The following is a 72,089-nucleotide window of genomic DNA, read 5'->3' as shown; positions in this document are numbered from 1 at the left end:
CAGAATTCTCACCTGCCATGATGGAGACCCAGGTTTGATTCTGGTGCTTGCCCATGCAAAAATATAAATAAATAAAGAGATGCTACACATGAGCTATTAAGAAAGATAATATGAAACCACATTAAATCTTCATGAATGAATATAAATTATTTTGTTTTATGCATATACTTACACACACATATATATACATGTAAGTAGGTATAAATAGATAGATAGATACAGATGATATATAATCTTTTAAAATGCTTCCTTACTCTAACTGATATTTCCAAATAATTGAGCATGAGAAACAACTAGTTCCAGCTATTTTGGTTTAGTGGGCAGAATTCTAAGATATCCTCCCATGACTCTTCCTCTTGTATAATCTCTTTCTCATAAATATGGATGGAACCCATGAATGAGATATCATTAAGCTGGTTATGTTATATTATAAAATAAAAGGGAGATTAACCATGTTGGGACTGACCTAATCAGGTGAGCCCTTTAAAAGTACAGGGTTTACTGTGTGGCAGGCTGCAGAGGAAAGTGTAAGAAAACCACACTCCTGCTAGCCTTGAGGAAGAAAGACATGAACTGTCATGTGTGTGCTGCCTAGAGAGCCACATGTAAAGGAAAGATATGCGGCATCAAGGACCCTGGCTGACACCCAACAAGAGAGCAAGGTCAGTCCTATAGCTTCAAGGATGCAAACTCTGCCAAAACTCTGAGAGCACTGGGAAGCAAGCTTTTCTTCTGAGCTCAGCTTCCAGATGAGCGCATAGCTTGGCTGACTCCTTTATTTCAACCTTTGAGGCCCTGAGCAGAAGACATGGGGAAATGGTGCCCAAACTCCTGATCTAAGGAATTTGGGATAATAAATTGATGTCTTTACTTTTATAGTCTTTTGTTACACTACAATAAAATACTAATTTGAATATGAAATCTTTTCTTTATATTCTTCACCGAGGTTTTAAGAAATTCTACTTCTGCTTCTTTTGTATTTATTATAACATGCAAGCCCTTAAGACTGGAGCAAAAGGAGTTTTATTTGTGCTACACACAAAACAAAACACTAAGTAATCATCAAAATGCTTTTTTAGAGGTTATGCAGGTTTGAAAGGATGTATGTATCCTAGAAAAACCATGTTTTAATCAAAATCCCATTTCATAGTGACAAAATTATCCCTATTCAATACTGTATGTAATTAGATCATCTCCCCAGAGATGTAACTTAATCAAGAGTGGTTGTTGAGCTGAATTAGGGGAGCTATGTCTCCACCCATTTGAGTGGGTCTTGTTTAGTTTTTGAAGTTCTATAAAAGAGGAAATATTTTGGAGAATGAGAGATTCAGAGGGAGCAGAGAGTGTGGCAGGACTATAAAGCGGAGAGTCCACAAGCCAGAGACCTTTGGAGATGAAGAAGGAAAGTGCCTCCTGGGGAGCTTCATGAAACCAGAAGCCAGGAGAGAAAGCTAACAGATGACGCTGTGCTCACCATGTGCACTTCCACTGGAGAAAGAAACCCTGAACTTCATCAGCCTTCTTGAACCAAAGTAACTTTTCCAGGATGCCTTTGATTGGACATTTCTACAGACTTGTAACTGGGACATTTTCTCGGCCTTAGATCCATAAACTAGCAATTTATTAAATTCCCGTTTTTAAAAGCCATTCCATTTCTCGTATATTGCATTCTGGCTGCTGGCAAACTAGAACAGCAGTATATTTCTTTTTTTTTTAATTTATGAAACACAACCACATATAAACACAAACATTCTTACCATGTGACCATTCCATTCTTGTTATATAATCAATAACACAATATCATCACACAGTTGTATATTCATCATCATGATCATTTCTTAGAATATTTGCATCAATTCAGAAAAAGAAATAAAAAGAAAACAGAAAAAAATTCATGCATACCACACCCCTTACCCCTTCCTTTCATTGATCACTCCATTTCAATCTACTAAATTTATTTTACTTGTCTGTCAATAAGGTAGGTAAAGGAGCATCATACACAAGGTTTTCACAACCACACAATCACATTGTGAAAGCTGTATCATCATAGAATCACCTTCCAGAAACATGCCTACTGGAGCACAGCTCTACATTTTCAGGCAGTTCCCTCCAGCCTCTCCTTTACACCTTAACTGAACAGGTGATATCTATTTAACATGTAAAAATAACCTCTCCACTCTGTTTGGAATATCACAGCCAATAAAGAAATGAGACTTTATTTTGTCTCATTTCACTCTTCCCCCTTTTGGTCGAGAAGGTTTTCTCAATCCCTTGATGCTGAGTCCCAGTAGGATTTTTTTTTTTTTAAAAGGTATATTTCTTGACATAAAAACATGATCCCAATTTAAGTGAAAAGTAATTTGCAAACATATTTAGTGATTGATTCTTTTCTAATCTATTGTTATTTTAATTGAACCACTAAAGATGTTTGTTATATCTGCCTTAGATATCAGAATAATACAAGTATGGTTCACTCTCCAACCACACATTGAACAGAAAAGCCACAGGGAACCCATAAATATAGAGAGATCTGTTACATATAAATCAATAACAAGCATGAGTTAATGCCTCAGCAGTGCCTTCATAAGCATTGGAATAAGAGAGAGGCAATGTGTCCTTGTCTAGTTGACATTAGAATACTGTTTATTCACAGTACAAACTTCTTTGTACTGTATTTACATAGCTTAATGGGGGTTTTAAAAGGTCGGAATTAGAGCTGTAGACATTTGGAACTGTGAATTACATACAGAAGCTTTGTTGAATTCTTAATTATATTACTAACGAGTTTGTACAAGGTTAGTTTCTACCAAGGAATAGATGGGTCTTGGTATACATTTAACCAATAACTTTAAATATTACATTTTACTTATCTTTCGGATTTCTCTATCACTGAGGAAATTATCACATGCCACATTCACCTCAATTAAGAAGCTGATTTTCCCACAACTCTCTCTATTTTCTTTTAGTACATTTAACTTCCTTTCTTCTTTCTTTCTTTCTCTTTTTGATCACTACCAGGATGAGGTTTTCAGAAAGCATTGTGAAAGGACTTTGGAAATTGAATACTAACTGAATAAAGATACTGATTAAGTTAAAGTTTTTGTTTTTGTTTTGTTTAACATTTTTAGTCTCTCGTATGCATTTAAAAATACTCCCAGAAAACGACGTGGAAATTATCAAAGTTCCAAGTGACTTAAAGAAAAATGACTCTGCCAATGGTTACTATGCAGGGAGAATGCAAACACCAAAACCAACAAAAGTATCTCAAATACCGTGATTCTTCTTTAGTTTCTTCTTTTACTTTGCTTCTTACTTGAACACATATAGGAACAGAGTTTCCTGCTTTTACAAGAGACTACATGTATTTTGTACTAAGAGTGGTTTGTTTTCTTAGTCTAGGAATCTCATGAATTGGAAGATCATAGGTAAATTAGCCCTCAAGGAAGCACAGCCTTACCAAGTTAGCAATTACTCTGCAACTTTAATGGCAAGTGAATATTTGAGAGCCAAATGAGTTTTCGAAACTGTTTTAAGGTTTAATAAGTTTTCCCTGACTGACTGTGAGAATAAATTAGATGTTTGGGTAACATTAGATTGGCCATTGGACCAAAAGCATAGTTTTAATTCAAGAATGAAATATGAATGAATGGACAATATGTGATGACAACAATAAGACAAACCACACAATGTAAAAAGAGATATAGTGAATGAAAAAAAAGCACTCAAAAAGCTTTTGAAATTGAATGGAGTAAAATTTGCTGTATATAAATGTAAAGCTTTGTAATATGTCCAAGAATTACAACTAGTAAAGTAAAGATTTGGGGAGATCTCCTTGACAATAGTTCATCTGAATGAACCTTGAATTTTTACATTGTTCTTCAGCTCCCTTAGAGTCAACAATATGACCTGGCTGCCGCCAAGTTCGCACAAGCTTAGACTACATTAATACCAGTATGGTCATTAGATTAAGTGGGGAAATCAATCTTTGAGGATTTACCTATTTACATCACACCTGACCTATTTAGTTCAGTAAAGTTGCAGCTTGCATATAGCTTGTACATAAAAAGAAAAGCAAGCATACTCCACTTCTTTATAGATGAAAAATGCTTGAATAAAATACATATATAAGAGAAAGATTTAAAGATAGTATAAAAACTTGTCATTATAGCACCTTATTTAGATGGGCAGCAGAGCCAAGCTGTTTGCGTTTGATCCAGTGTCATGGCACAAGTTACTTAATTTCAGGTAAGTTACTTCAATTTCCTTCTGCCCATCCCCAACCCCAATTGTAAAACAGAGTTAATAATTGGGCCATCTTCTTAGGATTGTTGTTAGTGTTAGAAGATATGTGCATAATACATAGAATAGTTCTTGGAACACAGTAAGTGTTCAATAAGTGTTAGTTTTATTATTGCTGCTGTTGTGTGGTTACTACTCTATTAACTTATTTGGAAACCATTCATAATGAAAGAGTTATCAAGAATTCTGTTGAGGTTCATAGGGTAGAACTAAATTAATGGGGGGTTAGTCTTAAAGGAAGGAACATTTTTACTCATCAGAACTTGAAAATAAGGATAGTGAGACAAGATACCATGGTCTTCCCAATGAAGTAATGGACTTCTGTTCCCTGATGATTTTTAAAGGCAGAAATTGGGATCATACATAAGGGAATCCTATAATGAATGATAGATTCAATAAGGTGCTCTCCATAATTTTTTTCAAACTCAAAGTTCCTCATTTTCTAAAATGTCTTAGAAAAACATTTTCTGGGTGAGAACATTGTTAAAACATTGGTCATTTTAACATATAGAAACTAAAATAATACATAGTTTGTCTTAAATATAACCTTCTTTGTTATTAAAAAGCTGTTAAGCTGCTATTTTATGTTAAATAACATTGCAGTGAAGTCATTCTGAGCCCTGGCCAAAAATATAGCATAGCTGGATTTGATAAAGCAGCCTTTCAAATTGTACTTGCAGTGAGGCCAAGTGAAGAGTTTAGTTGATGCAGAGAGAGGACATTTTGATTCTCTATTTACTCCTGAATGCTTTGAGAATCACAGTTTGAGCGTTAGAATCCTCCTATATAAAATGACTATGTATTAACTTCTACCTTTCAAAGTTCTTTGAAAAAAGAAAAAAATCTCACTTTCCTATGTAGGTATTTTTAAGTATTTGCAGTTAATGGTAAAACTGCAGTTAACGGTAAAAACTTCTTCACTTATCCAATCTCATCAACTTTCCAAATGGGGTTATGAAGCAAAAATGTATCAAATTATATATGTGTATTATACATAAAATATAATATAGCTTAAATAGAAGGAAAGGCCTCAGTTTTGATAAGTGAAGTCCTGTGACTTTAACCACAGTGGGAGACCAAGAAATGAGCATATGCTGTATATATAGACTAAGATCTGTATGTACAGGTAGCCCGTCCATGAACACATAGACATTGCTACTATGTGTAGCCACAAAAGCAAACATTTTGAAGAGAACAGCGAGGTAATTTAGTAGTTGCAATTGTATTTTAATTTATTTGTCGACCTGGATTAGTTTTTATCTTTGAAGCAAAGAAGATGAAAGCAGTGGCTTGGCAGCACACACATTACAACCAATAAAAAGAAAATGAGCTAACTCCCTCAAAGGGGCATTACCCTCCTTCTCATTGAGCTCTGCATAATGCTGTGCTCTGTGGAAATTTTAATAGTGTCACACAGTGAAGCAAGCTAAGGGACCGTAAAACCTTGTACCTTGTCTGTGCATGAACAGTAACCTAGCACTGATCCTTTTAAACTGATATGCTAACTGCAGGTGCAATTATGAGATTAAACTTAATTTAACAAGTGGACTTAAACTGGAATGCCAGCCAAATCAAGTACATAGAGTACAGGTGCATAGCAAAATTTCCGAAGCTCCTATGAGAAATACTTAGACATTGAATTATTGATTTATTGTCTCGTCCCACAGACCCTGTGCCTTTTCTCTGTAACCTGTTTCGTGTTGGGCAGATGTTTAATGTGGGAAATTTTCCAGATTAATTGTTTTTTCTTTGACAATAGAAAGTTCATTTTCAGGGTACTCTTCATTTTCCTTCATTTTATAAAAATACGCTACAAGAACTGAAGATGTAATTTGGGTAAAAAGATCTTTTCAAGTTATTCTTGCTATTTTGCAGTAGAAGGAAGAATAGATGTTGAAAATACAAAGCTTGTCTGATAATAATTTTTATTTAAATATAGGACTTCTTATTTTGGATAGCAATTAGTCTTACCTATATACACAATGGTCTTTAATACCTTTATAAATCTTAGGTTTTTAATTTGATAAAATTAAACTGAAAACTACCTATTTGAAAAAAATAATCCAATAAGGCCAATTACTATAAAGCAAAGGAGTTTGAAAACTATATTCCTGTACAATAATATTCTTTAGTAATAATTGAATTATATTACCAGTTCAGAAAACTGAGACACAGATAATAGTAGATGAAAAAGATAAGGAAATTCACAGCATAATCAAGACTATTTCTCTGTGTGCTTAAAAAAGTGATCACAAAATATTATCAGCATCTATAACCTGGGCTATGTCCCATTAATGAAGATGTTACTTTACTGAGGAGAATTGTAATACTTCTTCTCTTCATTATTCAATCATTCACTTATTCCTTCACTTATTCACTCATCCATTCAATCAACAAGTGTTTCTAGAGAGTCTAATATATGAAACCTACTATGGTACTTTGCAAAAAGTGGATACAAAATATTTCATCCCTGCTTCCATACCCCTTGCAATATGACTTTGCAGCTTCTCCCATCAAACTACAGAATATGTTTCTACATTCCTCGACTCTAAGCTGGCATTGTAACGTGCTTTGGACAAGACAATGGGGTAGAAGGAATGTTGTGCCAGGTCCAAGCCTGTGCCACAAAATGCTGTACAAAACAAGGAACTATCTGGGAAGCTCATTCAACTGCCACATGAACAAGCCGAGCTAACTTTTTGAATAATGAGATTTACATGGCCGTTCTACCTTTCTACCCAGCCAATGGCCAGCTAATTCTTTTCAGCCAAGTGTTTCATTGTTGGCAAATACCTGACTGAGCCAAGACAAGATCAAAAGAACTACCCAGCTGAGTCCAGCTCAAATTGCTGAGCCATGGAATTGTGAGATAACGGTGTTGCTTTAAACCACTGAGTTCTGAGGTGTTTGGTTCGGTAGCACAAATGTACTCATATATTTAATTTTCTTGTTGAAAAAAATGATTTACAATGGATCATTAGATAACTTTACTTTTGTTGCTAGGTTTTCCACATCTTCCTTTAAAATTTTTTTTTTGTGCACTTTTTTAAAAAAAGTTTTTAAAAACTTAAAATTTTTTTTTTTATTTTTTAGAGTTTGGCAAATAGGTATTTTAGCTCAATTTCTTCTGTGGATTAAATCTCTTACAGTCAAAGCATTGCTTTCCTTCAGAATCTGCCACTAAGTTCTCACCTCAGAGAGTGTTTTTTTCGACCTATATAACAGTGACAAAATCAACTATCATAAGCTGTAATTCACAGCATAGCATATGCTATTCAGTGATTCAGGAATAAAATACAGCCATTGTTTTATATTTCTAGTTTGTGATATCAAAGGATATTTATTTTTAGATGTGCTTTCCTACTTTATTCATTAATTAAAAAGTAGAATTGAAATTTCTCTGCCAACAGTTTCTTATTTTTAACAATACAAACATATGTCAAACTATGACTGTCGCTTAATTTATTTTACTCAATGACATATTAAAAATTCTTTCTGCAGTCCTCTTAAAAACTACTTAAAATTATTTTGAACTCTGTATATTGGGAAATATCTTAATTTTTTGAGAAAATAAAATTCAAAATAATTAGGTAAAATATTAAATGAGAGATCTTATGTAATATGTTAAAATAAGTCCACATATTGGGATGTTTGATATTCAAAGTTGTGACTTTCCTACACTTTTTAAAATATACAAAATCTTCAATCTCTGCTTTTGTTTTTTGTTTATATGATGTCTTATTCTCAGATTTATTTGGGATAATTATGTCACACACGTTGCCTATATTTAAATGAAAGTAGTATCATGGGAAAAAGATTGTTCTAGTTATCCCAATTTACTAAGAATTCTTACATACTGCTAGGGGTTCAATATTTATGGTTGTTGTGGGTTTTATAGCCATCTTTATATTTCAAAATCATAAGAAAGACACATGACCATATATCATAACCTCTTTTGATATAGGCAGTAAGTTTTCAAAACTTTGAATGGTGTTGAAAAGTTTATTTTCATGCCAACAGGAAGAATGTTAAGAAGCTGGAAGAGGTGATACTTTTTTCTAATGGAGAATGTAGGAAGAGTAAATAAGTGAACAGATTTTCTTAGCACAATTTTAAATTTTATTATTCTTTCAACGTTTATAAAATGTTATGTATATATGTATGTGTGCATAGCTAGTTGGAAAGACAGGCTTATACTCAGACTAAGTGGCTACTTCATATGGCAGGGTTGAGAAATTTATGTTTAATGAGTCAAGCTCCAAAGAACTGAATGCTATCTCTTACTTATTATTTGATAAGAGTTTTGTGGTGCTGGTTTTGCTTCATGTTTGAAGCAAAATGCAACCCTTCTAAAAAGTGCTTCAATGTAACTTTTCTTGTTTTTTTTTTCTTTTACTGTAAGGTACCTTAGAAAAAAAGATGGCAGATGGCACAGTGGTCTTTGAACAGTGGAGTCTCTTCAGAAACATTTAAGATTGTCTTAATTAGATATTGAATACAATTTAAAACATAGTTTTAAAATTCAGGGCTAATTTGTCTTGTCATTTATTTCTGTTTTATAAACTATTAGATAATTTTTACTACTATGATCTGTTGATTTAGACACTTAAGAACAGTGTTCTAGCACCTATGTAATTGTGAAGCAAAATCTAGTTAAGAAAATCATCCAGAACACTAGTAACTTCAACATAAAATAAACAATCATTTTATAGACTATACTAAGAAAATTTAAAAATATTACAGAGTTGCACGATATACATTCAACTCTAGATAATCTTTATTCAATGTTATAAACCACAAAGATATTTTTCATCTATTCTTCATTCTCCTTTCCTAATGTTTAAAATGAGGAAAATTTTACTGGATTTGACTTTGAAGATTAAAGTTGGATACAGGTGAATAATAGTCATTGGGAACAAAAGAATATTAATTTAAAGAAACTAATATTTGTATTGAAGCAACTGTTTGCCAGGCTCAGTGCTGGACAGCTTGTTATATGTGATATTTGCAATGTGGTTCAATGGATAAAAAATAGGAGACAAAAGGACAAATAGAGGGATTTGGGTTACTCATTGATGTCCATTTTTAAGTCATTTTTCTCACATTAATTCTTTTTTTTATATTCGTATCCTCAAATCATTTCTGTGGAAACAAAGCTCTATTCACAATAACCTCGAAAAAGCACTAATCATTGAAACTTGCCTAAATTTCATACTTACTACATTACAACCTTTGTTTTTGATCTATGTAAATAAAATATAAATGATTGAGAGTGGCTTTGGTGAGTGTTCTTGTAATGAAATGATAAATAATAAATACGGAACAATAACATTTACGATAGCAACAATAGTGATAGTGGTTTCAATCAAAAGGTCTGGTCTTTAAATAATAAAAGATTGTGCTTGCAAGTAAAACAATTTTGAAACAAATCTCTTTGATAGGCTGCTAGTTTTCTGCTTTCTAATATTGATTCCAATGCTTATTTTGTAATGCCACCTGTACTCATTTGTAATTAATCAGGCTGAGACCACATTTTTATTGTCATGAGCAGGATAATAGCTTGCACCTGGGCTGAAAAAATCACTAAGAAGACCTTCCTGGAAAGAATTTCAACCTTTAGGGGATAGTTAGTCTACTTTCCCCTCATCAGGCCTGATGTTTTTTATTCCCCTTTTGTGTGATAAATATTTCATGCCCAAAGTTGTCCAGTCAAGCCTTAAAGGTTAAAGAAGTTTAATTTTTTGCCTTTCAGTCTACTTATTTGAATTTATCACGCTCTATGAACTATGCAAAATCTACCAACACATACACACACTCACACACAAACCACCAGTCACAATGTTTGCGCCATGTAGTATAAGTCACAGTCTAGGGCTTTTAAGAGGACACATGCTGGATATGAAACTGAATAGAAATGTTTCTCTTGATGACTGTGAGTCACTGTGTGTTATTTTGGGTTGTTTTCCCCCTTGCATGTTTCATAGTGGAAATGCAATTACCCAGGTGATTGGTTTGTGGGAGGAATATTTTAAGTGGGAATGTTTGACCAAAAATGAGGGAGGACTCAAAAGGAAGGGATTCAAAAGATGATCTGCATGATATTTTCACTTTTCAAATTATTCTGGAATGTAATTTCATATTATAACTTCTAAAGTCCAATAAGCTGACTAATAATTGTAGCCATCTCTGAATAGCTCAAGTGGGAGCAGTTGTTTCTCACAAATTCCCAAGTTAAATTCTGTAGCTGTGAGCTGTTCCATTTTGGGTACATATGAGTAATCGCAAGGTTTGGTTTTAGCAGGGAATTTATTATTTTTATGGTAAAAATGAACGTATAGATGAAAGCATTCTTTTTCAACTCCCACCCCCCATGCTGTAAATCTTGAAAACTGGGATGCCACCAAAGAAGGGGGGATACATGCTTTCCAGAAAAATTGTCTATTTCCCTTTAGTATAGAGCTGATTTTGTAAGAAGCAACTGAAGAAGAATAAATTGATAAAATGGACAAATGGACAATCCTGATCTCACTGATTGACAGCCAAGTTGGGAGAAAGTTCTCTTCAGGGAAGACAGAGGAGCAGAGAAGAAAGCATAAGAAGAAATATTACTTAGAGAAACCTCAAAATCAACAGTTCAGAAAAAACATTTAAATAACTCAGAGATTAGTTGACATTACCAAGCTGGAAATTACACAAATGATCTTAAAGTATTGCTCTTTATAATGTTGGCCTTGTATTAATTGAAATGAGTAACTTTAATGCCAGTTTTCCCCCATAACATTTATAGCTTCAGTAAATCATGACAGATCATGGAATAGCATTGTTTAATCCACGCTTAAGGGTCTGATTCTATCTGTGCTTTAGGATCACATGGAGTCTGCAGATGGTACAGAAAGAAGGACGCTTCAATTACTGGTTCGAGCTATCACTGGGAAGATTACATCCTCCTACCTTATACTGATTGTTCCGAAATGAATTCTTCACAAGCTCTAACAATAAAATAGCACCTAGTGGATGTCCAGTTTAACATAGTCTCTCCTTCTGTAGCATTCCTAGACGGTCTACTATTCTCTGATGATATTGCCTGTTCAGCAGCAGAAAGGAAGGGCTTTGAATCCTTCATGCAAATTATATTTTAGAGAATATACTAAACCCTCATCATCTTATTTAAAGTAAATTATATAGATTTATGCAAGCTTGGCACCGATCATCAGCATGGTACCATAAGAGACCATCGATTAGTTATATGAATTATCAAACATATTGGAAAAACTTATGATGCTCATGGCATTATACCAAGTACGTGATAACATAATATCTTGAATCTCAAATAGTAATAAATGTGGTTTCTGAAAGCATCCAGATGCTAAAATTTGTTGGAGGTTCACATAAGGACTGATCTTTTTGGATGAGCTATGCAATATATATATTTTTTTATATCAGTATAGATATATACTGATAGAGCTGGTAGTTTAGCTACTTTAATATAGGCAACAGAAATGTTGAAATCTGGTCATACAAAGATGAAGCTCTATTAGCAAATTGTGAAGCAATAAACGGAAACAAATACAAGAAGCTCAAAGTCCTAGGTGTTTTAATTTTTAACTTTCTGGGTTAAAAATAAGAAAACAAAATGCTTTGAATAGAAGAATTTGGGTTGGATGTACTACCACTCCCTACGATAAAACACTAGTCCCTTCACATATTTATATCACCTACCTGGTTGCTGAAGGTGTTTTAATTTGCAGCACTATAAAGCTACTAAGATGTCAAAATATGAAATAGACGTAGACATATTAAAAAGCAGGATATCACAGGGTAAATTTCCTCATAAGCCATTTGTGCATGTGTATATTCTTCCTATAGTTTTTAATTTCTTTTATTTATTTATTTATTTATTTGTTAGTTTTTAATTTCTTGGTCATCACTATTAGTTAATTTTGCCTGAGAGATTACTTTTGATAATCAAAATTGTTTAGACATTTAGTTCATTTGAATCAACCATCTGGCCTAATTAAGTCTTCAAGGACAAAATTTAATTTCAAAATGATAAATAACCTAGAAAATCATTGTTATTGATACCTGATAAAATATTTGGATGTCTTAATGATTTCCAGCAATACGCTGTCACAAATAAAATTAACAAAAGAGCTTCTATACATTATTTTAGAGTTAGGTACTTCGAGAGTTCCTTACTTTATCCTGAGTTTTTCTTCAATCAATAAGAATTATACATAATATAGATTTATGCCTTATGGCTTATTGATTGTATTACTTTGGCTGATTTACATAATCTCAATGAGCAGCTATCTGTTAACTCTTTGAAAGAATGTAGTCGTAAGCATTAACGATAGTTTGTGCAAAATACCTGACACTAAAGAAGCGTTTCATGTCCTGTGTGTATTGCTGAACACTAATTAGATAACACAGTGGAAAATAGTGGCACATAAATAAATCTATACATAAATCTAAAAAGACATATTTTGGGGTTTTTGTGTATTGCCTAATTGTTCAACTGTTCTTCACCTGTATTTTTCCATTCACACTTACTTAGGGCGACATCACTGTTATTTTCCCTTCCCTAAATGCATGCCAAAAAGTGATAGACATTGTTTCTAGTACCAAAATGCTGGTGGGCATTATTAAGTATTTCCATGGACAATTCATACATGGATCATTAAGAAAAAGTTATACAGGGATTTCCTGCCAATCTATGTTACCAAATGACACTCAGATGGTGTTAAGTTGGTCCACTGTAATCTTACACCATCTGCATCTGTGTTAAGACACTGCCCGCTGCCCACTTGTTGTGGACAATAAGAGCAAAGTAAATTTCAATACTCAGGTCTGCATATAATAGGTGCTAAAATGATGAAGAGATGTCAAGGAGTAATATTTTCATTGTCTATTCCAAGATTATAATAAATTGTATATATTTTCTCACATTGTGTTACTTGCTCCATTTAAGATATGATTTTCTGAGAAACATTAAACCCTGAATATTCATTGATCATGGTTAAATAAATGTGACTTCAATGTGTACAATACTGTTCACTTAAAATCTATGGTCCCGTTTAAAAATGAAGATTTTCTTCTCAAAGTTTTGCACTATTTTGAAAAAGGATTTTTCAGAGTCCTCTAGTTTTGACATGAAAACAATATATTTCTTACCACAAATGAGAATTGCCTCCTTTCCTCTCCAAACTTGGCACAATTAAAAAAAAATAATTGTTTCTACATTCTAATGCCATCTGTTCAATGGCATTAAGATCAACTGCCCTTTTTTTCTGATCATGGTGCTTTTTAAGATTTTCATTGGCATTCAGGTCATACCATCTGATTCTGCAGCTCTGTGCCTGTGGGTGGACATCTGGATTAGTTGGCTTAAATAGATTGGTGCTTGTTCCTAGTTCTGACGGAGACATAGTTCTCAATGGTTACTTCTTTAGCTTATCTGTTAGAGTGAATTGGTTTCATTCCAGTAGAATGTCTTCCACTGAACTTGTTTTCAAAGCCATCCAGGCTCTTTTTGGTTTCTTTCCAGTTTTTGCAGCTGTATGTTAGTAATATGATTACATTTGAGTTGAAACTCCTTAGATTTACATGTGTGTGTCTTGGTTTTGTAGGCTCCTTAAAAATAAGTTAGTAAAAAGTTCTTCTTTATGCTGAACATTATTTACTACGAGTCATAATATAAGGCACTTACAGTTCTAGATTGATGTTAATTTGGGGTTTGAGGAGTGTTTACTTTGGCCTAATCCTGAGACTTTACAGGCCTATTGGAATTTGTGAGAGTCTTTCACCAAGCTTAATAACTTTGGATTTTCTCTGTAGGTTCCTTAAAAGGCAGTATCTGATTGACCACTTTTTGTTCATATCTCCCTGAAATCTGTCCTCATTCCTGTCAAAATAAAACAGGAATATCATCCTGTTGAAAACTAAGTAAACTAAGAGAGAGACAGTGTAGAATACAAAGGACACCAGAGTGTGTCTAGACCATGCTACTTCACATAAAAAAATAGGGGTATAAACCTTAAGGAAGCCAAGATGAAAGAGGGTTTCAAGAGAAAACTAAGACAATATTTTTGATGTTATCATTCATTTGTATATTGATTTTGTATTGCAAAGTATAGAGTAAGTGTCTGGCTAGAGTCTTGAAAAAATTTATTTTCTTTTAAAATATATTAGCTACATTTGACCATATTTGAAATGAAAATGTAAATACTTGGTTCAAAGCAGTACCTGAATACATGCTGATTTTTCAATTGCTCTATACTGAATTGCCGGGAGCAAAGCTGATCTTACATAAAAGAAACAAAACTTCTGCTGTTGACATGGAGGTGAACATTCTTACACAGCTATCATGATTTGCCCTCATCATCTTCTGTGGTGCTCACACTGTACCAAGTTCTTGATTCTGACTTTAGCATACCATTTGTTCTGCTTCAGTTTACTCTCCACAGGTGAAAATTTGCTGTTCTGATGATGCAGTATTTCCCGAATTAAATAAATGATTTCTATTTTAAAGTCTTTTTTTCCAGAGTATACTTCAAAATAATATCAATTAAACTCCTACCCTCCATATTCCACCAGGAAAATCCAGTAACATGTCAAAAATGAAAGAAATTGTAGCCTTACCTGTAAGGGGGTTTACAGCTATTTTAAGAATGTTTAGACATTTTTATTCACTGAAAATAAGAATTCAACATGCATGTATTGTACTATCATCTTTCAGACCTGAGGAGAGGAATAGTAACAAAAAATAATTCCACCAAATTTTATTCATTTTTCTACTCATTTTTAACTTACAAATTGAATAGATGTTTCTAACATTCATTATTGGAATCAAACCATTTGTAAATGTAAGCTATAGTTTATTATTGTCAAAGAAGAATATGTAACTAACTGCTTAGATGGGAACACTGTATTCCCCAGATTTTTTTTCTTGTATGTATGTATGAACAATTTTAAATCTCAGCATCTACTAGATAATTCTGACAATAACATGAAAAACCACTTAATATAGGGAGAAAGAGAGACATTATTTAAAATTTCATTGGAACCATAATTTCATGAAAGGCTAATTCATTGTGTTGCAGGGGATCTTGATTATTTCGAGAAGTGGGATAAAATTCTCAACTTCACAAGAAAAATTTAATTTAAATTCAAATTAAAATACTTAAAATACTCTCACCTCAAGGAGAATTGTGGTATAGGTTTTATCTAACGGAGTTAACTAAAATAAGATTCATAAGAAACCATGGGCACTTTAAGAGAATAAGATTGGTAAAAACACTGCCATTTTGGTCAAAGAGACAGAGATAGTAATATCAAATGCAAAGAGGTTTTTGTATCCTCATGATACTGTAGATGGGAAACAGGCTAAAAATACTGTTTTGCTACAATCCTCAACATTTTTGTCTTTAAGGCAAAGGAAGAATGACTACCTTTGTCATAGAAGGTGCTACCAAAAGCCCAGAAGGTAGAGACAGAAGCTGTGGAGAATCATTCTTAGCAACATGTGCCCAGCTAAAATTTAGAATTTCTGTGGACCTATGATACTGGGGTACCTTGATTTTTTTTCTCTTTTAAACTTCAGGATCTATAGCATGTCTAACTATGGTATAATGGGGATGTGTTGATCAGATAACTTGTCTTTTTAGTTTTCAGATCTTCAGATCTACAGTGATAATCTCAAGGAGCTGTACTAGAGAAATAGTTCCTGTGGAACTTCATCTGCACTTGGACCTGATTTAGATGTTGAGATCCTAGTCTTCAATTCTGAAATAGATATAACAATGGGATAAGCCTTTGGGGGGATCTTAGGGACAGGATTGCATTTTGCATATGCATATGAAAATTGTTATGACCAGAGGGTAAACTGTGGCACATCGTGGTTTCCAAAGTCGGAATATTTCCAGTCCCATGTGGTCTTCCAGAAGCGTGCCGGATTCCCATCAAGAGATGGGGTCTATTTCATTTCCCAAGGGGCAGGGGTTTGTGACAGCCTCGAAGAACGGACAGTTGGTGGAAGCGACACAGCATGATTTCTGAGGCTAGATCATATAAGAAGTTATGCATTCCATCTGGCTTTTTCCTTCTCAGAGTTTCCTTGCCTTCAGAATCCAGCCAACAGGTTTTGAGGATGCCCAGGCCATTGTAGGTGTGATATTGAGAGCCCCACTAAGGTTATCGCTGACATCTAACATCAACCCCACATGAATAGTTAAAGCCATCAGATGACCCCTGCCTCAGCTAATGCTGAGAAGAACAATTATGAGCTGTCCTGACTATACCCTGGCCAATAATTGTGATCAAAATAAATGTTTTTCTCTTAGTATTGGACGGTTTGAAAATGTAGCAATAGGTAACTGGGAAGCCCTCATTTGCCAAGTTTCTATTTTAAGCATAACACTTGAAGTCAATCATATCATTAATGACTTAGAGCTGAATGATCCGTTTATAACTTCGAGTTAATTAAGTAAAACTTCTAACTCAAACCTTCCAACAATGTTTATAAATGTGCAACATTTTTGAGTCTCATTTTTTATTGATCAGTGTAAACTACTTGTTTCATATAAAAATTATTTAGGGGTGAATCTAATACTACTACTGAGAAAGATAATAGTAGCTAATGTATAAAGCACAATATTGATGTCAGTTGTTGCTCAAAGAGCTCTACATATTTCAACTTTTCTAATCTTCAGAAGTACTTTCTTAAATATGAAAATTCTGAGTTATTAGGTGTTTTAAGTAAATTTTGCAAACTTAAATGTCTAGTAAGTTCAGAAGCCAGGTTTCAAATCCAGGCAGTCTGGTTCCAGAGACTGTGCTCTTAATCAATAATCTGTGTTGTTTTTCTACCGTTTATTGAACACCTCTTTATATCTAGCACTGTCCTAAAAGCTTTGCAAACAAACAAAAATAATCATATTATTATTATCATCATTATTGTTATTCTCACTTTACAGTTGTGGAAACCAGTGCACAGGGTAGTAACATTATGTGCTCAAGTTTGCACAGCTAAAGAGTGGCAAATTAAGTCTTGAACACAGAGAATCAAGCTTCAGACCCACTGCTTTGAAGCAACATTTTATACGGTCTTAACACTAAGGGTATAGCTCTTTTATTTTCTCTTTCCAGAGGATTTTTAACTATATCACCACTTTTTAGGAAATGGAATACAGAGAAAAGTAAAGGAATAGTAGCACAATTTGGATGACATCAGATTATTTATCCTAATCATTGGCCCCACCCTCAAATAGAATGTGCCTTTTACAAAGGCAGCTATTTCCCAGAAGCCCGATTTTTCTCAAATGACTGCAATATTTTGACAAACGTGGAAATTGTGCTAAATATAGACAAGCAGAAATCTTGGCAATTGTGTGATAATTGTAAGTTCATGAATTTCAGTACTTGTCATTAAAAAATCTTTTCTGAATTGTCATTCAAAGCACTTTTCTTTCAGCTCTTTAAAAAATATGTATAAAGCATATCTTACTCTCCACCTGTCTGTAAAACTTTTCAGGAACTATGACATCCAGTATGTAAAGCTTCGAAATTAATTTGATGAATGAGTGAATTCGTTCATGATCATATTATCAACTATCGCATGTATAAAATGGGTTAATACATATAGGTTAACATATATATTTAAATTTAACAAGCACCTCTTCAGGCACTAAGTTCTCTACAAACGTCGGATCGTTTAATACTTAAAATAATCCTAATAGGTGACATTATTCACGTCTTTAAAATAAGAAAACCGATACACAGAAAATATGTAGAGGAATTTGCTGAAAGTTACACACTAGGTTAGTAGAAGACCTAGAATTTGAACTCAAACAGTCTTGATTCAGAATCCATGTCTTTAACCATTGTAGTCTGATATACAGGAAATGGCTCTGATTATTGAATCAGCCAGCACTGTGTAAACATATTAAATTGAACCTTATTTTTCACACATATATAATAAATTTTATATATTTTAACATATAAAGTTGAAGGTGGAATCAGACCAAGAAAAAGAAAAACTTGATTTTCTGTGAGTTAGAAGTCACAATGAGAATGAGAAGAAAATAGACAGCCTATAGGAGAGTTTATTTTCCTAATGTCCCATTGACAGCTGTGTCTTCAGAAAGTGATGCAAAGAGTAATTCTTTGGTATTTCCAACTTTCTATTCAATTTAACAATCCTAGGATGGACAATGAGAGGTGGCAGCACTGACCGTAATAGGTATGTAAATAACAGCTGCAGTGATTCAGTCTACCAGAGTCAAAGGATTTTGACTCCTCCAAGGATTTACAATTAGAGAGATCCGTGGTCACTCAGTTTAGGGTCTGACTGGTCAACTGGAGTCAATTCCCCAAACAAACAGTTATTTTCTTGATAAGGCACTGAATTCAGTAGGAGATAATACAGAAGCCCAAAAAGGGTTCTACATTGGACATTTTAGGCTGACGACACATTCTTTCACTTTGCTTGGCTCTAGAGAGAATTTCTGCTTCTGTTTCTGAAAAAATTTGAGAAGGTAAGAAATAACATATAGGGAAGTCTTTTTGAAATGCACATTGTAAATGTCACAGTATTATAACATATCTAATAAGTATGTAAAACATATTTATTAAGCATTTATTCTGGGCAAGTCTGCAGATATTATCACAATTTTCACAAAATTCTCTCATTTTACAGCTGCCAAGATTTCCCTGTGTACCCAACATAAAGGACGCATAGGTGGTACTCTTATGGAACAATGGACACAGGTTAGATCTTGGAGTTACTAATATAGCAAAAATAGTAAAAGGCTTACTTTGATGAAAACAAAATAAGAAAATGGACTTTCCATAAGATTTAAAGTAAATTTTTTCAGTGAGTGTGATGAGAAAGGAAAGTTAGGCAAAATATATAGAAATATGTCCTTTTGTGCTGTAGAGAATAAATGCCTAGTTATGTAACCTATTAGTGTACTTATAGATTTAAAATATATTCACATCTTATCCAAGGCATCATGTAATTTATAACCAAGATACTTAAGAATTTCATCACACAAACTCAAATATACCTGATTTAATTTTTTTTCTTAATAAAAAGAGGCTGAAGGAAACCAAAGAAAAAATTAAGAATCTCAAAGACAAGCAAGGAAATTCAGCTCTAAATGGCATGGAAAGAAACAATATGTGCCAAAGGCATATAAAAGAATAAAGAAGATTGACTCAGAAAATGAGTCCAGTGTTTAAAGAGCATGAAATGAAAAACAATATACAGTGCGCTGTTATAATGTTTTAAAACATTATGGATTTTATATTGGTGCTCATGGCAACATCTAATCTGCTTTAGAAACTTATTGTGACATTGTCTTGTACTTAGGATGCATGTTAAAAAAGGTTTTCTGCCGAAAAACAAATTCATAAAGTCAGAAACTAGAATGCAGGTTACAAGGGACAGGGGTGGAGTAGGGACTAGGGAGATAATTCTTAACTGGTCCAGAGCTTCTGTTTGGCATGATGGAAGAGTTTTGGTAATATGTAGTGGTGATGGTGGCACAATATTGTGAATATAATAACACCACTAAATTGTGTATCTGAAGGTGATTAAAAGGGTAAATTTTAGATGATATGTTGCTAGAATAAAAATAAATTAAAAAATTTAGGATTCTACATGAACAGAGAACACTAATAAAAAGTATGGACTGTAGTGTATAGTATCTTCTCATAAATTGTAACAAAGGTACCACATTATTGTAAATTAAAAATGGGAGTGGGGTACTTGAGAACTCTGTAATTTCTGCATAATCTTTCTGTAAGCCTACAACTTCTCTAATTAAAAAAAAGTCAATTAGAATAGTGTTTAGGAATAAATATTATATTGAATAGTATCATCAATTGTCATATTTTATCAAATCTGAAATATGAATTATTTAGTGATGTAGAATAGGAGATAGACAATTATGAATTTCACTTATGAAAAAGCAAAATATAAATATGTGTGAAATACAACCCTGTCGAATACATAATTTGAATATCTCAGTTGATTTTCTGAGAATTTAGACTGTCATAGAACAATAAAAGTGAATTAGTGATGCTATCTGATGGCTTCCTAAGTGAACATAGCTATCTACAAGTCTTTCTTATGAGTAAAATTGATTGATTGATTGATTGATTGATTCAACAAATCTTTTGTTTTGTTTTGTTTTGTATACCTAAGAAAAGAATACCACTGCTTACTATTTGTATTTTAAGGAGAGTTAGATAAGACATTCTTAAAATTCGTTCAGAATATCTTTTGCATACGTCAGAAAATAGGATAACTGCATTATAAAGTCTTATCAGACATTGTTGAAACCTGAAAACTTGCTTTGCATGTGCTGAGAACATAATTTAACTCAGCTTAAGCTTTTATGGATTTATCTATAATGATAATCAACCGATTATTATAATACGTATTATTTAATTTAGAAGTTAATATAAAGCTTTTGTGACATAATTCTCTGGTAAAACAAATTAATGTACTTTATTCCAAATTTATTACTACTTATTCATTTATTCTAAAGATGAATTTGGCAATGGCTTTCTAAGTATAGAAATATCTAAGAAGAAAAATATATTATCTGTTCTAGTTTGCTAGCTGCCAGAATGCAACACACCAGAGATGGATTGGCTTTTAATAAAAGGGGATTTATTTTGCTGGTTCTTCAGAGGAAAGGCAGCCAACTTTCCACTGAGGTTCTTTCTTACGTGGAAGGCACAGGATGGTCTCTGCTGGTCTTCACTCCAGGCCCCTGGGTTCCAACAACTTTCCCCAGAGTGACTTCTTTCTGCATCTCCAAAGGCCTGGGCTGAGCTGCGAGTGCTGAGATGAGGAATGCCAAGCTGCTAGGCTGTGCTACATTGCGTTCTCTCATTTAAGCACCAGCCAATTAAGTCAAACGTCACTCATTGCAGCAGACACGCCTCCTAGCTGACTGCAGATGTAATTGGCAACAGATGAGGTTCACGCACCATTGGCTTATGTCCTCAGCAACAAGACTAGGTATGCTCACCTGGCCAAGTTGACAACTGAATCTAACTAACACATGTCCACCCCTTGTCAACTTGGCAACTTCAAGCATCACCTTAAACAGATGTAAAAAATTCTCTTGCTGTGGACCTGTGAATCTCAAAACAAGTCCGGTGCCAATAAGCAAAGGAGGATATTCACAGGATACAGATTTTCATTTCCATAGGGAGAAACTGAAACACAGGTATAAAACCTGCAGGGCAAGCGCCATGGGATCTCAAAGTCTGAAAGTCATTTATCCGTCGGCTTTAGAAAGTGGCAGTCCCACCCCTTCCAAGGGCCTATGCAGTGGCCGGCCTCTTTCCAAATCAACCTCGGGGAACATCGAGGAGACCACCTCTGGGCTCCACTCTCTCCAGGCATCAGGGCCACCCCTGGGCTCTCTGCCATTTCTGGGGCACACGCTCAACCCCTCCACATGGTGGCAGCCAGGCTCTCCCAGTCCCCCAAGGAGCGTGCTCTGCCTTCTCCAAGGCCTGAGGCTGCACAACTCTTCCACTGCAATGAGAGGGGAGACTCATCCTCGCCCTTCAGGGTAAACTCACCCTCTCCCTGCATACAGGTGGGTCCACTCTCCTGGCCGAGGTTTCTTGGCTTCGGACCCGAACTTCCATGGTTCTCACTCTGCAAACTCCAATCTCTCCCTTTTGTGTCCTCCTTTGTCAAGATTGGTAGTAGTTCCATTTACACCAACAGTCTCTTCAAGCCCTCCAGGACTTCTCCATCAATCTCTTCACAGTTCCTCCAGAGTCTTCCCTTAGCCATCCTAAACACAGTTCCAACAGATCTGGCATTTGCAAACCGCAGCAGCACCCCACTCCTGGTACCAACTCTGTTCTAGTTTGCTAGCTGCCAGAATGCAACACACCAGAGACGGATTGGCTTTTAATAAAAGGGGATTTATTTTGCTGGTTCTTCAGAGGAAAGGCAGCCAACTTTCCACTGAGGTTCTTTCTTACGTGTAAGGCACAGGATGGTCTCTGCTGGTCTTCACTCCAGGCCCCTGGGTTCCAACAACTTTCCCCGGGGTGACTTCTTTCTGCATCTCCAAAGGCCTGGGCTGAGCTGCGAGTGCCGAGATGAGGAATGCTGAGCTGCTAGGCTGTGCTACATTGCGTTCTCTCATTTAAGCACCAGCCAATTAAGTCAAACGTCACTCATTGCAGCAGACACGCCTCCTAGCTGACTGCAGATGTAATTGGCAACAGATGAGGTTCACACACCATTGGCTTATGACCTCAGCAACAAGACTAGGTATGCTCACCTGGCCAAGTTGACAACTGAATCTAACTAACACATTATCTTTAAAAAAATACAGGTAATAGTCTTAAGTGGTCTTAATAGTTACAACTCCTAAATATCTTCATAGATATTAGATGTTGTAAATATAAAATACCTTATATTCCAATATGGTATTAGTCAGAATGGAATGTATTTTAAATAGTGACACATCATAAAATTAAATATAGTGCTCACTACCTATGTGATCTAATGCTGTACTCTCTCTAAAGGATTTCTGTGCCTCAATTTTCTTGGTTAAAAGTATAGGGTACAGATTTTCAAAATGATGTGCAATATATAACAGTATATACTTGGTTTACTAAGTAAATAGCTCACATTTTCAAAAGCACTATCAGTTATTGTACCTCCAGAAACAAAGTCATTATCCTTCAGATGCATCTTAAATATGCTTCAGAATAAGTGGTAAATAAATATCCCAAATACTCCACAGTATCTCACAGTAGGCTTAATGAACCTCAATTCTGTTCATTGAGAGTTTGTTATCTGGTTGTCTTTTTTTTTTTTTTTTTTGTTATGCTGTATGGCAGGGGTCACATTTCATTCTTTTTCCATGTGAGAATTGCAGCACCATTTGTTAAATTTTTCGTTGTTTTGTTTTGTTTTTACCATTGTCTATTTTACTTGTTTGTCTTTGGGAAGTGCTCAGGTCGAGAATTGAACCCGGGTCTCCCGCATGGTGCTTGCTTGTCTTTTTAATGGAGGCAAGACGCGTCTCAAAATACACAGTGCATGACATCTTCATATGCACACATTAGAGTGAGTTGTCAGAGCACTTGTTTTGGTTCTTGGTCTTCCACACACTGCTTGAGAACTCCTAGACCTCTTATGACTCCCTTCTTATTCCTATGGAGCTGACACTTCAAAGATACTGGAATAATAACATAATGTATTTGAAATATCTTTAAATTGGGCAAAGATTAAAGGATCTATAAAAAGATGATGAAACATGACCAAAGCTCTATCAAAACAGTACACCTTTTAACTGATATTTCCTGAATTAGCAAAACATATAGTCAGGCAGAAAAGGGTCTGTTTGTATAACTATAAGAAGAATGCCAGAGGCTAACTTCCCCTTCCTTCCATATTCACAGCATTCTTTGTGTCTTTATTCTACTCTGTGTTCATGCTCTTCTGAAGTGATCTCAGTCAGTTCCAAAGATTCAAACACAGTCTTCATGATGACCACGCCCAAATTCATATCTTTGGACCATATCTCTCCACTCCCACTACTCCCCCACATTATACTCTCTTTATTTCTTTCATAAAACTCAGAAAATTAGTGTTATTCTATTTTTTACTTGTTTTGATTTATCTATCTTCTTCACTGTAATGTAACTTCTTTGAAATGGGAGAACACGTTGGTCTAGTTCACTTGGTTCATAGTAAGCAATAATTATAGACCGTTAAACCTTAAATTTCCAAAACTCGTGTTTCTCTCACATTTCTCTCCTTCCCCCATCTCCTTCCACTGCTGAGCATTCTCTATGTCAGCAAATGTTAGCAGCAATCACATAATTGCATTAGCAAGGAGCCTAAGCCCTTACCATTTTCTATGCTCTAATTTCCCATTTCGTTAGTAAGTCCCATAAGTTTCATGTTCGAGATATTTCCTGGAGAGCACTGCTTGACACCATCATCTCTCATCTACAATATGTAAGGCTTTTTAAACTTATCTTATTTATATCTACATTTATCTGCACAAGTTCATCTGCACATCAAGCGATTTTATTAAACAAAAATCTTAACATATTTTTCATGCTTTAAAATTTTCAGTGGTTTTCCAGTTCTAAGAACAAACAAACAAAAAATCCAAAATAATACTGATGATCTACAAAATCATGCTTGATTTGTGCCTCCTTCATTTTCTTTCCAAAGTCATCCTTGCTTTTTTTCTCTTTCTCTTGCTAACTGTATTCCAGTCAAACCAGAATTCTCTCAGTTCCCTGGAAAAAACCTCTCTCTATTCTGCCTTGCCACATTCACATGCATTCTTCTTTCTACCTCATATATGCATACTTCTCTCTTCAAACAGCAAATTTTTATCTTAACATTTAAGTCCTAGCTTGACTTACAACATTTCAGAGAGATCTTTGCTCTTTCCAATTATATAAATTCTTTGAGACTGGAGATGATGTTTGTCTACTTCAGCTGTCTCATAGTAAGCAATCAATACTTATAACTGTAAACTCCTATTTTATGCTGTGTCTTACCCCCCAAAATATACCAAAGAAGCCCGTGATGGGCTTAGTAAGCAGCACAGAAATAACTAAAAAGGAATTTTGGAAAGTCTGATAAACTATATCCCTAGTGTTCAGACTTTATATATTCTAATCAAAAGTCATACTTTCTTCAGTAACAAGGAAAAAACACCTAATTCCAATTAACAGCAAAAAATAGACATTTATCGTTTCACATAATGAGAAAGCAAGAGATCAATTTGATTCTGGTATGGTCTATTTCCAGCAATTCAAACAACCTCATTCCAGCTTTGCTTTTCTGTTGTACAGGCTTGATTTGCATATGGGTAGTAATTCTCAGATTTCCTAAACTTTACAGCCTACCAGCTAGGGAACCCCAGGATAAATACAGCATTTCATTCATTAACTCAGGCAGATTGGCCTAAAGAGGATTTTGATTGTTTTGCCATGTTTATATACCCATTTTAAGGCAATAACCTTTCCAAGGGAACTAGGAATACTCCTGTTGGCTGGACCATGGTCAAGTGCCTCTTTCAAAAGAGAAAATACACAAATTAGGTTGACCCTGAAAAGAAAGGAGAAGAAAGGAAAGGATGCTAGAAAAAAAAAAGAAAGAGCAAATTCTATGTCCTTTACCCACATTTTGTGAAAAAGTGTTGGATTCCATTTTTAATTAAGGCTCTGCCAAATGAATAATTTAATCTTAAAAGCTTTGATAAATGTACTCAGGTGGCTTTTTGTTATTTCATTTGCATACATCTTGACTAGTGTACAAGTCATAATATGTAAGCAATGATTACTACATTAACAAGTAAGAATAGATCTACTTGCATTTTATTTACAGTAGACAAGTATCCTAGCGTTCGCATAGTAAACTTATTACAGAAAGTATTGCATTTTGTTAGTTTACAAACTTGGAATATCCTCTGACCTAAAGATATAAAAAAAATTAAACTTTTTCAAATACTTTTGAAAATGAAAAAAATAGCACTTTCTGGTCTTCTGGTACTTATAAATGGCCTCCTTTTGAAATTTTGTTTCTAAGTAGATGTTATTTACCATTTGTGGAACACAATGAATTCAATCTCTATATTGATCTCTGAGAATGCAAATCTTTTTGGCTGCTATGTTAGTAAATTAGCTCACTTAAATAATCTTCAGATTCTGACAATAATGTAGGCCTGGGTCTGAAAATTCAGCCATTGCCTCACTGTGAACTTGATCTTCTGACATTTGAAAGATTGAGGTCCTATTTCTGATGGTTCACTTTTTATGCGACATAAACTGTTTCAAGCATTTCAGAGTAGACAGCAAAGAACTGATATTCAGATTTGGAGTCAAACTGTCCTTTGGATTAAGTAAGGGTGGGCAAAGTGGACATATACAGAGTTTTCATTACATACGCAATTTCTGCAATAAATAATATCATGTATACATGTATAGCAAAAGAAAACAAGGTAACACTAAAATAATGGATCCATCAAGCAGTTGATATATATTCAAGAACTTCCCTCATCTCTTCAAGTCAACCAACTTTATTTATTTATTGTGTGTGTGTGTATAAAACAAAATGGATGTTTTCACTTAAAGGCATAAAAGGCAGTTTCCAAGAACAGAATCTGATATTTGAAGCACTGCAATTCTACTTTCTTCATAGTGTCTGGAATTGTTTGGCAATAAGTTGTATTCTATGCTGCTTCAATTACTAGTCTTTTCAGATCTGAGTGCATTTAATTACTAAAGACATGATCAGCTAAAAACTATGTCTGGAAACAATGTCACTCTCAGAGTTTGGCATTTGAAAGTTGACCTTATGTTAAACAATCACTTTTAACCACAAAGTTTTGGGAAAAAAGAGCATAACCAGACACTTTCTATGGGTTTAGCTTAAGACAAATTATATATTCTATTTATTCAATATTTATTTTCTGAAATGCCTAGGGCTATTTCTTTGCCTTTAACTTTCCTTTACCTAACTAGAGTTTCTAGGATCATTTCCCCTTTGGTAATTTTTGTCTGCCCTACTCATCAGTTTTATATTCTGAACATAATAGGCAAAATATTGAAATTTACAAGTGTGAGATATCAAAGGAAAATAAAGGCATTCCCACTGGAGCAAATTTGTCATTTTACAAATAGTACAGGAATCCTGCTGAATTTTTATTACAGAATTAAAATATATGCTTCTATCAAGACCTCAATTATGTGACTTTTTACAGATCACCTAGCAAACATGGCCCATACTACTTGGAAACCATTAGTTAGGCAGGTTCTATAGTAATTTGGATCCTAGATTTGTTTCACACTATAAAAATGCCTCAGCTTTAAAAAGATTAATCTGGTAATGTCTTTGCCTTATTTACTTGGGGATAAACCAGTTCAAATGTAGCAATGATACAAAATTAATAGTTTGTTTAAATAAATATGTATCTATGGAAACTAAGGCTAATCTAGGTACTAATGAAATGTAGGATAAAATTTGATGAAAGTAAGATAATTTCTGTGTTTTTTTTCCTCTGGTTAGTAGTAATATTTCTAGTGTGCTTAATTTTCAATGACATAATGAGAGACATGAGTGTATTTTCCGTTTCAACATGATTTTAAAATATTTTGCTTATAACAAAAATCTCGCTTTAGCAGAAACGCCTGGAGCTTCTATTCTTTTCCATAAGTTTTGAGTAATTTGATAAGGTTACTCTTACATCTTAGTAAATTGATTGAGGCTGGATAGACAGGAGAATAAAATACCCCATAGCTCAGTTCATTTTTGAAGTTTTGATTTACAAGCTAGAATTAAGTTTGTTGTTTAAAAGGCATAATGAAATATCTGAATGACACCATTCACTAAAAGAGAGAGAACTACCTCAACTATTTATACCCTGATAGTAAGCTAATTTACAAATAAAGATTACTAAAGAATCGACTGTATGTAGCATTTTGTCACTTGTTTAAACCATATTGGGCAGAAATCAGATACTCATCTGCTATCATTGAAACAGATCAGTTTATATCTTCAGAATCAACTTAGCTGCATGGCAATGCACTGCAGGCTAAATTTTTCATATTGCTAATTATATCAGCAGAGTATTGCATTCTATCAGTATATCTATTCCAGATTATTTGCTTTGATGATAATGTATGCCTTATATCATTGAGTCAATTTAAAATCAACACTGTGCAGCCGTGTAGATTGTATAAATTGTATTACTTTAATAGAGCATTTACTGATTGAAAATAATTTAAGACTGAATGGTCAACAGAGGTCCTTTCTTCAAATGCAGTGCTTCTGAGCATTAGTGGAATTAGTCATGACAGAAATATGAGAAGACTGGTGTCCTTATATCTTTCTTTCTATCATAGCCATATTAGACTTGAAAACATTTTTTGTACAGCATGATAAATATATTATGAAAGAACAGTGAGTTCTTCAGATATTTTTAAAAAATACTTGGGGTGACTCTCTGAGGAAGGTGTTAGTTATCTCCAAACTTTTCTGCAGATTCTCTGCAATATGCAGTGTATATATATATATATATAAAGAAAAGATTGAAGAAAATATGTTAAAGATACATCATTTTTTGAAGTTTCCTCATGGTATTATAATTATATATATATATAATTATATATAATATATCCACATATATTAATAATAATATGTATATATCCACAGTACGATCATGCTGTCATGAAGAGAATACTATTTGCCCCAAGGCTTAAAAGAGTCAGCCTAGCATATCATAAATCCTTCTTGGATTTATGTAACATAATGATGAGGTAATAAATTACTTTAAATCAGGAAAAAGTGTGAGAATTCGAAAACTTTGTTCTTTTCATTGCTTCTGGTGAATAAATAGTGAGAGAGACAACCTCACATTACTGAATTTCACTGTCTTGGATCAAAAAGGGGCTGTGCACAACACTGAATTCAATGTAGACAACTATAATAAATTATAATGCCATGAGGAAACTTCAAAAAATGATGTATCTATAACATATTTTCTTCAATCTTTTCTTCATCACCATTTCTTTCAAATGAAAATAAAATTTTAGCTTGATTAACAAACCGTCTCATATTGTACTTAAAATCATTCCCATTTAATAACAAGAAAAGAACTATTTGCCTATTTTTAAATGTTTTCCTATGTATTTATTTTCCTATAATAGACTGGATAAAGGCATTCAAATGTCTACTTCTTCTTTTATCACTACTAGTCTCTTCTTATTTCTAGTTTTAGTTGACTTGAGAATTATTTTTTTCTAATTTATTTGTGAGCTATACTCAATTTCCTTTTTTTCCCCCAGTGTCTCATTACCTTTTGAAGAACTGAATCTGCTTTCAGCATGTTTTCCTTTTCCTCTCTGATGGAGCAAAGGAGATAATGTGTTCCATCCTATCTTCCATTTCCATTATCAAGTTGCCTTTTGGCTTCTCAAGAGGCAACAGTGGCTCTCATAAGCTTATTGCTGCTTTGTTTATCTGTAAAAGCTTTCATTCTCTATCTCTATGTTCTTTGTATTTCCCATTTCATTTTTGCTTTTACTTTCTGGATTGTTTTCGTGTGTTCTTTAAATCAAACAGGCTGTTTCCACAAGGTTAATATCCTATGTGTTTTTCTTTCTTTTTTTTTTTTTGTCTTTGATCATTTTCTCCATTTCCCTGGTCCTTCATATGGGCCATTTACAACTTCACATAAAAGTTTATATCTTTGAATTCCCTAAAATCGACCCACGAATACTTTATGTTTTCTCTTTGGCTCCCCCCGCCTCTTACAACTCAGTCTTTCAATTTATTTCCTTTAGCAGAACACACATTTATCCCACTGTGACGTTTTCCTTCTGAGGCTTGTTTAACTCTTTTAGGACCTAGTATAGGATTTTTGTTTGGGGACCAACTAATTGATTCAGATTACAATCAGAATGAAGTTCCCTGAGCTGTTTTAATTTACTCCATTCTATTTATCTGCAGCCACAACAAATATTTTAAAATGGCTTTTACTTCTTACCCACCACAGAGTAAACAGATCTCAGGCAGAGATGAGATCTCATATTTTATATACTCACTCCTGCGGTGTAAGAGATACTAGAGCAGTGATCAAAACCATGCTTTCACCAAGCTCCAGATAGTTGGACAGCAGATGCAAATAATGCTGATTCTGCACAAAGCTGTTGCTAAACTTTTAGATGCATTATTCTTAAGCAGGAAAATATTTCTCTAGTAAAATTGCAGACTGACACATGCTAATAATCTTCTTGGGCTAAATTCAGTGCAAGGTTGTGTTCAATTCTTTCTCATTAACCTCAAAAGACAAAAGGACTGAATTGTAACCAAAATAATTTGCAATTAGAAGTCTAGAAAATCTTCTTTTATCTATCCATAAGGGTATGAGATTATGGATTGTATGATGTAAAGATACTGGAGAATTATAAACTTAAGTGTTTTTAAAAACAAGGAAGTCAAATGCTTCTGGAAGATGCAGACTGTCTGAATACAGGAGAATAGACTCTATCTCTTTTGGGAATTCTATTGTCCTTTCCAGTACTATATATATTTTTTGATTTATTGGGATAAAAGTTTTCTTGATATTGAGCCAGATATTCTTTGTGGAAATTTTACTCCTGGGATTACACTCCAGCTGCAGATGCTGAGTTTATGCTCCTGTCAAAACAACAAAAATTTTTGGAGAGTAACTTATATACCAATAGAATCCAACTAATGGAGTCATTAGCTTTTCCTCACTTCATTCTAGCGAAACATCTCTATTTAATTTTCAACTGCAGTAAAAATAGTATTCTTCTTTAAGATTAATATTCCACATTGAAACTTATTTCTGGATTTACCAATGCCTATTTAGAAATATGTATGTGTATACAATGTGTGCAATATATTATATACACATATTTTGTGGGGGTTATAAAATCCTATTAGCATTTTACTTTTGTTTACTTTAATTTTCATCTTGGCCAAAAGTCAAAGTTTCCTTACCTTCAACTTATTTACTAACTTAAAAAAAAATCATAGTTCATCTTAAATATTGAAAAATTGCATTTTAGTTAATTTGGTGTGGATCTACCATTACTTTTGTTGTGGCCATAACCAAATGCCATCCTTTTATTTGATAATTTGGTTTAATAGAAGTATTTATGTTACTAAATGTTTCTAAGGAGAAAACAAAATGCAAAATAGTTTCTAATTTTATTTTTTAAATAAAAAGAGTTTCCTTAAAAATGTTGTACATAACTACAAATCTGGGAGAACTAACCACGAACTTTACTTATAGCAACTTTTGAGGTATGTGAGTGGATGCCACATGAAGGGAATAGAGAAGAAAAAGAATATTTACTTAACTTTATATACATCTCTGCATTGTTTGAACATCTTACCATGAATAAGTTTTAGCTTTATAAATTTATAAACTTATTTTTCATTGCTCTAGAGCAAGGCCAACTTTATCCCTTATTGTATTGGCAACTAATATATAGTAGATGTTTTAAAGCTCCTTTCCCACCAGCATCAACCAGAGAAAAAGAAAAATTGTTGGGGCATTTGGTTCTCCTTTTCGTACTCAGGAATGAATTAAAAGCAGAATTAAGTCAGATATATTCCTGAATCTCTTCTATATAGAGGCATAACTGTAAAACTATCCTATTTCTATAACTTTTCTTCTCCTTTGTTAGTGTTTCTTTTTTCCAAAAGAGCATATGGTTTGTGATGCTAACTGCGGTGAATGAGCAAACTCCTTAGTTGTGTTTGTCTACAAAAAAGTGCTAAGACAGAGTCCAAGTGTCTTAACTTGATGTGCTGTCATCCTGGAAAGAAGTTCTCTGTAGTTAATGTTCTCCTTATTCTTCCAGATCTGCATGTAGCTGTTACCCTTAAGAATGCAGATTGTTTCTTTTTCCCATCTGTCAACACTTGAGGTGGGCTGGGTGGGAGAGCTTGGGTTCTGAGGATCTGCCAGAAAATGAGGGCGATGATGGGTTTCAGAGCAGGCCAGAAATGCTTAACTCTTGGTTGAGTTTTAGTTGCAACTAATTCTTTATTGTAGCAGTTGGGAGGAGACCATGGAAATCTTGTACTATAACTTATTACTACTCCTTAGCATTGACCTCCACCTAGACTCCTGGCTCTCATTACAGTTTTTTGAAACTAAATCCCATCACGTTCTCCTTTATAGCAAAGACCTTTCCCTTTAGTTTGGAGCTAGTTTCAAATATATACCAGTCTAGTCAGTTTCACTCCTTTAGCAGGAATTTGAAATTTACTCACTTTAGTCATCACTGTAAATGTCAGAGAGGGCCTGGGCTTCTGCATTATAGAAGGTTGCTCCTTGCTCCTTCTCATCTAATGAGATTTGAAGATTTGAATGAAAGTTGGAAACTTCAGACTAGTTGCAAGGTCAACTACTTGATTAATCAATTTTCCAGAATGCAGAATAAATAAAAAGATAAAATAAACTCAGAGGAAAACATAAATTGTTAATTAAGGGAAATAAAAAAAATTCAGTTTATGGGTGATGTGTATAAATGAACAATCTCTTCTCTTTTCCTCAAAATCATAAATTGATGCTTTAAAGGCATAATGATGCCATCACATTAAATCAATACCATTGTCTTCAGCTGAAGTGCCAGATGAAAACATGAAAAAAAATCTCATTTTCCCCGATATGATTCCAGACCTATTCCCCTTTTTAAGAGCACAAGTTTCTAAAAATAAATCTTTTTTATAAAGTGCAAGTAAATAATAACCACACTAATTTAACAGGAAAAGTCTAAGGATTTTAACAGTTTGTCTATAAGTTTTATTAATGTATAGATAAACAGACAAAATTGGGTCTTCAACATAGCACTGAAATTTGGACAGATAGGTAGCAGTTCCACTCTTGAAGGCCGAGAATGAGTAAAACATCCTGATTTCAATTCGACTTTCCCAATGTATGGCTGCAATTTAACTGACTCCATAGAACTACAGAACTTACACCAAAGGAAAGTAGAATGTTGCCATTTTAAAACACAATTAGTTTGACACTTGTATCCCACTTTTCTTTTTAATTGAAAAAACAGCATTGAATACATAAACCAAGCCAAAAAGTTTACTTGGGATTTGGGGGAGCATGTGGTATGTGAGTTAGAGAAACTCTTCCATGGCAGGGGGAAACAAGCACAGGGCTGAAGACTTAGGCAAAGTGTTGCTATGAAAATGTTTTGGTGACACCTTTGCTCAGACGTCTGAGCTAAATATAATTTCGCCCCATCCCAGTTCTTTTTCAATCTGTATTGTAACTTGACTTTTTGTTCTTATAATAACCTCCTAATTGATCTGATTGTTTCTTACCAGCATAACTTCCATTGTCCAGAGTGATCTTTTAAAAAAGTAAATCAAATCAGATCTCCTCCTTTTATTAAATGCTTCTTATTGCATGTAGAATATAACCTAACTCTTTTCCATGACCCGCACACCCTATAATAAATGGTGCTGTCTTATCCTCTCAGTCTTGTTGTTGTCTCCCTTGCCCTGCCTTCCATGCTGCAGGCAGTGGCCCTCTGGTTGCTGTTTTTAAAACCCTGCAATTACACCTTAGATCCTTCTTTCTAGCTTTTGCTACTGAGAATTTTAATCTGCAAGATCACTGCATATTGTCGTTTTCTTATCATTCAGGTTTCAGACAAAAGTAGTCTCTAATTCCCAGTCATTTTCTATAACAACTTCTTATTTTATGTCCTTCAAACACATATAGCTATCTAAGCCCTTCTTATCTGGATCATAATTCAATAGTTTCATTGTTCACTGACTTTCTTCTACAACTAGAATTGAGCTCCATGAGAGCAGGGCATCTTTCCTGCCATATGCACCACACCTCTAACACTGCCTTCAGTGCAGCAGGTCACCAGTATGTGTTGGATAAATGGAACTCCATGAGGGCTCAACATTCCTTCCAAGATCAGCTTTTCACCATAATCATGCTTCATTCAGTAAGAACCTGCTAAAACAGAGAATTGCAAGGGAAAAAATCAGTAGTTGGTTTTGTTCTTCATCTGTCTATGACTTTAAACATATAAAACAAATACTGACAAAAATAAAAAGCTACTTTAAGAAAGAAAAGGTAGACCCTTGTATTAAGGTATAATGAAAATCCACAAAATTATATGCATTAATTAACATGAAGTAAAGGATGAGGAAATGTATATGATAGAAGGGTGGGGGCTGGCATGAGTCTGGGTTCACAAAATTCGTAAGTTCCTATACATTTTTGGGGAAAATATTTAGGAATAATTAAAATGCAAGCTAATGAATCTGGTAGATTGGATTTTTTAAAAACTTGCAGTATCTAGGATGGAAAGAAAGAGTTGTATTTTGGATCAATATACAAATGCAAGTTATGGTAGTAAAATATCCACATATTTTGAAATTTCATTACCACTATAATGTATTTAATATGGAAATGGTCACTAATTGTGGTTTTTAGTAGTTCATATAAGTTTACACAATTGCAGATACTTGCTTGTGCACTCTTTGGAATAAATATTATGCAATAAAAGTAAATATTAATTTCTAACTGAGAATGAGTAAGAGAACAGCATAAATGAGACAACATTGGCAGACGACAAGACAAGGCTGAAAGAGTGAATTGAAACTGATAAGGTCGGCGAGAAACCATGTGAGAATGTAGCAGTAGGCTCATCTTGAGTTATATTTATTGAGAAAACAGGGGACTACTATATCATTCTCATTGTCTGCACACAGTGTTAGAACAAAGTGGGATAAAGTTAATGTCTTCAAGGGAGGGAAATTCGTCATTTTCCTGCCTGCAAAACTGCATCCATAACTCTAACAGGACATCTTACAACTTGAAACATATGGCCAACAAGCGCTGGCATATTGCTGAAAGTGTTCTGACTGAGCAGGCAACTTTCACCTTTCTGATGAAAGTAACCATAACTCTTGGAGTTGATGTAATTTTGTGATTTAAGAACCGATCTCAATCATATATGGACATCCTGCTGCTTTTCCAAGAGCACTATGCAAATTGTGCAATGCTGTTTGCATTTTTTTTTCAAAACTGAACTCAAATTGAATACAGCTTAATGCTTTTTTTTGCCTGCAAGTAAAACATTCATAAAGGCATATGTAGAAAAAAGTAATTCGTGTGAGTATATTACTGTGAAATTCCTATTTGCTTTAAGAGAAAGTTAAGAGAGTGTTGATAATGTATTTAGTTTCTCAGTAATGCATTCTTTCATATTACGATAATATAGACTTAATTCTTATCTAGGAAGGCTAATAGCCATTTGTATGCAGAAAACTCAATCTCACCAGTTTTTAAAACATTTTTTTCTATGCTAACATTTCTGGTACAAAATGTTCCTTTTAAGCTACTGGTAAGATATATAATTTTTAAGGATTTCTGAAAAATATTTAGAATGGGAAATTATTCAGAAAAATACTAATATCTCTAAGAAATTTATTTGCATTTTAAAGAAACAGGGCAAATAAGCTGCTTTAAAAAATGTTGGGCCTGGACAAATAATTGGAATCTGAATATCACCTGCTTTTTAAAATTTTATTGTTGTTGCTATCTATTTTAAATACTGAGAAATATTTAGTGACATATTTTCACCATAATTTTCATGATCAGTGTTGGATGTTTTTTTTATCTCGACTTACATTGACAGGTTGTATGATAAGCAAAAAAATTTATATATATATTTTTCAAGTTGCAGATTGCTAAAGGATGGAATATCCAGGGTGAAAGGTAGGGAGATAATGTTCAGTGGACTGGAAGGCTAATAAATGTTGCCAAGTCAAATTTGAGAAGAATGTTGAGATCATAAAAATGTGGAGTTAAAGAGATAGGATATGTCAGGTCAAGAAAGATCAGATCCAACTTAGGAAGAGCAGTTGTTGGGAATTCAGAGCTAAAGCATGATCTGAGAAATGGTAGTAAGTCATAAAAATCCCAAAGTAGGTAGCACAAATGCCAAGCTTGGGAGAATAAAAATTCAGTGTGGGTAACTGAAGGATATTTTGAACAAAATGTGCAAGTTTTAGCAAGTTACTTTTTTCAGTTATGGGATTGATAATATACAAGTACTAGAAGAAAAACATAAATGTCAAAATAACTTCTCTGAAAGCATTAATCATTCAAATAAATTATTTTAATTTAAAAATAAACAGGTAGTGTATAGCTGTAACTTTTCTTTCTGAGATAGTTTACAAAATCGTTTATGTACTGGAGGAATTTTCCATTATGAGTGTTTGTATTTCTGTTTGTGGTTTATCCACGTATGAAGACTCAAATGATACATTCCTTTTATTAGGTATGAAACTAGATAAAACTGTCTCGATGCATTGTTACACTAACTTTCATAGCTAAAAAAAAGTCACATAATGCATGTTTTCCCTTTAGTCTCAGTTGTCTACAATCCTCACACTAAAATTTGTGCATGTACTAACTATTATTGGCTTTAGCTTTTTTGTTTGTTTGTTTTAATTTGTGCATGCACTATTATTAGCCTAGAGTTTTTCGTTTTGTTTTTCAACTATCACAATTTTTTTTCTTCTCTCTTCAGTTTCCATTATATGACTTCATAATGGCTTTTGTGTGGGGCCAGTAAGGAACAGGGAAGCCACTCTAGATGTTTGAAACAGAAAATTTGATCCATATAATTGGTTCCATAGATGATGGAAGAGCTGTGGAGTTAAGCAAACAACAAAGGTAAATCAAAATCAATCACGAACAGAAACTTTTACCATAGGATTTAAGGGAAAACAGAGAAAAAAGTGATGTTACCAGAGTCCCAAAGCTTGACTTAGTGGGAGCTACAACCAAGCTACAATCTGACAGGAGTGAATATTGTAGAGGGGCTACAACCCAGCAAGCACTTCTACCCAAATCAGAGAAAGAAGAACCCTTTGAAAACTCGTTTCCTCCCACCCTCCAGTCACCAGCCCACCTTTCAATTGGCCACAACTACTCAAAAACTGCAGAAACTGGAGGAAAAGGAGCTTGATACAGAGCATCAGCATGGAAAAAGAAGGTTCTGAGAGCAAACAAGCAAATGATTGATAAAAACTGTTTTATCAGTTTTTATCTGTCTCCTGCTGCTGCTAGAACATATTAACACAAACTTAGTAACAAAGTTTATTTCTCACTTCTGGAGTTCAGAAGTCAGGAAGGGGTCTTATGGGGCTAGTTTACAATGTTAGCAGTTGAATTCCTTTTGGAAGCTCTAGGGGAAAACCAGTTCTTTGCCCTTCCAGTTCTAGACGCTGCCTGTACTTCTTGGCTCATGGCCACATCACTCTGACCTCTGTTTCCATTTTCGCATATCCTTCTCTAACTCTGAGCCTCCAACCTCCTTCTTATAAATTCCTATAATTACATTGGGACCACCTGGATAATCCAGGATAATCTCATTTTCTCAAGATGCATAATTTAATAATTCCTGTGAAGTCTTTTCACATATGGTCACATCCACAGTTTCCAAAGATTAGGACTTGAATATATTTTGGGGGCCATTATTCTGCTCACCACATCCATTTTCCCAGTTTTTTAGTATTTTCCCTTCCATTTGCCTACTGTTAAGTTATATCACACTGTAAGAAATGACAATATAAGAAAATAAATATTTTCTAGATTTCATTGTACTTGGTAATTTTTTGATTCTCGAATTATAAGCTGCCATTACGTGATTAACAGATTATAAACATAGGACCTAAAATAGGTTAAATAACTCATCAATTTTTATTGAATTATCTGATACCAAGTGTGATGAATTTCAATGAAATTCACACATCTGGAGATTAGATGTTTTCAAAATACTTAAAGAAGTTACAATAATGGATTTATTTTAAGATTTAAATATATTGCTATTAATACATAACTTTACCTACTTATTAAAAACAATTAAAGAATATCCTAATGAGTTCATTTATATTTTATCATTCAGAACAGTACTCAAAATTGTTTATAACTTAAATAGAATTCACATCTGTTTAAGCTTGGCTTCGGCTACCACTTGTCATTGTTTCACATATGTTTATTAAATGATGAGTAAATATTATCCTTTGACCTTCTTTCTTAAAGGCCATGGGGTTCAAAACTCCTATTGCTTATCTATGTAAGAATATTTAACTTTAACTCCTTTTTCTCTACCCAATTCAGAGTTTTTTAGTCAAAATTCTGCAATCCTGATTTAAGATCACTAAGAATAAGAATTATTAATGGTTTTAGTAGTCTTAGATAAATGCATCTAAATCTAAAATGGCAAAATTAATATTAGATCTTCTAATACTTCTTTACAAACATATTTTTAATAGTAGATTTATCCCCATTTCAATGATAATTTCTAAAGTGTCAGGATGCAAAGATGTGTCCTGTGTGGCAAGCAGAGCCCCAAAGTATTCCATGTGTCCTTTCATTTAGGAGGTGCTAGAAAAATCAGAAGGACAGAGAAAAAGGTAGAATGTATTATCTGTAACTTGCTTTCCCAACAAAGGGCAAAATGGAAGAACAATGCATCTGCCAGTTACTCATGTGAAATTGGAGTTAAGCTCTGGAAGGGTTAGCAAAAGTGCATACAGCTGAGGTCTTGTTTGTTAGAAATAATGTCCTAATCACAGAGATCACCACTGGACTGTCACAGGGATGATGAACTCTACCAATACAGTTAGTTCCCAGGTTGAGTTTCTGTGGAATATAATCTTGCTGCAAGGAATCATAATGGATCCTGGCAGGATGGATTCTTATTTTCATGGGATATAATTCGCCTTCAATTTTTGGTTACTGCACTTTGGGTACTCTCTTCACGGATTATATGGGGGAAATTATTTTAATGTTCCTCATTGATCTGTTGACACAAAGAGTATATTCTACGAAATTGAGGCACACCCTTTTTGCATTCTACCCACATTCTAGACGTGTGACCTAGAAAGAATCTGAGATACTTTGAATATGCCAGTTGCAGCTTAGCTCTGACCATATTTACCTCTCTTCTGTACCTCATTCTAGGGTGACAATTCTTAGATAAGTTAAAATTATTTCATCTTGTAGACAGTACTGCTTCTCATTAAATCATTTGTGAGCCCTCTGAAAGGAGATGAACTTTCTGGTGTTGATCAAAAGTAAGCAATTCACTGTTAGAAAATATGATTAAATTGTGTGAGAATAAGAGAACATTGTCAACAGTAGGTCTAAATTTATGTTTGTATGAGCCCCTGTGACCTCTGGATGAATTATCTTATAAAAGTTAAATTTATATTGAGTCCTTTATATACAACATAAGAAATTCAGACTCTGAACATTTTGTTCAGTCATCTTAGATCTGTTAATAACCCAAACATTTCTCTTATAAATTAATTTTCTTGATTCTCTAGCAAGAGAACAAACTTGATTCTCTAGCATATTTATCTGACATCAAGATTAATGACATCTTTTCAATCCTGTACGTAAATATTTATACACATATTTTTAAATTATAAAGCTGTAAATGCTACTCAAAATAAAATCAACAGCTCAGAAGAACATTTGGTTAAAAATGAAGATTTTCCTTCAAATTTCCCAATGCCCCATTCACACTTCTAAGGACATTTTCTTCATAATAATTTCTAGTGTATCCTCCCAGAATATATCTATGTATGTATGTGCTGTATACTTTTTAAAATATGATGAATCAAACCGTACATTTTCTGAAAATTGCTTTTTCGTACCTATTGAAATATTTTGTCATCTTTTGACATCACCAAATATAGAGCTCAATCAATCATGTATGTGGGTATGTGCGTATGTGTGTAGGGTGAATATGTTTTTATTGTTCAGGCGTACGCTTCTGAGAGAAAAATTCACAATATATTTTAATTACAGGAATGTAGCTATAATAATAATCGCCTGACACAGCAAACACCTCTTTGCCTAGAGCTATGAAGATCAAATCTTGAGAATGAGTAAAAACTGGTGCAGATCATTAAAGTTCAACAATGGATTTCCTGAGCCTATGTCAGTTTTGCAAGACTTAGCTTTGTAAATTTACTGCAGTCTTTGAGTGTTCTGAATATGACACTTACAACACTTCAAAAGTTTATATCTGGCTGTTGGCCAAAAATTACAAACTTAGTTTGACTGTCAGTAGGAAAAATGCAGTTAGATGAATGTACAGTGGAGTGAGATCTTCCTATAGGATTAAAACCCAACAAAACATTGCATGTATTTTCAGTAGGAGTACATTTCTCATAAAGCAATACCACTCTAAATGCTAAATGAAATTAAATATGCCTTATTTTCTGGCAGTAGCCTAATGGATAGGTTATATATTCCAAAGATGTCTTATTTTATGCCAGAAACCCAGAATTAGAGGGCAGAAAATTGTAGTTTTTTTTAAATTCCCAGGAGAGCCTGTGATAAGTGGGACTATTTGTATTTTTTTGGCTATATCATAGGCAGCTCAACAGTTATCAGTAATGCACTCTATTTTTCCAAATAAGAAACTGTTTGCATATCTGTGCAGTTTGGTTTGGAAAATACATTTAACGTTAGCAAAAGATTATGTATTTATATAGTCTTTTAACATTAGGTAAAGTCCATTTTGCATACAAACAAAAGGGCTAACCATTTACTCCAAAGCCAGTTGCATTTTTAGGCCTTATGTCCACCAGAGTATTTTTTTTTTTTTTTTGCATACCCAGTGCTAAGGCAGGCAATTAAAAGAAACAACATATCTCAAGTGATTAATTAAAATAACTCATATTGTTGTTGTTGTTGTTGTAAAGCAAAATGAAAACCATTTGTTTAAAAGGGAAAACTTTAAACCGTGGAAGTTGTAGGACGTGAAAACTAATATTTCCTTGCATTTATGTAATATAAGGGCACTTTGAACTTCAGAGAGGGAAATTTTGATGGCAGGATTAACAACAGGGAAGGGAAATATAAATAAATTGTGAGAAGAAGCTGATGATGTGGTAGGAGAATATTTTCCTTTATTTGCTTTTGTGTGTGAGATTCTTTCCTAATTGTATATTTTGGCTTTTTCGTGCAATAATAATATTGTTTGATGTTTTATTGTTGAAACTGCCTGCAGAAATGGCATGTGCTAACTCTCGTTATCAGAAAACATGCCAGGAATTTGATGTCTACTTTATTAATAGGTACCAAAAGTAAGATAACAATTTACATAATTATAACAATAGTGTGGGGTAAATACCTGAGAGCTATATCAGCTTATTATTTTAATGCGAGGAGGCCATCCTTTTCATTTAGGCTTTTCAGAGGTTATTTCAAATGTTGTAAGACATCAAGTGCTTAACTTGTAAAACAAGCTCCAGGTAAAAATTGAGAGGAAGTTAAATATCTCAAAGCTTCTGTTAACATTATCATACTTCTCTTCTTTAATTGTTTCTACTTCTTCACCCATGCGTATGCCACATTCAGCTTCTCTGCTCTTTTATAAATTGATTTTTCCACATACATTCCTTTAACTTTCTGAGACTATAAAAGTACTTTAATACTGACTAGTTATTTTTGCGTAATCTGTGTTGTATTGCCAGTGAATGTCAGGAAACTAGAGGACAACTCCAGAGACCCTTTCCTTTCTAGCTCCTTTTTTCTCTGTTTTTTTTAAAAATGGAAACCTCTGTTGGACTATGTATGTGCAAGCAGACATATCTATGTATGTGTACATATATTTATACATAATTATATAAACACACATACTTCATTGTAGGAAATTAAATTATAAAAGTATATAAAATATAAAGTGAAAGACATAGCATAGTTTTGCCTCTGAGCAATAGCATCTGTTAACAATTTAACATCTATCCTTTAAGATGTGCTCCATACATATAAATAAAGTGAAATTATATTATATATCTTCTCTGTAACCTCCCTTTTATCTTTTCAATTAATCTGATATAAGCCATTTTAATACATACAAATCTTAATTCTTTTTAACTACTATATTGCATTTTATTATATAAATTCATTCTAATTTAAATAGCTGACACACTGTGCATGGATATTTGGATTATTTTTACTTTGTCATTAAGCTACAATAGCAAGAACAACACAACTGCTGCAATGACTAGATATCTCTAACAAGTTTGTCTGAATATTTATTTAGTTAAAATTTTTACAACTCCAGTTACTGGATCAAGAGAATATGCAATTCTTATTTGGGATTTCCTGTCAATTTTCCCTCCAGAAAGTTTTCCCCCGTGTACACGTCTATGAAAAACATATTCTCTGAGTGGTCTTTTGGAAGAAGAACTTTTTATGACCCTGTTGGATATTGGAGATCAAGTAGTAAACAACAGTTTACACAGGTAAACGAAAAGTAAAGAATATGTTGTGTCCTTTCATCTTCTCTGGCCTATTCAGTGAATATTCTTGGAGCATTGCCATGTGCAAGACAGTCTACTCCAGACAGAAACTTGCAGGGAACAGTGGTAGATTTATTTTGGTGATTAAGCTTTGAGTTTTTAAATTGATCCTTCGCATTCCACATTTTTATTAAAAGTCCATGGGTTTGAGGGTGAAACCCAACAGAGAATGCCCAGTATAGGACTTGTCAGTATATTAAATGTTTAAGAAGTCTCCTTTGACTATTGAATGAATTAAACCAATTCGAGTGCAAAATATGTTAAGGGAAAGATGGCAGCTTGTGGAGGAATCTTGTTACCAGGGTGCATTCCATTTATACCAAGAGCTGAAATCCAGAATGTCCAAATTTCATAATGTTTTTATTCCATGAATTGGTCAATAATAGTCTCTAGTTTTCATGTTCTTACTGGGGCATATTACTTAGGAATATATTAATATTGAGTATTGTAAATTTCATAAAAGAGAAAGAGAGTAGAGAACATTTTAGGAGAAATTTTTAAGGAAGCATACTGACTACTTTTGCTGTATAAATACATATATTCTATTTCTCTTTGTGGGTAACAATTACTGGAAGTTCATTTTATTAAGTCTTAAACTTTATATATAATTCTGTGCTAGTTTTCTCTATGACATATATCAAACTATTTTTAAATGTATAAAATCAGAGATTTTGCATTATTTCAAGGTCAAGGGTGAGGTTCTAGTGTTGTGCTTTTGTTATTCCTAGAAATACAGAAATGTTGGAATCATGAATCTTACCAACCATCCCGTTTTCCACACCCATGAGCCTCCTAAGGAAACTTTTTTTTAAACTTATTTTAACCAGTTATTCAATACCTGTGCAGTTTCCTAATTCCCTAATGCAAATATTGGGGAAATGGCTGAGAGAGAGCAATTGGCATAGTCTTGGAGAACTCAGTGGGATGTCCTAGTCAGCTTTATTCCTAGCGCTACTGAAGTCTAAAAGGGCACAGTAGCTAGGAGATATTGAGTCAGGCTGTTCCAGGGGGCAGTAATGCTTCTTGCATGACCTGGCCAAGCTGAGAACACAGTTCAAAGGTAAACATGGAGCAGAAACTCTGTTTTTTAAGATACAGTGGTAAAATGAGATGCACAGAGCATCTAGCTTCCCATCAATAGCACATAACTGATAGTATACAATGCTTCCACACAGTGATTATGCCCTGCAATAAATGCATGGTATATATATGTAAGCTCCAAAACAATTTCATATATTCCTGATAGTATTAACCCCATGAAGTAAGTACAGAAAAGAAAATGAAAGCCCTGTGAGAGTAATTTTCCTCAAATCATATAGCTAATATGAGCCAGGTTTTTGACTCTAGTCAGTCTGGCTCCAGAGCCAATGCCTTTCACCATTTTCCAGCACTTCTTTCTCTAAGAGAGAATGTAAGGGTGGGGATGGGTGAAGAAGGAAATTAGGTATGATTAGGCAGAGGGTGTTTGACCTGATATGAGATAATAATTCTAATATTAATAAAAATTGATTTAATCGCCCTTATTACATAGCAGGTTGTATTCTGAGCTCTCTTCTTGGCTCCCCCTCCCCCACCTCATTTAATTCTCACAACAAACATGTGAGGTACACACTTAACAACCCTACTTGGAAATGAAAAATCTAAGAACACTTAATTACCCTTTTTTGAAGATTAAAAATGTGGGACAAAGTAACTTGTCCAAGTTCAAAATTGATAAGCTTAAAATTAGGAGTCAAACCCATGCTCTTGAACATCTGCTAGATCATGAAAGGTGGGAAATATTCTTCCCCAATATTACTCCTAACTCTGCTCTGAGCTCAGTGGGATCACGTAGCTGCATTGTGGTGAACCAGCAGGTGGTGCTTCCTTTTTGTGAGGACAAGCCCAGTAATATATGAGAATACATTTTTTTTGGGAATTAATCTACACTGTTTTAAAATTTCCATGGGTGAAATAAGAAATAAAACTATTTCTGCTTTAGCATCACACTCACTGCAATGCTGTTTTTTTTCTTTTTTGACAGGGGGGCTCTTTCTGGAATCAGACCTTCACATTAAGTTGTGAATGAAGGATTCCTTCTTCACCTCTCTAAATAATCTCAACTGTCTTAATTTATCATATGACCAAACTCATGCTTTTATCTTTCTACTTTTTTTAAGTGCAAAGAAGAATCCCAATTTTTTGCCCTGTGCCAGGATGACGATTGTTACTACTTTGTGTGACACTTTCCTCCCGGTATCGACGTTGAACTAGCTTGAGGTCCAAGCTCAAAAGATTCCTGAACTTAAGCTGCTTTTACTGACATTTCTAAGTTTGTATGTTCAGAGGTTCAGGGGATGAAAATAAATAAATAAATAAATAAATAAATAAATAAATAAATATATATATATATATATATATATATATATATATATATATATATATTCATTACTGCTCCACAATGTTGTGCTTCCCCTCAGTGTTTTAATTTTTCAAGCCCTAAATATCTTTATTCACTATTTCAGAGGCATGAGGCAAGAACTTTCTACTTACTTCCTTGCCCTCTAAAGCAAGGATTTCATTCATTTCTCATGTGTGCCATTTTCCCCTGCTTTACTTTAATCCTTCCAAAAGTTTCAGGTTTTAAAAATTCCAGTCTACTTCTTAATTGGACATATAGCTATACTATTTTGTTAGGAAAAATACCACATTGCTGGCTTTGAATTTTTTTAATGTTCCTATTTCATTATCTCAAGAATTGACTTACATTTTCTAAGAATATTCATTTATATTCTGCTTTGTTAGGCCTTCCATCAAAAACCAATGAGTAAGGCAGCCAATGGTTGCATAGTGGCAGAGTTCTCACCTGCAATGCTGGAGACCAGGGTTCGATTCCTAGTGCCTGTCCAGGCCAAACAAACAAACAAAACAACAATGACGAATACCTCTCCCTGAACAGCTGTTACTTAAATAAAACAAAATGAAACAAAGCAACACTTCTCATTATAAACTTTTTGATTGTGGTATTTCCACACTGGAGGTGGACTTTTATAATAAATGAAGATAAATTGTTCTATCTGGCTTCTTTGTAATGGATTTGATTTTCTTCGTATCTTCTTTTACCTGGCTTGAATCTTCATATTATGACACAGTGCAAAACTGTTTCCCCTGTTTGGAAACTTGATCTTGAAACTACTATAATGGTTTTGGACATACTCTTCCTTGATTGTTGTAGTTTTCCCTTTTTCAAAACTTTTCACATGGGAAAAAATAGAAGCGTACATCAAAAACAAGTTCCATCATTGTTCTAATTATTAACACCTCTGTGCTTCCAGAATTGTCTTCATCTTGTCTCCTTCTTGGGAAGTCAGTGTAGTTTACCTTATAAAATCTTCCCACTCACATCTAATGAATCAATTTGAGTCTTGGACACAATTTGTAAAAACCAATTAAAATATCTTAACTTTTTTCTGTACTCCTTTTTAAAAATATTTATATTTGGGTGTATAATTGTTCCTTTTTCATATCTGTCTGGCTTGGTTTCTAAGAACTACATCCTTCTCCTAAGGAAATTCCTCTCGTTCTGAAGCTCAATTAGTGTGCCTGATTTCATTTTTCTCTCTCTTTCCTATAATCCTTACTGTGACTGCAAAAAAAAAAAAAAATCTTTTTACATATCTCATTAAATGTTCCATATTTAATCAGCATAAAATACAGGAAAAAGTGAAAATGAAGATCTTTGGTTTCTCCATGTTGCCAGACCAGCTGCTGTCTAAATTGGCAATCTAAATATGGATTGATGCATATGGTGCAATTCTTTGATTAAACTATTTAGTTTGTATGTAGGGGTGCCTATTAGAAGTGTTGCTGCCCTTGGTTTATATCCTGACCTCAGATGCTAGGAGAATTTGTTCTTTTTTTCTTGGAATTGAGTTTGAATTATTGGAGATAGAAAGATACTCATAATATTATCTTTTACGTCCGCAAGCTTTTTGCAGTGAACTTCCTGCACGTCTTTGCCATAATTAAAATCCTGAGGACAAATTTTCCCTGTAGTACTTTTAAGTGGGTTATTATTTCTTTTACCATACCCTATATATGTCAGGGCCAGGAATAGGGATTATAGCCCTCTTTCTCTCCATTGTTTCTGCTTCCAGGCCATTGTTTTCCTAACCCCTACCACTCATTTTTGCATCTACTACCCTCCAGCCCTCCTGGTTACTAATAACCTCTGACCTGATGATTCTTTCTGATTTAGCGAAGAGTTAAATACCTAATTTAAAAGACTTGCTATCATCTTGAATAATTCAAAAGCCCTCCAATAATTTGTTTATTTGGTCCTGTGATTTTTTCAGTTTCTCCTTTCCACAATCATACCTTGGACTTTATCATCCCATAATTGCTAAAATTTCTAAATTAAATATACCACTTTTCTCTCTTCCATCTTGTTTATTCTATATTTACCTTTTAAGCTTTTAAATCATAAGAAAATTTTCCCATTTATGTCTCTAATTTCTCTTATTTCTTCAGCCTTCTTTATTCATTTTTCTCCTTATCCAAGTTAAATATCATGATTAAGGATCTCCATTATACTTTTACCAATGTATCAAACCACCCTTGTTTTTATTTTATCACACTCATATGACAATTCCACAACCTTGAATGAATCTATTTATGTGCTCCTTAATATCAAGCAAGTCCAGTGAAAACAAATTACACCATAAATGTATGATCCTTACTTCTACATTCCTTGGCAGTCTTATTATACTTCTCTTGCTATTCCTTCTCTTACACTCTATGTAAACTATTTAAAACATTTTTATTCTACTCTCTATACACTCCAATTCCCTTCTTCCTTCCTCTAGCTCTGATCTTATCTGGTACTTCAGAGAAAAAAGAGAATCACTCATCTTTTTCAGGTCAAGCATACCAATCTACTTGAAAATACTGTATATTGTCGACTGCTTTTCTGTCCCATCTTCTTTTATATTTCAAAGGCATCTCAAGATCAACATGTTCAAGAACAAAATTATGATATCCAATCCCACTCCCCACTTCCAAAGTCTCAGTGCAGCTCTCTGCATAGTAATACAGGGCAAACATTTTGACACTCCCTTTTTTATCATCCTCCTATTCCAGTCCTTCCTCAAACTTTGTAGATTTTATCTTTAAATATCTCTCTTTATCCATTTCTTTCCATATCCTCCACTTCATTATCTTCTTGCTAATTACCCTTATCTGTATCGCCTAATAAGCCCTCTCCTAATTATATACTTAACACCCCCAATCCATTTTCCATATTGAAGCCAGAATAATATTTTCAAAACACAAAAGCACTACATTTCCTTCTCTGTTTAAAATTCTTCAAGATCTGCTAGTTTTTCTTAGATTAAAGGTAATTATTCTAATGAACACAATTCTCAGAATATTCTCTCTAGTAACTCTGCATTAGGTTCCCTTTGCTCTTTTGTTCTGGTCTCACTATATCCTTTTAGTATTTTTATATCTGGATCCTTGCTATCAATTTGCAAATGTTTTCTCTCTATTCTTCCTTCAATCTTCAACTTGTTATGCCCTATTCATCTTTTTACAATTTGGAACATTCAGAATATTCTCATTAAATTCTCTGAGAAATTAATCAACTGATTGAATGTATGAATGAGGAACACATCAATATCCAAATATTTTGGGGGGAGGAATGTATACATTAAAGTAATAAGACAATTTTAGACATATATTAAATTATAAATATATGTCACTATTCTTCATGTACATGAAATAATTTTAAAGGTAGTGAATTTGAATCACCATACAAGCCAAATCCCTCAACATCAGCTGTAATATTCTCTTCATCAACCTCAACATTGAATCAATAACTTTAGTGTATCTTTCTATCTCTGAGTCATCTCAAAGCAAATCACTTTTCTTCATATTTACAACCATGGCTTTACCTCAAGTCCCCATTCTTTTTCACCTTGTTTCATAATACTACAACTGGTCTATCTTTTTCTAGTTTTATATTTCCCTAATCTGTTTTTTTCCCAACTTGCCATCAGAGTGCTCTTTTAAAAATATAAAATGTATTATCATACTTCCCTACTTATATTCTCAGTGGCTTACTATACTACTCAGGATAAAGTCTGAAAACCTTTAGTTTAGCTCCTCCACTTCACCTTCTCTGGAATGCCTTCCTTGATTTATGTCTGGATTACCTGTTCTTTGTATGTGTTTCTATGATACCATCTCTTTATTCTCTGTCTCTTCTCATTACTTTTTTTAAAACTATTTTTATTGTATAATATAACATATACACAAAGCAAAGAAAGAAAAAAGCAATAGTTTTCAAAGCACTCTTCAACAACTAATCATAGGACAGATCCCAGAGTTTGTCCTGAGCAACCATTCCATCTTCTTAGAGTTTTTCTTCTAGTTGTTCTAGAACATAGGAAGCTAGAAGGAATAAATATTTTTTAGCATTGCAATTGACTTTTTTTTTCCTTTTTTTGTGAAAAATAACATATACACAAAAAGAAATAAATTTCAAAGCACTGTACAACAATTAGTTGTAGAACAGATTTCAGAGTTTTGTATGGGTTATAATTCCATAATTTTCAGTTTTTACTTCTAGCTGCTCTAAGATACTGAAGACTAAAACAAATATCAATTCAGTGATTCAGCAGTCGTATTCATTTGTTGAACCCTATCTTCTCTGTTAACTCCACGATCACATTTGATATTTCTATCCCATTCTTTAGGGGTATTTGGGCTATAGCCATTCTAACTTTTTCATGTTCTTCTCATTACCTTTTATTGAAATTATCTTTTTACTTGTCTGTCTTCCTCTCTAGTTTGTGGATCTTTGAGCTTATTCACCACAGCTTAGCTCAGTCACCTTTCACGCTGTAGATGTTCCATAAACATTTGTGGAATAAATGCATGATGAATTAACATAGTTAAGATGCTCATTGAAACAGTAACAACATTGTTATTGATCATTGGAGAGTCCTATGTTTCCATCAACTTTGTGATTAACTTAAGTGCACTCCTCTTTACCTAGGAAATAGTGCTGCTGAGACTCAGTGATGTACCCAGGACTATTGAATTAATATAGACTTTGAATCTAAATTAAAGTTTTCCCCAAAACTACCCTTTGTCAACTGGGGAGCAATACTGCATGTCCTCCAAGACCTCATGTTGAGCTTAAATTAATTTGCTTGAATTAATTAAATTTCTGAATGTCTAATAACCTGTATTCATATGCTAGCGAATGTTTTACTTAGAGTCACTCAATAATTATTTATTGAATAATTGAAATAGAAATAGATGGTTTTTAGACTTTCTATATTAGATTGACACATACATCATCAAATGATGATTTTCATATTGAAAGATGAAAGCTCAAGTTCATAATTTTTATTGCTTGTTTTAGATTTTTATATTCTTTTTATTTGCTCTGTTTCTCATTTCCTAGCAATGTAATCAACATTCACAGTTCTCAATTTTTTCCTTTATCTCTTAAGATATTTGAACCTGAAGAAGGGGGGATGGTCTCTAGTTGCTAAATTGTTTAAAAGCATTGACAAGAACTGTACAATTCTGTTTAAAAATTAACTAAAATTGCTGTGCATATATGTGAGGAATATACGTGAGGCCACTAGTTTTGGGAAAAAAATGTCAGTTTCTATCTGTGCTTAATAATGGGATTATTGCTTTTACTCATAAAGAGAGTACTAACCATTTAAAACCATCTCCTGCTAGCAATTCTGAGCCAAAAAAAGTAAAAAAACAAAGAAACTTATATCCTGAAATTTATGCTGAAAAATGACTTTAGGAGACATTTGAAGTGGGTTACTACTACTCTGAATCTTCTCAGCCATAACCCTTACCTTGGTCTTTACAAGTACAGTGATGTGCCCAGATTGCCCTTTAGAAGTGTAGTGTCAGAAATTCAAATCTGCAGATCTTTCCAGTCTTCAACTTTCTTTCTTGGCTTGCCATCATCATTTGATTTGAATTCTTGACAATTCTGATTTGTTAAACAAATATCTGGTACTTTTTAAGTTATCTTTTATATGACCACAAATTTTATGGTATAAAGTCATCAAGAAATTTGGGAAAAACATATTGGAAGAATATGGTTGTATAAGCATGGCTAAATTGAAAATTAATCGTATGAGAGAATATCCAAATAAAATATATTTATTTTATATTTTGAAAGTCTCACAATGTGAAAGTACAATTACTAGAAGGAAGATAACAGCTATTCTGGTTTTAGAGTTTGGTCAGTAAGGGATACAAGAGAAAATAGTTGTAAGTAGTTCAACTTTAAGGACATAATTTTAAAACTATAGAAATAAACTCAGGCTGCGTAGACATATGGAATGATTTTTATAGGTAGCTGTAAGAGCAATGTTTGTTCATTCATGTGAAAAGGACAGCATGTAATAGACAAACAAGACTGAAACACAGATGTCCATAAATGAAAAGAAAATTATTCAGTGGTAAAAGTTAATGAATAAAAGGCATTTACAATGATCAGATAACATCTGAAAAATAATTCAAAATTATTGATAGGATAAAACAACAGTAAAACTACTGTTTTATTTTATGCTAGCCAATTATATTTGGTGCAGCAAAAATGACTTTTGTTAAATTATTCTCGAATAAGAAAATATAAGCAGATTACCTAAACCAGTACACTAGTAGTGGGAGGGGCGGGTGGTGTGAGTGATGGTGGGTCAGAAATTGTTTGTCTTTGGAGGATACAAGAATGGAGGAATTTGTGCCATATGATCTAATTTGGATTTGGACAGCTTTTTGGAGGTCTTTGATAATAAGCAAGACTTCTGCTTTTTGTCTTTTTGATGTGAAGTTTACATTGTGGGGGGACCCATTATAGTTTAAGGAAACAAATGAAAGAACTTCTAGTTTGAATATTTACTTTAATGAAGAAAGAGTCCACTTGGATGAGGAAGGTGGAGAAAAAATGGGTTTGTACTCCCCTGATGTGCTCTATGATGATGTCTGTCTCTTTCAGCTCTAATTTTCTTTGATTTTAACTCATCTGTATGACGAGCATCTGTGAATATTTATACCTTTTTTGATTATGTGCTGTCCCATTCTGGCTATCCATCAAATCCAGACAGGCTTCCCAGCAATGTTTTGTACAAAATGTAGAGCAGAATGATAACTGATTAACATTGCGTGATAAATGGACATTCTTCAGCTGGAACTGTAAAGAGCGAAACAGCTGAGACAACATATGAGCAGGAAATACAGTGTGCAGTCTGTCTCTTGGTTCTTATGCACAAAGCTTATTTTTTTACTGCTGCAATTCAAAACTATATACAGTTCAGGCACTGTAAAGTCTACCCAACAAATACAAAAAAAAAATAGACTGATTCCTTTTTGTGTGCATATATTTGGTGGGGGAGGGGGGACTTTATTGCTCTTTTCCTAGTGTGATATGTTCCCTAGTGGATAATGGAAAAGGTGAAGGTCAAGATTGCTGATATCAACTCTTCTGCTGGAATCCCTCAAGGAGATAGCTCTCCCAACGACATGCTCTAGCACCAGATCTCATGTTCTTTTATTCTCTCAACTCAGAGAATAAAATCCTTATTTTATTTGATGAATCCTTAAAAAGAAAAGATTAAGTTTTACAAATCCAAAGCCTACCAAGTACATGAGAAAATGAGGCTGGGTGGGTATTGAGGTGGGGCCATACTGGTGCTATCTAAAGGGGTCCAGCGCTCGGCATGGGGCAGTTGTTTCTCTGTGGGAATGCTGTGGCCAGTGGTTCTAAATCTAATTTTTCTAGAGAAGTTAGAACTCCATATTTTGAAATCATAAGTTTCCCAATATAAAATACTTTTATTTTTTTTTAAATAAACACTGAGGGCTGAACATTAACTGCTAATGAGATTTCATTAATAGGTTATCACTTATTAGGCTCTCTTTTAGATTTGTATGGTTTATGGTATCAACAAGAGCTGACAGTTGAATCTGTAGATAAAAGTACACCAAGGTGGGCCATGGGGGCTCAGCAGGCAGAGTTCTCACCTGCCATAGCCAGAGACCCAGGTTCGACTCCTGGTGCCTGCCTATGCAAAAACAAAAAAGGAATGAAAAAAAAAAGTGCACCAAACAACCACCAAAGTTTAAGGGTATTATCCTACATTGTATCTATCATAAACTGTCTTGGTTGATTTATTAAGGAGCATTAGTTTACAATAGAGTACTAAATCAATTGGTGGTCTGTTACATTAATTTTTCATTAATTCGTACTTTATCAGTTCAGCTGGACGAAGCCTGATTATTCAAGCCTCTTATCCAACTCCTTTGCTGTAGTGATGAAGACAAAGTCAAGGATTACATGACTAGACCAAAGCATCACAGCAAATGGCTGGTAAGCAATGACCAAAGCCCAGGTTTTTCTCCTGTTTCCTTTCAGTGGCCCATTCACTACATCAGGTTTCTCTAATTGTAATAAGGGGAAGAAGGATTAGATTATGTTGCATTTAGCGTCCATTGTGGAAGGAAAAGTTTTAAGCAAATCGCCTACGACAATTTCAAGGAGTGTATTTAGCTCATAAGAAAACACATTACTTTCTTTCGCTTTAGACCTCTTTCATGTGATCAGATCCTGGGGTGGAGTGGTTCTTTGGTATGATAAAAACAATTTTTAAAACTTAAAATTTCAATTCTTATTAACATACTTTAAGTTATCTTCACCTTAAAAAGCAGTACAATTGAATTTCTTTAAATGACACTTACACCTACCTGAAACTTGAAGACCCAATCCAGAATTGATAACTGCCAATCAGTAAAATCCATTCTCTATCTCTTTTGTAATATACCTGGTCATCAATCTTAACGTTTCAATGGTTCTGCATTATACTCTATATCCCAATTTTTTTAGCCTCTAATCTTATGAGTAGTTTTTAGAGTTTGGATCTTACTTCACCCTTCAGGGATAAGTTTTAATTCTTTTTCTTTTGTATTCTTTTTCTTTCTTTTTTTTTTGTCATGGGCAGGCACCGGGAATCGAAACCAGGTCTCTGGCATGGCAGGCGAGAATTCTGCCTGCTGAGCCACCGTGGCCCGCCCTCTCTTGTATTCATTTTTGTTTTTGCTCCTTGACAATGATTTATTCTAGTTCCCTTAAACCAAGTCCGTGTTAAGAAGGAAGGAGGGGAAAATGGATGCAAATTAGAGAAATAATGCACGAAATTAAATCACATACTTCTAGAATTGAAATATATTTTAGGTCCTTAAAATATAAACACATATGACCAAAGTGAACTAAGCTGCCTTTGATGTCTGTCAAAGTTTATATTGTTCTTATTGTGACTGAATAAATTAATTGATTATTTCACAAAGTGGTTTCAGTACCTTCCCAAGAGAAAAGTAGGTAAAAATACTCCTCGAGGAATGTATGAACTGTTAGTCACATCCTTTCTAATATTATCTACCTTGAGAGTCTCTAAACAATGTTGCCGTGACATTTGGAAGGAATTCTTTTTGATGTTTAAACTGTCTTCATTTTTTCTTTATTTTTCCATGGAATTTAGATTATATTACAAGGAAAACCATTAATATTCTGTATGCGGTGTATTAAGGGTTTGTATTTGGCCCAATGTCACCAAGTAAAAATGCTTAGTGGTGAAAGCAGGCTTGAACTTCAAAAGTACAGGCACAAGCAAAGCTTAGCTATTCCCTGCATTCCATTCTCCCACGTATTACTTGGGGCAGAATAAATATTGCTGCTGTGCTACCTCATTCTTTCCTCATTATCTTATGTTATTTCCTAATCACCTTTATTGTTTAATACATTACATGTTATTTTCCACCTTGTTTATCCTCATATGAAAAGTCAATGCCCTAACAACAAAGACACTTTTCACTGATGGAAACGTATAGTTCTTCAGCAGTATGCAGGGACTGGTATGTATTGAAGATGTATGAAAGAACATCTGGATGCATATTTATTTGTGTATGGTATGGTGAATTTATGCCAATATCTTCCTGTAAACTGAAACTTTCCAGATCATGGACACTTGCTGAATAAGAATTACTCAAAGCCTGCTTTTTGTATAAGAAATCATAGGAATTCAAAGACATTTCTGCAGTTCTGGAAGACCATATATTGCCTCATCCCCTACCCCAACTAACACAACCCTCTTTTATTCACTGATTGATGTTTTTCATTCTGTTGTCAGAATGTAATTTCCAATTTACAACTTTGGATCTGTTAATAATAACATATTATTGGGAGATTATTACTTTAAGAGGTTAGTCATTCATGTGAATGAATAAAATGGCTAACCTTTATTAGTTGGGGCTTACGAAATGATTAGGAGCATCCTATCAGTCTTAGATATAAAATAAATTTTAAAGGTATCTTTATATGCTTGCATGAACATCAGGAAAAGAAAGAAGACCAACCATGCTGTTACTATAATTTATCTAGTAGGGTGGGATTGGGCCAGAATAGTGGTGGGAAGGGAGGGAGAAATGGTTTCTATTTATGTATTTTTGCTTTTTTATAATAAATATGCATTACTTTGTGATAAAATATAATGAAAAACGGAATGAAAAAATAGAATTAGGGTTAAGAGAGTCACAAAGCAGGAAGAGAAACTTTAGGGAGATGTGAATCCTTATAGTTTTCATAACTTTACTCAGAACTACTTTGTGAATGCCACAGGCTGACTATCAAACCTAATGTGGACCATTAATGAAGATTTTGTGAATGCAGTATGTGGGTTGGAAGCTTCAGCTGTGATAATTCCTAAAACAGATGGTTTTAAAAATCATTCTGTACTACCATTAGTTTAATTAACCTGCCATTGTGGTTGCTTATTATCATCTAGTACTAGTTGGGCAACCCTGCACGAGGGCTGAACTTCACTCCTGGGTATACAACAACAGTGATAACAGCAAAACAAATAATATAGCATTGACTTTAAAAATGTTACAATAATATAAACTAACAAAAAAAAGTTTGTCATCATCACATAATACACTTTGATGAGGGGAGTTTTTATAGAAACACCAATTCATTTACACTGGTGCAATCCTTTTTGGAATGCAGAGTTGTATACCATACAATTAATAAACACTTTGGCCCCAAAATTTCACTTTTGAAAGGAAAGATACACAAAAAAAAGTCTACAGCATAAAGAAAATGTGTATGCACTGAGATTCCAGTTTTAACATTATCTGTAATATGGAAATACTGTTGACTTATAATCGAAAAATGTAATTACAGCATATAGTAGTTGTTGTGATAAAAAATACAAAAATTTGTATGTACCATATTGAACTTAGATGGAAAATGATAGGAATTTAATGAAATGTTAAAAGAAAATAATGGTGCTTTGAGAGTGGGAAAATGAGTAACTAAATATTTTTTGTGCATATGTAACATTTCTCCCTAAGATTAAAAACAATATGAGTTATGTATGCTTATGAGAGGACTGATACAAGAAAGCCATATCTCAGGGTGGAAGAATAGTTAGAAGTGTCATACATTTATAGGAGGATATGGGCTATTTGTAATCTTTTGTGTTTATGTAAGAGAACCGATTTCTTGGGTCTTGGCTAGTGCCCATACAATGGCATTTAAAAGTATTTTTTATGTTACTTATAAAGTGTATAATTCAGTGACTTTTATAATACTTTCAAAATTGTAAAACTATCACCACTGTCTAATTTTAGAACATTTTCATCACTAGAAAAAGAAAATCCCTGCACATTAGCAGTCATACGCTATTACTCTCTCCTCTACCACTGGCACCATTAATCTACTTTCTGTATCAATGTATTTGCCTATTTTAGGCATTTCATGGAATCATACTCTATGTAGTCTTGGTGTCTGTTGGTGTCTGGCTTCTTTTTCTTAGCATATTGTTTTCACAGTTGTTCCATGTTGTAAAAAATATAAGACTGAATAATATTTGATATTATGCACATATCACATTTTATTTATCTATTTGACAGTTGATGGATATTTGAGGTGTGTTCTACTTTTTGGCAATATGAATAATGCTGACATAAACTATAAGGCTCACATTGTTGTGTGGGCGTGTCTGAATTGCTCTGGGTATATTTCTTGAAATAGAATTGCTGGACTATATGGTAACTCTAGGTTTAACTTTTTGGGAAACTACAAAATTGTTTTTCAAATCAACCATTTCATATTACATTACCAACAGAATATATGAGTTTCTAATTTCTCCCCCATTCTTACCAACATTTTTATTATCTCTCTCTTCCATTATAATCATCCTTGTTGTCTGAGGTGGCATATCATTTTGTTTTTAAATTGTATTTCCCTAATATATTAAGCATATTTTCATATCATTGGAATGTCTTTGAAAAAATGTCTCTTCAAATCCTTTATACATATTTTAATTGTTTGTATATTCATTGTTGAGTTGCAACAGTTCTTTATATGTTGCAATAACACATCCTTTATCAGATACAGGATAGGCAAGCATAAGTTCTCTCATTCTGTGGGTTGTCACTTCAGTTTCATGCTTTACTGCAATTGCCAATAAAGTAGAAATATATACATTTGTGTGTGCCATAATTGCAATTATATGAATAGGGATAAGGATTGGAAGAGGACATTAAAATGAAAATAATTTTGTTAAATGATAGAATTATAAGTAAAATACTTTTTGTGTGTTTATAATTTTCCCCCTACCATTAAAAACATACTGATTCTGGGTGGCCAAGATGGCAGCCTGAGACATCAGAAGGTAATGTTTCCCCACAGAATCTTTTAACAACTAGCAAGAACTGGCAAAACCATCGTCCTCAGCTATCCAGTAAATACTTAAAGCATTGCAATAATGGGGCATATGTTGATCCAAGAAAAACATAGCTTTAAAAAATGACAGCAGGAGTGGTGCAACAGTGGGTTCAGTGGCAGAATTCTTGCTTGCCATGCTGGAGACCCGGGTTAGATTCCTGGTACCTGTCCATGCAAAACAAAAAAAAAGATAGCAGAAGTTCATAGCAATCTTGTTGTCCCATCCCTCATCCCTTTTTGGCATGATGTGCAGCCAGCCTGCACCCACATAGTGTATCTATAGCCCTATTCCAAGAGGAAGAATCTAACCCTATGTGACTACTGCAATGACTTAATGTTAGTTTAAATCCATCTAGCCCGCAGCCTGAAAGACTGAACCATTCACTCATCTCTGAATCACTATTGCACATCCTGCATTTCATGCAGAAGCAGCTTGTGGAGAGTTAAACATTATTAGAAACAATTAAGTCAAAGTGGACTAGGGCAAAGGACTGCATACCCTAGGTCATATAATATAGATCTGAGAGGGGAAGGGAGTAAAGAGGGCTTTTGAATTCCTATACATGGGGAAAATCTTGGACCAAAAGCAAACACAAGCCAAGGACAAGACAAGGCCTCAGAAAATGCAGGGGTGATCTGTACATTTACCTCAGGTTGAGATTCTTGATAGGAAGGCTATATTCTGAAGTAGAGCACTAGTCAATGCAGAACTAATTTGCAGACTATGAAAGGTGTATATTAAAATGGTTTGTTTGTTTATATTAGCTCCTGTCATATCATCCATTGAGTACAAGCTTAAGGAACAGATAGTTCAGGGACTAAATCCCAGAGTTAAAACTTCAAAATATTAATATACAGTGTGCAAAAATTGATTATAAGACAAACCAAGGAACAGGAAATAATGGCCCCTCCAAAGGAAAAAGTTAAGAATCTAGAAACCCTGATGAAGAATCTAGAAACCCTGACTTCAGACATTGTGGACAAAAATTTAACAACAACAACAAAAGATCCTCATCATGTTCAAGCAGATAAAGGAAAACATAAATAAATAACCAAAGAATATCAGGAAAATAAGAAATTAACAAAATGAGAACTGCAGTAAAGTGATAGAAATTTTAAAGAGGAACTGAGAAAAAAAAAGTTCTGGAGTTCTCTAGAGGTGCTTGAACAGCATATTGGAGCTGGAAGAAGAAAGAATAAGTTAACTCAAGGACAAGAAATTTGAAATGATGCAAGCTAAGGAGCAGAAAGAAAAAAAGACAGAAAAATATGAACGCAGCCTAAATGACCAGTGGGACACAATCAAGCATACCTATATATGCATTATGAAGGTCTCAGGAGAAGAAAGAAGGAAAATGACAGAAGGAATATTTGGAGAAGTAATAACAGGAAAATTACAAATTTAATGAAAGATGTGAATATACACACTTGGAAGCTCAAATTTGTGAACCACAAATAGGATAAACTTGAAAAGAACATTCCCCAGTACATAGTAGTAAATCTCCCAAATGTCAAGGACAAAGAAAGTATTCTGAAAAGTGCAAGGCAAAAGCAGTGTGCATTGTAAAAGGACTTCCCAATAAGAGTAAGTGATGATTTTTCATCAGAAATCATGGAGGCAAGAAGGTAGTGGGATGAAATATCTAAACTGCTGAAGGAAAGCAATTGCCAACCAAGGATTTTATTATATTCAGTGAGAATTTTTCATAAATCAGCAAGATATTAAGAACTTTCCAAAAAATAAAAGCTGAGGGAATTCATCATACTTAGACCTGTCCTAAAAGGAATATTAAATGGGGCTCTTCAGTTTGAGAGAAGAGAACACCTAACTGTGGATTGAAGTAGTATGAAGAAAAAAGACCTCTAGTAAAGGTAACCATATGGATAATATTTTGATTTGTTAATGCAACTGGAAGGCAACATACCAGAACTAGATTGGCTTATATAAAGGCAATTTATTATTGCAAATTACGGTTCTAAGGCTATGAAAACATCCATATTAAGGCATCCAGAAAAAGATGCCTTGACTCTGAAGGTATTGGGGTTTCTCTTATTACATGGGAAGGGATATAGTGACATCTGCTCTCCTTCTCTCCTGATTCATCAAATGCCTCTGATTCAGTGGATTTCTCTCTAATCATCTGTGGGCACGTTCTTATTTTCTCCAAGACAAACCCTGGGTTTCATCTTAGCTTAACATCTCCAAACATCAGTGCGTAGTTTCATCTTTTTGCTCCTCTGTGTTGGTTCTGAGAGCTCTCTCTCTCCATGAGCTCTTTAAAGGACTCCAGTAAACTAAGTAAAACACACCTTAAAGGAGTGGGGTCACATCTGTAAAGAAATAATCTAATCAAAAGGTACAACCCACAATTGGGCAGGTCAGATTTCCATAGAAACAACCTAAACAAAAGGTCCCACTCATAATAAGTCTACCCAAAAGAATGAAGTAAGAAAGCATGGATTTTCTGGAGTGCATGACAGTTTCAAACCAAAAATCCCACCCTCTAGACCCCCAAAAGATATGTTCCTTCCATATACAAAATATATTAATTCCATCACAATATCAAAAAAGCCTTCAACCATTTCAGTAACAATTCAAATACAATTCCAACTCAAAAATAGTACAAAATTTCATCAAAGCCAGTTTCAAGCATGGTCAATCTGTCCTAAGGCAAAGTTCTCTGGCTATGGACCTTGAAACTCAGAACAAGTTATCTGCTTCCAACATAAAAAGGAAGGACACTCTTAAGATAAACATTCCCATTTCCATAGGAAGAAGTTTGAAGGAAAACAAAGGTTATTGGACACAAATAATTCCTAAAACCTGCAAGGCGTGCCTCATTAGATTTCAAAGTATGAGAGTCACTTATAGAATGATGTTTCATACTCAGAGCTTGGAAAAGTGGCAGTTCTACCCTTTCTAAAGGCTTACAAAGCAGGCTTACTCTCTGAAAACACTGCAGTGAGCATTCTAGCATATGCAAGCACTGAATAGACCACCTTGTTCTTGGCCTCACCTTCTTCAAGCATCTGGATGGCACCTGGACCTTTTGCCATCTCTGGGCACATACTCTACCTCTTCAGAAGAGTGGAATGGTGACCAGGCTCTCCCCAATCACTGGGAATGTGCTCCTTTCTCTATGAGGCCTGAAGCAGCAAAACTCTTCCTGAACATTGAGAAGGAAGACCCGTCCTCTGCCTTTGGGGTAAATTCATCCTTTCCATGTGGATGGGTGTGTCCATTTTTCTGGCCCAAGAATTCTTGCTCCAAACCTTAGCTTCCATGATTCTGCCTTTGAAGGAAATTTTCCTTCAATCTGTCCTGTTTCTGTGTCTTTCCATCCAGACTGGCCATGGTTTTGTTCATACAGATCTTGCAACAAACTTGTTGGTTTTCCATGCAGTACACAAAGATCACAACCATTAGACACTGATTTTCCACAAATTCTTTCTGGTTAACTCCGTCTCATAGCTTTTACTTAAGTGGCTCTCTGACTCTATGTTTGGCTAAATCCTCACATGAGGCAATATTCTCTGGGTTCTCATTTTTCAAAGCTCATAATTTTCCAAACTATCAGTGTCTAGTTTCTTTGTACCAAAAATTTCAGTTCTCAGCTTCTCCCTTTCCTATTGCATTTTACTATAAGCTTCAAGAAGAAGCCACATTGCATTTTTGAAATTTCCTTAACTAGATATCCAAGCTTATCATCTTCAAATTCTGTCTTCCATCCAACACCAAAACTCCATTTTGTCAAATTTTCTACCATTTTAAAATAAGTTTTCTTCCAGTTGCAATGACACATTCATCATTTCCATCTAAACATTTAATGGAAGAACTTTTAGCATCCATATTTCTACCAACAGTCTCTCAAAAACAGTCTATGACTTTCCTATTCACCCATCACAATTCTTCCAGAATCTGCCCCTTATTCATGTAAAAAAACTGTTCCAATATGTTTGGTATCTGCAAACCACAACATCCCATTTCTCTGATACCAAAATCTGTTTTGGTTTGCTAAAGCTGCTGGAGTGCATCATACCAGAAATAGATTGGCTTGTATAAAGGGGATTTATTGTTACAAGTTTACAGATCTGAGGCTATGATAATGCCCAAATTAAGGTATCCAGAGAAAGATACCTTGACTCTGAAGCAATACCAATGGCATACAGGGTTTCTCTGTCTCATGAGAATACACATGATGATGTCTGCTGTCCTGTCCTGACTTCTGGTTTAAAATGCCTCTGATCCAGTGGATTTCTCTCTAAGAATCTGTGAGTGTTTTTTTTAATTTTCTCCAGGGCAAACTCTGGGCTTCATCTTAGCTTAGCATCTCCAAAAATTTGTGTGCAGTTTCACTTCTGTTCTCTGTGTTGGGTCTGAGATCTCTCTCTACATGAGCTCTTTTAAGGACTTCAGTAAACTAATCAAGACACACCTTGAATTGATAAGGTCATATCTCTAAAGAAATAATCTAATCAAAATGTCCTACCAACAATTGGGTGGCCATATCTCCATGGAAACAGCCTATTCAAAAGACCCCACCCAAACAATACGTGTGCCCCCACAAAATTGGATGAGGATTAAAAGAACATAGCTTTTGTGGGGTGTGTAACAGTTTCAACTCAGTACAGATAATTATAAATTCTAATATTATTATATTGCATTTTTCTGGTATGTAAATGTACTTTTTATTTCTTATAGTTTTTAAAATGCAAATGCATATAATGTAATGATAAATATATGTTTATCATTGGGGGTTTACAAATATAAAGGTATAATTTCTAACAAGAATAACAAACACTAGGGGGTGGCAGAGGGTTATGGAAACAGTGTATGTGTATATTATGTATTTTTTTGAAGATCAGATGATTTGCTTGGGAGCATAGTCAAAGTCATAAGTAATTTGGTAACTTTTTATTGGAGAAGTTGTTGGTTTACAGATCAATCATGCATGACATACAGGAGTCCTATACACTACCCCACAAACAACACTTTGCATCAGTGTGAAACATTTGTTACAAATGATGAGAGCACTTTTTGTAATTGTGCTAGTTTTTAAATGAACTGTGTTTTAATAGTAGCCATTCTTGTGGGTGTGAAATGGTATCTCTTTATGCCTTTGATTTGCATTTCCCTAATAGCTACTAATGTTGAACTCCTTTTCATGTGCTTTTTTATCCACTTAATATCTTCTTTGGAGAAATATATATTTAGGTCTTTTGCCCACTTTTTAATAGGTTTTTTTTTTGTCTTTTTATTGTTGAGTTGTAGGATTGCTTTACAAATTATGCATAATCAAGTCTTATTGCATATGTAATTTCCAAATATTTTTTCCCATTGAATAGGTTTTCTTTTTATTTTTGTGATAATGTCTCTTGACGTACAATTTTTAAAAATAGTTGAATACGTCCTATTTATCTATGTTTTCTTTTGCTGTTTGTACTTTGGGTGTAAAGTCTAAGAAGCTGCTTACAATAAGATCTTGAAGGTACTTCCCTATATTTTAAGAGTTTTATAGGTCTTCTTGTTATATTTATGTCTTTGATATATTTTGAGTTTATTTCTGTATATGGTGTGAGATATGGGATCTCTTTTATTCTTTTACATATGAATATCCCATTTTACCAGAATAATTTGCTGAAGAGACTAGTCTTTCCAACTAAATATACTTGGGATCTTTGTCAAAAATCATTGGCCATAGATTGAAGGTCTGCTTCTGAATTCTTAACTTGATTCCAATGGTCAATATGTCTGCCCTGTGCCAATACTATGCTGTTTTGACAACTGTAGTTCTAAATATGCTTTAATGTCAAGAAGTGTGAGTCCTCACCTTTCCTTTTCTTTTTCAAGATATTTTTGGCTATTTAGACCCCTTGTTCTTCCAAATAAATTTCATAATTGGATTTTCAATTTCTGCAAAGAAGGCTGTTGGAATTTTAATTGGGATTGTGTTGAATCAATAAATCATTTTGGATACCCTTGACATCTTAATGATGTTTAGTCTTTTTATCCATGAATGAACATGGGGTGTCCTCCCATTCATTTAGGTTTTCTTTTATGTCTTTTAGCAATGCTTTATATTTATATTTTATATTTCTGTGTACAAGGCTTTTACATATTTTGTTATATTTATTCCTAGATATTTGATACTTTCTGTAACTATTGGAAATATAATTTCTTCTCGATTTCCTCCTCAGGTTGTTCATTACCAGCATATAGAAACACTACTGATATTTGGCTGTTGATCTAATATCCTGCCACCTTGCTGTACTACTTTGTTACCTTGAGCAGCTTTGTTGCAGATTTTTAAGGACTTTCTATACATAAGATCATGTCATCTGCAAATGGTGACCATTGTCCTTCTTCTTTTCCTATTTGGGTGTCTATTATTTCTTTTTCTGCCTATTTGCCTTCCTAGAATGTTCCTGTATAATATTGAATAATAATGTGTGCTTGTAAGTTTTGCTGATGTCTAGACATCTGATTATCTTTTAGAGTTAACTCTAAAATTCAGTTTCTCCCTCTTAGCCTGGGGTTTACCATTGACTGGCTTTGTGTTCAGGCTCTTCATTGATGCTGACTCCAACTTGACCTAGACCTTCAGAATAAAACCCTTGTTAACTGATTTGATTTTCCCAGCTTTTCTTCATTTGAACACTTCCCTGGATATATGCTGTAATTTTACAGATGACACTTTTTTTAGTGTAATTGCTTTAAATATAGGAGAAAACTTCATTTCCTCTGCTCCTTCTCCAAGAATCTTGTTCTATCCTGTTTGTTTTTTCAACCCAGGTCCTATGATTTGTTTAAATTCTCCCCCTCACTCATTGTCCATTTTTCTTCCTCTTTTCTGTACAGAGACCCTCCTGTCTTACAGAAATTCAGTTTGACACCCCTTCCCCCACCCATTTTATTTTCTCTGTGAGTCTTTTCTGCTTCCAGTTTCTTCTGCATTTGGTTATCCCATCCCAGGGAGCAGATTGGGTAAATACAAAAATGTCACTCACTCCGTAAGTGTCCATTTGGCCTTTTAATAGTCTAGTCAAGAGAAACTAGATTGAGTATGCCCAGCACTTTTTAATTTTCAGTTTTACCATGATCTCTTTTATTTTCTCTTCCTTTGAGTTCTTTTTGAATGCAGCACTTATCAGTAGCTTTTGTTATGCTCCAGGTCTCTCTTGATTTGGTTCCCTGTACCTGGACATGTGTGAAATTCTATCACTGCTATTCCTAGAAGCAGATAAAAGGAACTGTGCTGCTCCCTATGAGCAACTCCCCAGCTGTGCAGGGCCAAGTGAGGGATAGGAAATCCTGGTTCTGATGTGGAAGTTTCCTTTATCTTCAATTCAGTGTTTGTGGAGTCTTTCTCCAGTATCTACTGAACTCCAGAGTTATAAGCGAATGGGATTTGCCCTTTTATTTGTACTAATAAATAAAGTGTACTAATAAAGTTAAGTTGATATCAAAGAAATCATGATTATACATTTAGGATGTTAAATTTAAGCACCAGGGTAGCCGTAAGGAAATATATACAAAAAGAAGTGAGAATGATCTCAATGTGGTACGACAAAAGATAAAAATAAATGGAGTTAGGCAATATGAAGCATATATTGACTGGTTTCAATAGAGAAATAGTAAATTCTACATTAATAGTAAAAGAAATCATTACACTACTTTTAATAATGGATCATCTAGAGAGATGGTTGATAAGGACATAGAATACTTGAAAGATACTATAAACCAAATGGATCAAACACACGTATATGGAACACTTCACCCAATAATAGCAGAATACAGTTTCTTCTCCAAAAGACATGTATTGTAGTTTTTTTTTCTGGTCACAATAGGATGCAGCTGGAAATCAATAACAGAACAAGAACTGGAAAGTTCACAAGTATGTGGAAATTAAACAGCACACCCCTAAACAATCAATAGGCCAAAGAAGCAATCATAAGATAAATGAGTAAATGTTTTCAGATAAATGAAAATGAAAACACCACATATAAAAACTTATGGAATGCAGCAAAGTCCATGCTGAGAAGGAATTTTACAGCTCTAAATACTTATATTAAAAAAGAAGTCCTAGGGTCTGCCATGGTGGCTCAGCAGGCACTGTCCTGGCCTGCCATGCTGGAGACCCAGATTCATTTCCCAGAACCTGCCCATGTGAAAATAAATCCCTCAAATCATAGACTTAACTTCACAACTGGAGGGTTTAAAAAAGAAGAATGAACTAAAGCCAAAGAAAGAAAGAGAAAATAAGAAAAGTTACAGAGTGGATAAATGAAATAGAGAATAAAAGGAACAACTGAAAGAATCAATGAAATGAGTTCTGTGAAAAGATCAATAAAATCAACAAATGTTTAGCTAAATTGAAAAAGAAAAAGAGAAAGGATGCAAATGAAATAAAAAATAAGGGGGGCGTTACTATCAAACTCACAGAAACATTAGGATTATATGAGGATAGTGTGAACAATAAGTTAACTAACCTAAATGAAAAGGACAAATTCCTAGAAACACAGAAACTATCTACATGGATTCAAGAAGAAAGAGAAAACCTCAGCAGACTGAGAAGAAGTACAGAGAATGGATTAGCATCAAAAACCTCCCCAAAAAGAGAAAACCAGGACTGGACATTTTCACGGATGACTTTTTTCTAAACATTCCAGAAGAATGAATATGAATTCTGCTTCCACTCTTCCAAAGAATTGAAGAAAGATGTTCTGGTTTTAAGCTGTTAGGTTCTTCAGAAAATGTCATGGTCTATTAATCCGTTCTTACAGAGGCAGACCTATTGTTTGGGTGGGACCTTTGGATTAGGTTGTTTCAATTGAGATGCAACCCATCCAATTCAATGTGAGTCTGATCCTTTATCGGAGTACTCTACGAGAGGATAGAGGACAGAGAAAGCCAAGAGAGCCCAAAGAGGAACACAAAGAACACAGAGCGCAGAGGAAAAAGCCCATGGAGGAGCTAAGAGAGAAAGCCACTGAAGCCAGAAGCTAAACTCAGGAGAGAAGGACCAAGAGACACTGACCATATGCCAACATTGCTATCCAAATACTGGCAACCTTTTTTCAGAGTCCAGGTATAATACTTTTGATGAATTAATTTGGACATTTTTATGGCCTAGAAATGGTACATTGTAAATTAATAAATCCCCATTGTAAAAGTCAACCTATTTCTGGTATATTGCATTCTGGCAGCTTAACAATGGAAACAAAGGGGAAACACTGCCCAACTCATTCTGTGAGGTCAATATACACTCATATCAAAGCCAAATAAAGTCATCAAGGGAAAAGAAAATTACAGACCAATATCCTTTATGAATACAGATGTAAAGTCCTCCACAAAATACTAGTCAACTGAATCCAGTAGCACATTAAAATAATTATATGCAATGATTAAGCAGGATTTAACCTATGTATGCAAGGACAATTCAACATAAGAAAATCCATTAATGTGATAAACCCCATTAAGAAGAACAAAGGAAGACACACATGATCATCTCAATTGATGCAGGGAAGGCATTTAACAAAATCAGCACTACTTCTTGATGAAAAACAAACATGCAGTAACCTAAGAACAGAAGGAAAATTTCTCAACATGAAAATCAGCATATGTGCAATCCTCCAGCTAACATCACAATCAATGGTGAAAGACTGAAAGCTTTTTTATGACCAGGAATGAGATAAGTATGCCTACTGCCCTACTGCTATTTAACATTGTACCAGAAGCCCTAGAAGGGCAATTAGGCAAGAAAAAGAAATAAAAAGTGTACAAATTGGATAGGAAAAAATGAAGCTTTCCCTATTTGTGGATGATATGATCTTATATACAGAAAACCCACTAAAAAACTATAGAAATAATAAATGAATTCAAGGTGGCAAGGTATATGATCAACATGTAAAATTAGGGGTGATTCTACACACTGGTGATGAATAACCTTAAGAGGAAATTATGAAAAATCCATTTACTATAGAGACTAAAAGAACTAAATAATAATGAAGGTAAAAAGAATTCAGAGGACTAATCTTCAGAAAACCACAAAACATTGATTAAAGAACTCAAAGAATACCAAAAAAAAGGAAGAATATTCTGTGTGCATAGATTGAAATATTAAATATTGTTAAAATATGAATTCTATGCAAAGCAATGTACAGATTACACACAATACCAATAAAAATCACAATAGCCATCTTTGCAGGAATCTGAAAGCCAATTACCAAATTAAATAGAAAGATAAGGGCCCCAAATAGCCAGAACCATCTTGAAAAAGAGTGATGTTAGAAGACTCACACTTCCTGATTTTAGGTGTCTTTACAAATCTATAGTAATGAAAGCAGTATGATACTGGCACAGAGATATATATGTATACACCAGTGGAATAGATTTGAGTGTTCAGAAATAAATTCTCATATATATTGTCAATTGTTTTTTTCAAAAGAGTGCCAAGTTTACACAATGGGGAGTAAATAGTCTCTTCAGAAAGTTGTATCCTTGTATAAAAGAATGAAGCTGGAATGCTGTCACACAGCATATACAAATATTGACTCAAAAAAGATCCAAGACACAAATAAAAAACATAAATTATAAAACTCTTGGAAGAAAAGCTAGGGAATCATCTCTAGGATATTGTTCTAGGCAATTGTTTCTTAGACTTTACACCAAAAGCATGAGCAAAAAAAGAAAAAAATGTGATAAATGGGAATTTATAAAAATGAAAACTTCTATGTATCAAAGGACTTCATCATAAAAGTAAAGAGACAACGTATAGAGTGTTGAGAAAAGTTTTGGAAAATACATATCTAATAAGGATTTCATATTCAGAATAGATTTTAAAATCCTACAATTCAACAAGAAGAAATCAAACACTCCTATTAAATAAGAGCAAAAGCTTTGAAGAGATGTTTCTTAAAAGAAGATATACAAATTGCCAATAAACACATGTAATGATTTCAACATCATTAGCCAGTAGCAAAATGAAAGTCAAAACCACAGTGAGATACTATTTCATACCTGTGAGAATCACTACTATTAAAAAAAGCTAGAAAATTACAAGTGTTGTAGAGGAATGATAGAAATTGGAGCACTCCTTCATCATTGGTAGGAATGTAAATTGGGGGAGCTGCTGTGGAAGACAATTTGGCAGTTCCTTAGAAAGTTAAATACAGAATTAGCAAATGACCTGGCAATTCCATTTCTTGGTATATAGCTGAAAGAATTGAGAGCAGGCATTCAAATGAATATTTGTACACCAACTTTTTCATAGGTGCATTTTTCACAGTTGCCAAAAGATGGAAGGAACCCAAGTGTCCATCAATCAATGAATGTATAAACAAAATGTGGAATATATATACAATGGAATATTATCCAGCTGTGAAAAGGAAAGAAGTTTTGATATATGTGACATGGATGAACCTTCAGTACATCACATTGAGTGAAACAAGCCAGATTGAAAAGGACAACTATTATATGATCTTCTGATATGAACTAATTAGAATAAGCAAATTCATAGAGTCAGAAAATAGAACAGTTTACCATGGTTTGGCATGGGCATAGGGAATGGGATCTTGTTGCTTAATTGTTACAGAGTTTCTGCTTGGGACAATGGAAAATTTTAGAAATGGTGGTGATGGTAACACAACATTATAAATGCAGTTGATGCCTCTGAGTTGTATATTTGAATATAACTGGAAGTGGAAATTTTGATTGTGTTCATTTCTGTTACCTGAAAAAAAATTAAAAAGCAACACATAAGACGGTATAGCACTGTTTATAATCTATGTTTAGATTAGGGTTAGTGAATCCTAATCTAAACTAATGACTATGGTTAATAGTACAATTATGATGATATTGTTTCATCAATTGTAATAAAGGTACTATCCTAATAAAAAATGTAATAGGGAAATCTGTGTATGTGTGTGGGGGAGGTAAAGGAGAACTCTGTATTTTCTGCATGATATTTTTAGAAACCTAGAAGTTTTATAAAATATATATATATATTTTAAACTGAGATATGTGTGTTTATGGGAACACTATAATTAAGAAGGAAGTCTAGAAGTTTTAATTATGATGTCCAATGTATGTATCTCTTCTTTTGTTACTTGTGATTTTGATGTCACATATAAGAAAACACTATTTAATCCAAGATCAAAAGTTTAAATGTATGAATGGATTTTTATGTCTTTTATATTTCTATGAATTTTATATTTTTAGCTTTCATATTAGGTTTTCAATTAATTTTAATTATTTTTGTATATTGTGAGGAAGGGATACAACTTCATTTTGGTGTGTGTGCAGCTATCCAGTTTCCACAGCAACATTTGTTGGAAAGATTTTTCTCTATCCACTGACTTTTCTTGGTACACCTTTTGAAATTAATTATCTTAAATGGAAGGGATAATTAGATGAATATTTAGGCCATTGCAACATTGTCTTGATTTTTGTGTTTTTGTAGTGAGTTTTGAAGCCAAAAAGTGAGTCCTCTAATTTTTTCTTATTTTGCAGCATCATTTAGGCTACCCCTTATTTGGTTGAGGAAATTCTTTTCTATTCTTAGTTTAGTGAGTTTCTTTACTTTTAAATTGGGAAAGGGTGTTGCTTTGTTTTGTTTTGTTTTACTTTTGCTTTTGAAATGATTACATATGTGTGGGTGTGTGTATTAGTTTGTTAAAGCTACAGGAATGCAATATGTCAGAAATAGAATGGCTTTTTTTTTTTGAAATGGCTTTTAAAAAGAGAATTCATTAAGTCACAAGTTTATAGTTCTAAGACCATAAAAATGTCTCAATTAAGGCATCCATAGAAAGATACCTTCATTCAAGAAAGGAATGATGATATTTGGGGTTTCTCTGTCAGCTGGGAAGGCTCATGGAGATGTCTACTAGCTTTCTGTCCTGGCTTCTCATTTCAAAGGTCTTCCCTATAGCTGTTCTATTTCTGCATCTTCAAATGATTTCTTGTCTGTGTTAGCTGTCAAGCTTTTTCCAAAATGGTTCCTTATTAAAAGATTCCAGTAAGTGACCCACCTGGAATAGGGGAAAGCCACCTAATCAAAAGATTCCACCCACAATTGGGTGGGTCACCCCTCCATGGAATCAACTGAATCCAAAACATCCCACCCACAATATTAAATCAGAATTAAAGTACATGGCTTTTTTAGGGTGCACAACAGTTTCAAACTGGCACAATGTGTGTGTTTAATTTCTAGTCAAATGGTGCATTACAATTGCATTCCTGGAAAAAAAAAGCACATTTGATCATGTTGCACAATCTTTTTTATATGTTACTGTATTTCATTTGCTAGTATTTTGTTAAATATCTTGCAACCATATTTTTAAGAAACATGAGTGTACCGTTTCCTTTTTTCATGATATATTTGTCTAATTTTTGTATCAGGGTAATACTAGCCCTATAGTTGGGGTAGTTCCTTTCTCTTCTATTTTTATAAAGGATTTCTTTGAATGCTTATAAGAATTCCCCAGTGAAGCCTGGTTCTGGTCTTTTCTTGGTGGTTTTGTTTTATTATAAAACCAATTTCTTTATTTATTATAGGTCTACTCAAAATTTTTATTTCTTTCCAAGTCAGTTCTACTAGACTATGTCTTTCTAGAAATTTTTCCACTTCAACTAGGGTATCTAAGGTATTTTGTTTGCAGATAATTGTTCATAGTGTTCTTTTATAATCGTGTTAATTCTATGCAATGTAATTTGAGTCTTCTCGTTTTTTTTTTAGCTTGTCAATCTTTTTTTATCTTTTTAAGCAACTTTTGGTTTTGTTAATGTTCTCTATGGTTTTCCTATTCTTTATTGCATTATTTATACTCTAGTCTTTAGCTTTTTTTCTCTTTCTTCTGTAGGTTTTGAGTTTGGTTTGCTCTTTTTTTTTCTAGTTTCTCAATGCTGATGTTTAAGTTATTGATTTGGTATCTTTCTTCTTTTTTGCAGTATAAACATCTACTGCTATTAATTCCTTTCTAAATACTTCTTTAGTTGCATCCCATAATTTTGTATCTTGCTTTTTTATTTCCTTTCATCTCAAACTATTTTCTAGTTTCAACTATGATTTCTTCCTTGACCATTGTTTATTTTGGAATTCATTGTTTAGTGTTCACATATTGCTAACTTTCCTGCATTTGTGTTTGTAGTTGACTTCCAATTTCATTCCATTGTGATTAGAGGTCATACTTTGTATGATTACAGTTTTTTTAAAATTTAGTATCTATTCTATTCATTTAGTCTTATTTTGATAAAAATATTTGTTTAGTATAAAAATCTTAGACAAAATTATTCTTAATCATTACTAGAATTTCTTATTTTATGAAATTACCAGAAAAATTATGAAATTATGGATGATCTGTATAGTTTCCCATAATTCCCAAATTTTCCTCAGTGAGTATTTCTTTTATAATCAGAAAAAAAGCAGAATATTTAGAATCATCCCTTGTTTTACCAATAGAATAAATTATTTATCTTTACCAAGTTTTAAATCATTTGTAAATTATATTTTGAAAACATCATCTTCTATATCTCCTATTTATTATTACAGAACTCAATCTTGTGCCCAACATAGTAGTTTAAGAAACAGAGAAAATATTCTTTCTCATTTATATGAAATAGTTTACCTCTTTATTCATGTGGTTGATAATTATATAATAAGATTAACTGGATGGAAAATTGCTTTGCCCTTCCATAGCCAGTGGACTAGTGCATTCCAAAGTAATATAATTTGGATCACTGATGACAATCTCAAAGTGATATCCACTTCTCACTGTTTTGCGATTTATGTATTAAATGGCATTTTAATCTCCAAAACAATATGTAATATACACTGATGTAGGTAAAGCAAGAGAACTATGATAAGATGTTCTATTTAGAAAAAATAATATTCAGTGCCCTAATAGGTCACTCAAATAATAATCAATGCTAGATAAGGATGGCAAGGGAAATGATGGGACTGACATCTTTTGAAGACTCATTTCCTTAGTAATAGGATGATTCTTCAAGTAGTCAATTTGTTTCGCTCAGCAGGAAAATGACAATTGGCAGCATTTCCTACATCC

Source organism: Tamandua tetradactyla, chromosome 19 (assembly GCF_023851605.1).
Source record: "Tamandua tetradactyla isolate mTamTet1 chromosome 19, mTamTet1.pri, whole genome shotgun sequence".
In the NCBI taxonomy this organism is placed as follows: domain Eukaryota; kingdom Metazoa; phylum Chordata; class Mammalia; order Pilosa; family Myrmecophagidae; genus Tamandua; species Tamandua tetradactyla.
The sequence above is the reverse complement of the archived record's forward strand: the minus strand, read 5'-3'. Positions refer to the sequence as shown.